Genomic DNA, 67,214 nt, shown 5'->3' with positions numbered 1-67,214 from the left:
CTTTATTTTCCAAAATGATCTAATATACCCCAAATTTTGATGTCATTAATATTATTATGTTTTTTTTAAACAAAAAACAAATAAGAAAATAGTAGCATTTGTGACATGTTGTAGTACATTTCAGGGAATAAGTAGAAATAATAATAATTTATCATGATTTGTCATATTTGTTTCAAATTTCCACGACAGTTTAACATGCTGAAAAAAATGGAAACCTAATAATGGCATCTAAATTAATTGGTTTATTCAAGCCAAAAATGTAATTTAACATCACTGAAACAACTCAAATTCATCAATCTATACCAACAAAGCTCATTTTAATGGGTTAAATCAGGTGGCAGTGGCTCTTTGTCCAATCCAACTCAAATTCACGCTGATTGAAACGGAGCCAATTCTCAAATTGTGCATTTGCCTCGAGCCCGTTTGACGTCACATAGTTACTCAATTAAAGAAAGCACTGAGAAAGGAGGGTAAATATCAAAAGAGGTCAGGCTTTTACTGTAACGGGAGGCCGAGTGGGACGTCAGACTCCGGGATGAGGAGGCGGGCGCTTCACGGATGTTAACATGAGCCATTGGGCTTCAGGACTGGGTTTGCACCGTTTCCCGCACAACTCCATTGGTATTCTGCCACTGTGTACCACAAGAAGAGCCGAGAGCCACTGATGTCCCAGACGGCCCTCATGTGCTCAACCGATCCCCATGATCCAGACACAAGAGACGGGGGTGGAGGGGGAAGGAGAGGGGGAGCGGGGCAGGGAATACATCTTTTTTATCACACGGACCATGAAAGGACAGTCTCCTGGGTAACTACTGGTGCTATTGTCATGAGGGCCGAGCACAAAATGGGCAAGGGTCCATAACAGCGTCTGCAGGCCGAGGAGGGGGTTTGATTAGGGAAGGCTGGCAGGACGCGGTATGAGGGGGTCTGGCGGACACGAGGATTTATTAAGGTGATGATGGCGTATGTCTTTGTGAAAGTGCACTTATCTTTCAGAGTAACGCATGAAAAGGGAAACATGTTATTCCCTTCTCTTCAGGGGTGATGTTTTTTTTTTTTTGTGGTCTTCGTTTAGGGTTAAAAGGAGTTGGAAATAGCTTTGCAGTGATATACTATTAGCGAAAATCCCGATGCCATCCACGCTGCTGAAAGCGACGTTTAGATGAATATGTAAATATGTGCTGTGCGCTTTCCTCTCGATAACAAAATAAACACACAACAAAAAACAAAAAAAGAGAAAACAGCAGTTAAGAAAGCATCTGATCATAGAGATGTGGATGTTTGCATCATCTGCAGTTCAGATATAAATATTAATTTATATAGCGCTTTATACAATAAATTGCTTTAAAGCAAGCAGCTTTACACTATTAAACATGGGTAATTGTCAGTGTCGCTTTCGATTAAAATTACAACTTCAGTTTCTCCTATAAAACTGGATCAGTGTGTTCGTGTTTTTCCTTGCATCTGACCTTAAGAAATGAACCGGAGAAGATTTCTATGTCAAAGAAGGCGGAGCCTCAGAGCCACACCCACCTATTATGTCATCGTCACGGATTAATGGTAATTCGAAGGTTTTTACCAGCCAGAGTGACGTTTCGAACTCCAAAAACGAACAACAAACAAACTTCATTTTCGACCTGATTTTGTTCGAAATGACGTCACACCAGTTTGTTCTTCAATTTTGCTTGTACATAATGCCCTTAACGTGTGCTTGAGTGGGCATCTTAAAGTCTCCCTGTGGTGAAAATCAAGCTTTTAGTGTTGTTTATATGTCTATGTGGTGTTTTTAAAATGCTTTAAGACAAACCATGTGTAAATTCATAAGTCGACACCATTGCTGAGTATTTTCTCCTTAAATCTGCAGTGAACCAAAGACAGTCTCAAAAACACGGTTTGAAATCGTTGGTGTTTCTGACGTCACAAATTACCTTGTAACCAATCAGATCAACGTGTGATCGTCAAGAAGTGGATCTCTGAGCTGGTTTGAGTGAGTGGAGGCGGGGCTCATTTGCATATTCATAGAACCGTATATACTAAATTAGGCAGGGGTGTGGAGTTACATTCAAGCTATTTTAAGGCATGAATACATTTTTTTTTTCAAGGAAAAAAAAACGTTTAAATATGTAATTTTAGTGATCAAATATGAGTTTTAAAGGATAAAGTGATTGACTACGGGGGGACTTTAAGGTGAGCTGGAGTCTGGGATACTGCTATGGAAATAAACCCCTAATCAATTCAGAATGGAAATACTTTAAATGCTTATTCTTAATGCTTAATCATTTGGCCCTTAATCGCCATAAAATATCCCTGTTGAAACGACCAGCACATGTTGTGTTTTTAATGCTGGTCTCTCTGTAAAGCTGAGCCTGATTTCACCAAGTAAAACATGTTCCTGCATCAACATCTTTGTTGATCCAGGAACAACAATACAATCAACCAATCAGATTTGAGGGACAAGGTTACAGTCTACGTCAAGTTTAGGCTTACAACCAGGGTTAGGTGCTTCTGCATCAGTGTTATTCACCATCATTTCCCTCTGATTTTATGGATTAGTTATGGGTAGGGTTAGGTTTAGGGTTAGGGATGCACTGTAAAAAAATTGCTGTAGTTTTGCAGCTGTTTGCCTGTAACTTACTGTAGATTTAAATTGATGTTATTTACTGGCAACAGTTTGTTCAAAGTTAAATGAACATTAAACATTAACAAGTCTTTATCTTTACAGAATAAAACTGTAAAATAACAATCTAATGCAAAGCTTTCTGGAAACCAGAAATCTTCATCAACCTTTTTCTGTTTTTTTTCCTTCAGATTTTGGTTCCCAGAATGCTTTGCATGAGGCTGTTATTTTAGTCTTATTCTGTAAAGACAAAGACTTGTTGATGTTTAATGTTCATTTAACTTTGAACAAACTGTTGCCAGTAAATAACATCAATTTAAATCTACAGTAAGTTACTGGCAAGCAGCTGCCAGTAATACTGTAATTTCTACAGATTTTTTTTTACAGTGTGGGGTTATGAGTACTTTTTCGGACAGGAATGTTGTTCCAGGATCAACAAAATACATCTGTATTGAATACATCAATACAGAAAGGTACATTTTGCGAGTGCATGACTGTGTGTAAGTCCAGCAGCAACATCAGCACCGTCAGCTTTATAATCCCAGCCTGGACCACCATCTCGACATATAATAAGAGGTTCTTGCTAACAATATTACCATTATATTTTTACAATACAGACTATTTTACCATTTAAATCGATCAGACTAACAGTTTTCACATAGCAATGACATAGATGTCATGCATATAAATATATTTTAATTACACATTTGTAATGATACACCTGACAAGCAGCCTTTGGAGTTTCATGATTGGCAGCTGCCAAGCCACTCCCTAGCAACCAAACAGAGTACCCTAGCAACCAAAATCCAAAGAGGGATATCTTCCATTCTGAAAGCCACAGAGGCATGGGAGTTGGTTTATATCATTCATAGTGACAATTAGTACATTTAAAATATACTGTATTAACTTTAAATGTAACATTGAATAACACTACAGCTTAATTTATAATCAAGTACTTTAGTATGTTATTGTTGGTCAACACATCAAAATAAGTGCACTTCTAGCACGACAAAAGATGATTAAAACATATTGATTTAAACATACTGTACTGTAATGTAAAGCTTTTAATTTGACATTATTACAAGATGTAATGTGTACTTGAGTGTGTTAAAGGGCCTATATGCAACTTTTTCCCCAAAATAAACGTAACAATAGCCTTTTTATTTGACCATGTATGACTCAAACATCTCCTGATGAGCATACTGACACCTTGTCAGCTCACAGCGGGTGCACCTATAAGCCTGTATCCTATTATTCCTATTTTCTGTCGGGTCGGATTTTTCGCGCGCTGTCTGCGGATGTGACGTCAAGCGCGTTCATGTTAAACGTTTCAGATCACTCTGCCACCACCTCTAGTCAGCAAACAAACTTAGTTTCTCAAACAATATATGTATTTGACTTTTCTTACCTCTGTAAACATAATGTAGACTTCTTTGCAGCGGATGACTTGTGAAGTGTGCACGTACGAGAGCGAGCAGAAAGGAAGAGCAGTTCCGTTTTTTGGCCACAGGTGTCAGTCGCGAGTTTAAATTTCAGAAAAAAGCATATAGCCCCTTTAAGAAACAGTCATGAAAGTGTGCCTTTCATTTCGTTATATTATCTGCAAGTCCAGTGTTTTTAAAATTATACAATACTTTCAAGATGTGAAGTACACTACAAGTGCACATTCAATATAGTTCAGCACACTTCTCTTTTCACAAGGATTGACCCTATTAAGCTTCTACATATGACCATATTGTGCACTGATAAATCATTCAAAATAAAACAAAAGATTTTTCTCCTTAATATATTTTTTTAAAGTAATAACTTCTGAAATGATTTTCCTTTTTTGCCAGACATGATATATGTATATATATAAGACTTCAGATGCAAAAGCCTCTGAGTGCCATCTGAAATTTTCTTCTAAAATGAGCTTTTTTTTTCAAGCTTGTATGTTTAAGTTCAGTAATTTCACTTTAATGACAATTAATAGGTCATTTTCATTGCCATTAAAGTGAAATAACTGAACATAAACATACAAGCTTGATAAAAATGATCATTCTAGAAGAAAATTTCAGATGGCACTTAGAGGCTTTTGCATCTGAAGTCTTCATATTATATATATATAAAATTGAAAAATGTATGAAATTATGTAAATAAAATGGGTTGTGTTTTTATGTCGACTTTTCTTTGATTTACATATAGAATTAGAGGCATGTGACAGGTTGTTTATGCTAATAGGTAATAATGTTACGGCCAACCAACCATCAGCTTACTGTATGTTCGGTTTTATTGTTGCACAACAGAGACAGGGGTTATTGCAGTTATTCAACAAAAATTAACAAGTCCACACAATGAAAGTGCAGCCCGCATGATTAGCACATGAGCGCTGATATCAGAGACGTGGAGGTCAGGGAAGCAGTGGGCTGTGACATGCTGGGCTGTAGGTGGTGTGTGTGTGTGTGTGTGTGTGTGTTCTCAGAGCCAGCGTCTCTTTGTTAGTGAGACACTAGTGGCTGAGTAATCCGACATCCATCACCAGCTTAGAGGGCAATACACACAGTGAGCGAGCATAGGGAAAACAATACGTAGTGAAACGGTGGGAGGCTCTTTGTTCATTACGCAGGCCAGTGATGCTCTTTTGTAGGTGTTTGGGGGTGGTGGTGATCCTGCAAAAGAGCCCCATGACAAAGCCATTTCCTGCTGTTTGGACGGCTCATTGTAATCAGCTCTAATAACGCTGTTAAACATGTTGCTCATGAGATGCGTTTCAAATTAAGGACTTCCAAAGTCTTAAATTTGTGAAATTAAAGTTAAATTTAAGATAAAAAAAAAGTGAGCTGTGGTTGCCAGAAATTTACCCTAAAAAAATACGGTAACAACGTTTATGTTTTGCAGACTTCACTTAAATTTACAGTAAAAAACATATTCTAACATTATCATAACTTTTTAACATTATCATAACCAATAACATTATCTGGTATAATGTTAATTTACTGTAAAAGTATCTGTTTTGTATCATTGTAATACACTGACATCCACCAATCACAGTCACATGATGAATCAAAGCTCATCCACAAGCAGCTTTTACACAAGAAAGTTAATAAAAATCTATAGAAGCTGCACAGTGTCCTTCACACAAACACTAAACACACATGCAATTTTAAAAATGCAATAAACATTAATTTAACAACATTAAATGTAACATAAAACCCTTATGTACATTACTGATTAGAAATAAAAATAAGAAAAACTATGAAGAAACAGTTATTTCAACAAAAAATACATCACATGTGAAGTGTCAAGCAGGGAATTGTGGGAATGTCAATTTACGTTTTTTTACTGTAAATTATTCAATGACTTGTTCTTTTTCACTTAATTTAACGGTATTTTACTGTAAAATGTATTAAATGTACAGTTAGATCTATCACAGATATTTACTGTATATATTACGGAAACTTTCTGTTAACCAATTAGCAGTTTTTCACCGTAGCATTTTTACCGTTAAAATCACAATAATTTTTTACAGTGAGCCCAATTTGATTTAAGTTTTTATTTCTGTTTTAATTCATAACAATCTATAAAGAAAAGAAGCAATAAGTAGAAACATTGATCATTGGAAACAGCATGGATCATTGGACACATTATGAACTAAAGTGTAGTTTACACTAACTACAACAATAAACTTCAAGGTTTTTTAAAATGACTGACAATTAAAAATTTGCACTTTTTTCCATTTCTAAACATGACCAAGTTTTTAAAAAAATTTTTATGTAAGCATAAATAAATAAACAAACAGCTATAGCTAAAAGTTTCTCCATTTCTTCACAAATTTATGAAACTTATAAAATTGCTTTTCTGGGTCGCACTAAAAATATGCACCAATTACCAGACATTAAAATGGTGAATTTAGCCTGTCCCGCCAACTCAGATCTTGAATCATTTCAATGTATCCAACAATAAAAATCATAAAACAATCTCAGAATTTTGGCACAATGTATTGAAGTGATATTGAATTACATGTTCCAAAAGCTATTGTCACGGGTGGCTGTTGCAAGGAAGCACATGACGGAGGAGAATTTAATCTTTAATCCAACAATGAAACACAGGAAACAACCTCTTAATACTGACGAGACAGGACAAAGAACTGAACAAAACAGGGAGCACTTACACCAGAACTAAAGGAGGGAACTAATGAGTTAATTAACCAACAACAGGTGAACTGAATGAAACTGAACTATCAAGACAGGAACAAACACAATGAAACAGAGCATATACTCCTGACTATTATTAGCAGTTTAGTTACAGTAAACTTATCCAAGAATGTTCTGCATAATATAAAGTAACATCATAACATGCCATGGGTTAAGTTTTGGTTTAGGCTTAGTATCTAGTTATTAAGCAGTTATTACTATAGTAATGTTGAATACGACTGTAAAATTGGGGTCACATAGGGTCCAATTCTCACTATTAACTAATTATTAACTATGACTTACTGCATATTACAGTTTTTATCAATAAAGCTAGCCTCCCTCATTGTCATCTAATGCCAGACTAGTTGTAACACCCTTGTTTTAAATACTTCCACACATGCTAGCATGACGAAACTTAGTGTATTTACTATTTGCCATAAAAGCACTATATAGAGAAAAAATTGCGCCAAAATTCAGAAATCTTTGGAAGATATCACTGAACATTTATTTATAGCAAAAGTGAATTTCTTATGTTAATCTTTCATCTCTATTTTTGGTGTTTATTTTAAATTAGACAAATCGAATATAATTTTAATCTCCAAAATGTTATTTAACAATTGAGATGAATTCTATTGAGAAACCATGAGTAAAAGGGTGAATAAAGACTGAGAGTCAATGTTCAGAAATTATTATTATGTTTTGAACTATGTTGTATAGTTGTGTTTTCCGGTGTGTTTTATATGAAACAGTTAATAATTGTATTTTATTGAGAAATTTGTAATTTGTATTTTATTGAGAAAATATTTTAATTTGTCTTGATTCGATCAGATAGCATTTTAAGCTGTCATATGGTCATTTTACAATGTACCCCACATGTGGGGCATGTTGTCACATTTCACTTCCATTCTTTGAGGTATATCAAGGAAAAAAAGTGAAATAAAACAAAACCACATAATTGTATTAGACATGTGGGAAATTAATGTGAAAAAAATACTCTGAACCCTGAGTAAATTTACACAAACTGAGAAAGTCAAAAAGCGTTAGGTTGTGTCCTCTACTCTTCCTTAATTTTGACTCTTAGTGTTTCCATCTGGGTAATTGTGTCTAACTGAGCTGAAGCTGTGCTGACTTGAGTGAACAATATTGAATGCTAGTGCTTTCTAAATGACAACATGGTGTAGGCAATGAGAAATGAAGGGATTGGAATAGTGTTTATAGTTTAGGGAAATGGGTGTGTTTTTTGATAAACGGCGTTATGGTAATACAAATTGTAGTTCAAAAGCCTGGTTATAGTGTAAAAAATCAATAGAGAAAAACTGTAATAGTTAGTAAGGTAGTTAAGTTTAGGTAGGTTTAAGGGATGCAGAATATGGCATTAACATGTGCTTTATGAGTAATAAACAGCCAATATCCTAGTAATGTGCATGCTAATAAGCAACTAGATAATATAGATAATTGGACTGGAATTTATCAATAACTAAACACTTGGTCGTTGCTAGTACATTGAGTAACTGCCTAATATATTTAAAAAGCAAATAAACATGATTTTATAAGTATGAATAGCATAACAATTTATGGGGAAAGAGGCATTTCTGCATACACCACTGTTGTTTGGATTTTATTATCTGTGTGTGTTTGTGTGTGTGTGTGTTTTAAATTGTGTATGCTAAAAATAAATAACATTTTAAAATAAAGGATCTTTATTACTGTAGCACTGATGGTCTCATGAAGAACCTTTAACACTTGTAATCTTTCCATTTCACAAAAGGTTCTTATATATAGTGGAAAAGTGTTATTTGGATTATTAAAATGTTCTCACAGTAAGAAAAAGAAAGAACTGTTCACTGAAAGGTTCTTTGGGGAACCAAAAATGCCATTGCTTTGAAAACCCCTTTAGGAACCTTTATTTTTAAAGACATCAGTGTTTATGCTACATTTTGTGTTGTTAAGTTAATATTAATTGCTTGATTTTAATGTCATGTATGTTATTTGGACAGTAAATGTGAATTATGTCTTATTAACGTTCAAATTGGTCAAGTATGTTGGTGCTGAGATGGCATACATTATATGGTATATATACAGTTCATTGTAAGGAAGTTTCTCCAGTTAAAAAAAACAACAACTGGAGTTATTGTTATTCCTCATTATTTTAGACGAGCACACCTCCCTTGAAAAATTCACTGGGATTATGAAGTAATCAAATGCGTTGTAAAGCTAAATTAGCCTGTAGGGTATTGTTTTCTAAGAACATTTCTAGCCTGTGCGTCTACCGTAGTCACAAAGGCACCATCATTTTCTTCAAGAGAACTATACATCTCATTCATTTTGCATTATACTAGCCTAACCTTCCATTGCAAGATCACGACAATAGCAACAATCAGACCTGTCGCACGTAAGCAGCGGGTAGCCTATATTTTCAGGAACAGTTCATGGCAGTTCGTGCTCTGAATGGCACCTTCAGGTACAGGTTCGGCGGCTCAAGGTTATTCAATCTCGAAGGTGTCAAGGATGAAGCTTCTGTTGTGGCGACCATGAAACAATGCAGCCGCTAAACGGGACACGTTTATCACATACAAAAGCAGGAAGAGAAGAGCTCACCTGACACCTGATCTCAAGAGAGACCTGAAGACTGTCCCTGAGAGAGGGAATTACAGTGACAGCGAGAAAAAAACAAACATAAACAAGGCCCACGGTAGCCAGGGAAAGACTGGCGGACGCGGCTCGACCTTGAACTGGCAAGTCCGGACCTGCCTTTGAATGCTGGGTGGGAGACGCACCAAGCCGACTGCAGGACTTGGCTACACTCAATGAAAAGAAAAAAAAAAGCCTACTTTAAGCAAACAAGAGCATAGTAAACTCTTTCACCCTACTCCATTTTTGCATTTACTTCTTTTCTTTCGCTGTTGCCTCCTCATTGCCAGGGCCTTTTACTATGGCTACTCATGGAAGATGTCCACTTCTGTTGTTTTCCCGAATAAACCTTGATTTGATTTCTTTATTTCTTTGTTTGTTTCCCAGTGGAGCAAAGACTTGAAAATGACGCTGCTTTACATATCTGAGGCGCAGCCTTCAATAGGTGAGCTGCCGTGGTGACAAAAACCTGACAAAAGCCCCAATGCTGGATCCAAATTGGGACCCCCTCATAGACTGGCTCGGCCAAGGCATTCTCCGATGCCACTCTCAGTTTTCCACCCCCGGCAATAGGACCCGCTGTTAGTGACGGCTTCTCCCATTAAATGACTTGATTGGAACAGATGGAGGATGAAGTGAAACACAGACTTCTCAAGCAATTTCCCACAGCCCCTTCCCTTTCCAATCAACACTGATACTGTTTTTGAAAGGCGAAGTGTGTAATTCCTTTGCCACTAGTGGCACTAAACGGGATTTTTAGAGAAGCCAGTAGTTTGTTTGAGTAGCCAGACTGGGTCAGACATAACAACACTGGGACGTGCTTGGAATAGCTCACTATTTCTGCAATATATAGTGTGTATACTGTGTATATCCGTGTTGGGGAAAGCTACTTTTGAAGAAAAAAAGTGTTATAGTATTGCGTTACTCCCTAAAAAAGTGCTTTTTATGCTTTTAATGGAAAGTAATGGGTTACATTAACACCCAACAACCAGCCAAATGCATGTGTGTTTCAGCAGTTTAACGCACTAGCCACTTTGGTGGGTTAAATTTTAATATATAATTTTTATATTAAATAACATCTGAATAATGAACTAAGTGCAATGTAGTATTGTCAAAAATATAGATTTTCCATTACATATCAATACTGAAATATCTGAAAGGCTTCCAATACTAGAAACAAGATACCAGCTGCGCTTTCTCTCTCTCTCTCATCTCTCCAACAGAGAGTGACACACAAACCCGCCTCTCCTCAATCATTTGCTTCATTTGATCCGGATGATTATTGTTGCGGTTACAAGGATTGAATTTCACGTATTGCACATAATTTTACTCATTCCTGCAGATTTTGTGTTCACACCCAAAGTGCACTAACATACAGCCGCCTCTCAGAACTGAGTTCTTTTTCGCTGCTTATTGACATTAAACAGTCAAATACACACTAAATAATGTCAAAATGCCGGTCAACTCAGCCAGTTATGTTTTAAGTGAACATAAACAGTTGAGAAAGAAAACGCACGTGTAACAGAATAATGGATTGGTGTGTCGGCTCTTAAAGTGACAGTAGCCTAATAATCCTGCTGCCAAATTATGAGATAATATTAAAAATATCAATATGGCAGTTTTTCTCCATGTTATCAGTGTCAAAATTGTGGCCAGTGAAAATGCTGAGTGGCTCGTAACTTTGGAAAACCACTAGCCACAGCAGCTGGTGAGCAAAAAAAGTTAATCTCAAGCCCTGGTTATGTTACTTTTGCGTTACTTTTTCTCACCTGGGCTGGGCTTGCTTGTTTATTTTTTAATAACAAAAAAGTTCTACTTTAGGCAAATGTAAGGGCTCTTTTACACCAAAAGTGAAACGAATAATCCTCAGGCTGAAGTAAATGCAAATTCACGTTTGTACAGTAGAGGGCGCCGCTCAAACAAGCCGTTTAGCTGTGCTGCTGTTCTTGATTGCAGAAGAATAGGATCCAATCAATAAATAGGGGGGAAAGTAACTTGCGTTACTTACTTGAAAAAGTAACTCAGATATTTTGTTGTAAATTTAAAAGTAATGCATTAAATTTGATAACGTAACGCACGTTAATTGTAATGCATTACCCCCAGAACTGGTGTACAATATATGCAAATGTTCTGTAAATACCCTGTTACTTTTACCAAAATGTGCAGTTTATAACATGTAAGGATTATGTGAGTATCTATCCCACAATGCAATGCACTGTGAAATGAACGAACCAGAAGATCCAGGCTGTCAAACGTAAAAGTCCAACATGAAGTTTTTTTTTGTTACGCAAGTTAAGAAACCAAAACACAACATATACAGTAAGCTGGCCTTTTGAACCGGGTTGAAAGCTAAACGTACCGTCAAAGTGAACGTATGTGTGTGCTGGCATGCAGACAGGTCACGTGACCCACTGCGGTAGATCTGATCTGTGCTGGTCCCCCGGATATTATCATGGTTAATGGATGAGCTGAAGGCCCATGAAATTTATGACACTCATTAGCTTAGCGTCCCTCTCGCTGGCTCTTTCACAGCGAGGCGTGGGAGGGGCCGTGTGTTTGCGTGGGGTGATCTTTAGCCCCTGCTCTGGGATCAGACAAACACTTATTAACTGAGAGGAATGCAAACACACCGGAGAGAGAGAGAGAGAGAGAGAGAGAGGAAGAATCTACCCCCATCCACACACACACACACACACACAACAAAATTAGCCATGCAGGGAATCAGCTAGAACATTCTAGAAGCGTGGAATCTCCCCGAGGGTGAATAGACTAGGACACTGTGACCTTGAGGAGGAAAGTAAGCTGCCCGTATGCCATATACACACATTAATCAGCTCATATCTGGAGTAACTGGAAGTTTATGAACACTGAATACAACAATTATTTTTCTGCCTTGACAAAGCCTTCAATATGTTGTTGCACAGACTCGACATTCTGACTCCAACTCCTGCTAGAGCGTTCAAGTTTTATCAACCAATCGGTTGATGGTTTTCCTGTAATGGATGATCACATATTTACAATTATTAATTTACTTCCAAACTCAGTTCTTCAGATGGTTTGACTTAGGATGTATTGTTTCTGATTGGACTCTCCCATAACAATCCAATCTAAAATCTCAAAAATGACAGACTTTTTATTGTGAAAAAACGTAAATGGCAACACTGTATTTCCACTTTAGACATTCTACTAACTATAAGTATCTTTGCAACTACATGTCAACAAGCAGTCATTAGAGTATTAGTAGACTGTCTGCTGAATATCTACTAACACTTTATTTTGATGCTCCACAACATACATTCTACTGAATGCTAATATGTTTACACAACACCGTTTTCAACTAAAAACGTAAAAGTTTTTATGCATTTTGGCCGTTCATTTACACGACAACGGCGGGGTTTTTTTTTGGTGCCTGAAAACCAAACTTTTTGAAAACGGGGTTCAAAGTGCAAGTTTTTTAAAACGGGCTCCGTGTAAACAACAAAAACGTGAATCTCGATGACGATGATGACGTGCACATGCGTATTACACATGCAGTCTACCGTGTTTCATCGCCATCTAATGGCCTGGCAGCAGAATACAGCGGTTTTAGTTGTTTTCGTGGATCCATGTGAATGGGGATTATTTTGACAACGGTGTCGTCTGTACGCGGAAAACTCGAAGGAAAATCTTCTCCGTTTTAAGCGTTTTGTTGTCGTGTAAACGTACCATAAGTACTACAGCGTACTAATACTCCAATGAGAGTTAGTTGACATGTAGTTGCAAAGTTCCTTATTGTTAGAAGACTCTCCAAAGTGGACCAACGATATAAAGTGTAACTAAGTAATTAATAAGGAAATAATACACTTTAAAAGAACATATGGAAACACTTTATATTTGTGTCCTTGTTACACATGTAGTAACCGAAGTAATGACTATGAATTGCATGCATCATTACATGTACATGCAACTAACCCTAAACCAAAACTTAATCCTAACCCTAACCCTACAGCAAGTGCATTTAGTTAATTAATGTTACGCAGTACTTAAATGTATAATTACACCGTAACGAGGTGTGTGAGGGGCCGTGTGTTTGCGTGAGCTGATTTTTAGCCCTCTTTTTCACAGTTGATTCAACTGATAAAATGTTTAGAGTCTGTCTCAAAATGTCCTTGATTCTGAATCTGTCTGTCATGCTCAAACAGCCAGCCAGGACACCTACGCAAAAGTAACCTCAAAACATCACAAAGCTTATAACCTCAAATATTCTGTCCAATTGTTCAAACTAACAGACTTACAAGGCCGTCAAACTAGCCTTGTTTAAACCTTCTAAATGAGTCTTTATCAAGCAAGTCTGCCTTTGTTTAGTAGACTTGATCAGCTGGACTGAAACATTAATGCCATTAGCATACAGTAGCAGCCTAGAGGCTCTGGAAACGTCTAGGACTACAGGCTACATGTGGCAGTGTTGCGTCGAGTGGCATCACTGACTGAACGTGCAGGAGTGTAAACAAAGCGGGCCGATTAACAGATTAGTGCTGAAGGAAGCAAAACTCCTGGATGAGTCTGTGATGCTATGAAGGTAAATGATTTGTCCTTAGCGTGGCTTTGTTTGCTAATAGTTTCAATGGTGTCAGCTTCTGCACCGCAGACCTGTTTGCACAGGATCGACCCTTTAAAGGGACTGAGAACCCTTTGATTTTCAGAATACTAAGAGGTTTCCTTTGCGTTGAAACTCACTGAAATAAACTGAAATTGATCCTATCAGATGGCAGCAGTACTTGAACCACCAACTGTTTGATTTTGTACCCAGATAGCTTGCAAGAAAAGGGCTAATCCATAATGAAGTGGATGTTTGAGCCCCCTCAAAAAAATTGGCAATTTTTTTTATTTAACCCAGCATAATGGATTGTTTTAACCAAGCATAGTTGATTCATTTTTACTATAATTTTGTTTTATTTGACTTCATACATGAATTACAGTTTTTCTCGATTGTTTACACACATTTTCTGAAAGCATGCCTCATATTCTCAGAACTCTACACACAAATCAAAAAACACACACACAATGGGCAAAACCCCTCAATTCTCCTGCAAAATGAAACTTTACATTCAAAACAATGTTATTTCTTCTCAAAATGGTATTTTGTTTTCAAATGACACACACAAACCATCATATGAATAGACATTTATAAGAACCAGTTGAACACTGATGTGCTCAATGTAAAACACTATGATGAATGCAAAACACTTCTTCTCCATTCATCATAATGACTTAGGCCTTTTTTTGTTCAGTGTTACACTTACTACAGACAATACATACATAAGTGTGTTGTAAAATATTTGAGAATATTGTTTTTATACTCAGAACACACAAATACACGGTAACAAATATATTTTATTTTTCCCACAGTGTACACAGTGTACATCCCAACCAACACAAAGTTGTACATACAGTGGTCTACATACAAAACAACAGAAGAATTGACTGTATACAGTTACAGTAAAAAATAAAAAAATAAAAATCCAATGTTGGCATCCATTGCTCCATTGAAGAGCTGACCTGTTGCCCTTTCATGCTAAAGCTCTGATTGCTAATTGTAAAACTGTGTGACGGGTGTTTTCCCATGTGATGAGTCAGTGTGCATATTTGAATGGCAGTGTGTTCCTTGTGAAAACAAGAGATTTTCTGCATGAAAATTGTGCCAAAAGCAGATAATTGTGTGTAGTGTTTTGAAAAAGGTATGTTTTAGAACTGTAATTTGAGTGTAAAGCAGGAATTGTGCTTGTAGTTTAGCAGAATTGGTTCAGGGGGTTGGTGAATGAGTTACATGTTGTGGTCATTGTGTCTCAAGTACCAGTATTTGTGTGTAAACAATTGAGAAAAACTGTAATGTCTATGGATTAACTTAAATCCTCTAAACTTTTTTTAAATAGGCTACTTGATACAACCACTAGCTTGCATGATAATTCCTTTATTTTCAATCATATTTTACAGTATAATATACCATTTTTAAAACATATTTCCAACATTTAAGCTCGTTTAACAAATATTACAAGTAAAAATGAAACATTTATAAGTAATTCAAGTGACTCACATCACGCCCCTGTATGTTGCTTTGTATAAAATTTAAAAAATATACAGCACAACAATGAATTTATATGAAATAAAATGTACACAAACCTGTATTTTACCAAAGACAATTTGACAGAGCTCCTCTGCTCTCTCCTGAAGAGGTGGCAAAAAGCCTGCGATAAATAACTCAATCCCTGGGTTGTTACGTCTGACCCAGGAGCTGGGCAACACAAAAACTACCTAAGAAAAAACACAGATTTTTTTAGAGTGAAGAAAAATGACACAAGATGTGATTGAATGGGAAAGGATTTAAAATAACAAAGTAAGTCTGAGAAACACAAATTTACCCAAACTCTTTTCTTAATAAGACTAGAGTTGATAATCAAGTTGACCTTTTAATATGACCTCTCTGGCAGTCTGTTTCACCACAGTGTTTTGCACATCAACGGTCTACACAAAAAGCGGGAAAAAAACCAACAGCTCTGCTGATTTTAGATGAGACAGACCCAATTCAGTGCATTAACCAGCGGATTAGAGAGTCACATACTATGAAAGACCTTCACACATCCCAGGACCCGGCAGTTAAGCATTCCTGAATGGGCTGAAGAGAATCACACACAAAGCTTCAGCGTCACTTTTGGATCGGCGCAGGCGTTGTTTGACGTAACTAACCACAAATCTGTAAAGAACTGTATAAAGAACCATATCAAATCTTTACACTGCTCATTCAAGTATTTCATGCAGCTGTAAATGATTAGATATCATAGGTTTTGCTTTGACACAACATTAACTCTGGGGCTCTTATTCAAATTTTTTGCTTCATCGGAATGGTATGAAACTTGGAAAAGATTTTGGCACTTGCTATGTAAACACAACACACACACACACACACACACACCACACACACGCACGCACACACACACACACACACACAAATCGTTACCGTTTTGAATCAGAGAGTTCTGAACACTGGCTGGTTATGTACTTGCTCAAAAAATTATTTTGGTTAATTTTTTTTAACCCCAAAAAGCTACGGACTGCAGCTTTAAGTGCGAACTGAATGTAATGTTTTCAGACACAAATAACTGCATATTAATTGCCATTAAATGAAAATGGGTTATAGTTTCACTTTTATAAGTCAATTAGTTGAACTTAAGAGTGCTTATTTGACCCACTTAAGTACATCATTACATGTGTTTTCATAATTACTTGTCTTTGAAATATGGTTCAGTTACTGCTGAATGACAAGCATTTATGGTAAACTAAAATATACTTTAATGCAATTTCTGTTGAAACTAGTAAGTCATGTAACTGTATGACAATTTAGTACATTTAAAATATATTAACTTTAAATGTAATATCAAATAACACACTACCATTAAAATTATACATGTGCTTTAGTATGTTAGCCAAGACATCAAAATAAGTGCACTTCTTTACTAAAACACAACAAAAGATTATTAAAACATAATGATTTAAAATGTACTGTAATGTGAAAGGTTTAATTTGACATTATTTAAAAGTGTGTTAGTCATGAAAGTGCTTTAAGTGCACTCCTTTTATTTCATTAACAGCCTATTATATAAACCGCAAGTTGTTTAAAAATATACTTTGATTTGAAGTACACGAAGAGTGTGCTTCTTTTTCACAAGAGGAGACCAGGAAAAATGAAAAAGCAACTTGAATGCTTATTGATAAATATTCTTTATAGTTTTTCATGTTCAAAGCACCCAGGCACGTGTTGGCAAAAAAATAGCAAACTGGTCATAAATGAAAATGAACACACAAGAACAGAATGTGAAACTCTCAGAGAAGATATATATGTGACCCTGGATCACAAAAGCAGTCACAAGTCGCACGGGTATATTTACGACAATCGCCAACAATAGATTGTATAGGTCAAAATTATCGATTTTTCTTTCATGCCAAAAATCATTAGGATATTAAGTAAAGATCATGTTCCATGAAGATATTTTGTACATTTCCTACCGTAAATATATGAAACATGTATTTTTGTGAGTGAATGCAGCACAATCGCCAACATAAATGGACAACTTTAAAGGAGATTTTCTCAATGTTTCGATTCTTTTGCACCCTCAGATTCCAGATTTTCAAATGAATCTCTGCCAAATATTGTCCTATCCTGACAATTTATTTGTTTGAATAACTTATTTATTCAGTTTTCAGATGATGTATAGATCTCAATTTAAAAAAATTGACGCATGTGACTGGTTTTGTGGTCTAGGCTCACATTTCACAATCACATATATATATATATATACGTACAGAAAGTGTCATGCTGAGCCATGCATTTCTCTGCATGGGTGGCCTCGTTTGGTCAAGAGAGACACCACTGTCAGCTCAAGGCGTTTGTTTCCATGGCGAAGGGTAGGACTTGGGAAGCTATCTGGCTTACTGGAAGCGTGGTTTATTGTTGACTTTCAGGAAGGGGGTGGAGGAGCTGTGGTGGTGGTGGCGGTGTTTTGGTTTGTGAGGTGTCTGTCTCAGGTGCCTGCGCTGTGTGTGCCATTCAGGTCAAACAAAAGACAGCTGGATGTGTGATACGGACAAACACACGTCACCCTTCACACCTTTCACCTGATACCACTGACAGCACTTCAGAGACCAGCCAGTGCGCTTCATCTAAGAGTCAGGCACTATGAACAGGCCAACAGAAATCAAGAGTTGAAATAGTTTGTCTAAAAAATAGTTCACCCTCATGTTGCATCATTGTTGAGCATTGTACAGCTCTTTTCCACAAAAGTTTATCTGTTAAAGGATTAGTTTACTTCAGAATTTAAATTTCCTGATAATTTACTCACCCCCACGTCATCCAAGATGTTCATGTCTTTCTTTCTTCAGTCGAAAAGAAATTAAGGTTTTTGAGGAAAACATTCCAGGATTTTTCTCCATATAGTGGACTTCAATGGGGTCCACAAAGGTTCCATGGGTTAAAGGTTCAAATCTCAGTTTCAGTGCAGCTTCAAAGGCTCGACGCGATCCCAGTCGAGAAATATGGGTCTTAGTGAAACGATCTGTCATTTTCTAAAAATAAAATAAAATTTGTGGTTAAAAAGTATATAAATGTTTTTTTTTTTTTTTTTTTTTTAGAAAATTTTCAGAGAACATTCAGCAACAACGTTGTTATAACCTCAATGGGAACGTTAGCAAAACGTACTTAGAATTGTTTTTGTTAGCTGGGTTTTTGAACTGTAGGACTTCAGTAGCCTACTTCTTTATATGTAATTTCATAATTACTTCCATTGTCTGTTGAAATATGGTGAATGTGTATTGCTGAATGTATTGACAATCATATAAACTAAACCCTTTTTTTTTTTTTTTTTTTTGTAAAGGATTTTTTCCATTGGCTTTGCAAAACTTTTCTGATTCTGACTCTGTTCATCATGGTAATCTTCACAAATTAACGCAACTTATGAATTTTGAAGCCACAAAGTAGGCTACAAATAAACTACATGGTCACATGACTTCAATGTCAGACAACTATTTAACTTTTTAGTCTATTAAAAAAACAAAAAAAACAATCCCCAGAGTTGAATTAGAATAGTTTGACTATAATCACAACAAGGCTGTTAAAGTGAATAGTGAGTAGATGAGTTTACCTGTTCAACCTGATGACATTTAATGTCTCTGACAACCCGTAGGCTAATCCCATTTAGACACTTGTTATCAATCGCCATTTGCAAGACAAGTAAAGGCTTTAAAAAATCACAAGAGGGCATTACTGATGTATTGTATCTTGTAAAATGAAACATGAACATATCTTGGGCTTGTGTTCACCACAGACCTTAATTCAGGCATTTAACCAAAATGAAGGAACCGGAAGTGCTAAAAAGTGCTAAATAATAGCACAGCAGCATCCCTGCAGCACTCTAATATGCCATTTAATATGTTAATACTTTAACCGTCTGTTTCTGTTTGTAACTTTCATCTGATTCTTTAACAAAACAAACCCCCACGAACAAAGATATAGTAGTCTATGTAGTAGCTATGTGCTGTGCTGCCATCTATTGGTAAAGGCGCACAATCGCATGTATAATCTACATTGATTGTATGCTTTGCGCACTAGGACCCCGAAACAACACAGGCAGCAGTAAACATGGCAGACAGAGACACATCCACAGATGCTCACAAACTCAGTGTTTACCAGGAGCTGCTCAGGTAACTGTCATCGTTTATTCATCGTAAAAACCGTTGTTTATTGTTTGTGCCGATATAGTTCATTTATTGTTCATGATCTGCAGTAACACAAGTGATGATTACCCTCGCGTCAATGTGCTGAAACCGAAGCACAGAACATGCGCTAGACAGCAGCAAACACCCGTGAAGCTCTCAAAACACACACACACACACACACACACACACACACACACACACACACACACACACACACACACACACACACTTCGTGAAGCTTCGAAAACATTGCGAATCATTTATTTCGAATCAGTGATGTGATTCGTATCACCTAAGTCACGTGATTTCAGTAAACGAGGCTTCCTTTCATCATAAATGTTTCGAAATGTTTCAAAGTTTCAATTGGCTTTCCATAAAACAAACAAAACAAGCCCTACAATTTAATAAAATGACACATAGGCTTATTATAATGCCTTTATAATTAATGGTATTTCATGATGAATTGATCATTCATTGTATGTAATATAACACCTTCCGTAAAACATATGCAATTATTTTGAGTTTTAGTGAGAGTTTTCCTTGCATTTACACTGTTTTTTTTGTTTGTTTTTTTTTAAAGAAATGTTTGTTAGTTTAGGGAGAAACGAAACTGTTCGAAACTTTGAGACCAGCGTGAGCGCTTCGAAACAGCGAATCATTATGAATCATCTATTGATTCAGTTGATTCAAAGTTTCGAACAGTTTCGTTTCTCCCAGAACTAGCAAACAAACATGCAAAAGTTAGATCATGTGACATCTGGATATGACAGATGTTCTCAGTTTAGAGAAATTTCTTTGTTTGCAGAATTTTACTATGACTCTGAATATGTGAGGACCAACTCACATTTGTTTTCGTCCGATCACTGACATGTTATGTCGCCCATATTCATGGGTGTTTCAGCTATGAACATTTAACTCCATTTAAAAACACATTACACATTTATACACTATTTATTTCAATCATTTCCAATAGTGGATATATGCAGGGTTCGAAATGACTTAGGACTCTTGGGGGGTCCCCTAAAATTTAATTATTAAATTATTAAAAATTCTGAAGGCTACCTTGCTTCACTATATACTGTAGGCAAAATTATATGGACCAACGTTGAAGGTGGGATAATGGTCTTGGGATGTTTTTCATGGTTTGGGCTAGGCCCAGTATTGTAGTGGTGTCTGGAGAAGTGGCTATAATCTAACAGGTAAACCTCTAACTCTGGAGCAACAAAGTTACAAGTTCTTTTTCCTCTTTTTCTCTCCATGATGCAGGATTCTAAATTAAGAAAAATAATATTAGCTTCCTAGATAGCTTACCAAGCTCTCATGTATATACTCATTCATGCTCAAATCACATTCACTTTAATCAACTCACAGACTTGAATTAAGTCCTGGTTATCTTTCGTAATCACTGACTGGACAAGTAGGTTGTTATGCTAGCTTTGAATAACTAGTCTAGCTGCTAGGTCTGCTATGGAAGCTTGTTTCTGCCACAGAATAAAACATTTTAAAAGATAATTGCGACTTTTTATCTCAGAATTGCGAGATATAAAGTCAGAATTGCGTGAAATAAAGTCGCAATTGTGTCTTATAAAGTCAGAATTCTGACTTTTTTTCTCGCAATTGCGACTTTAGGCTATATCACGCAATTCTGACATCTTTTCTCAGAATTGTGAGATATAAACTGATATATAAAGTCCAATTCTAACGGAAAAAAGACAGACTTTTATTTTTTTTTACCTCAGAATAGTTTATATCTCACAATTCTGACTTTATAACACGCAATTGCGACTTTATATCATGCAATTTTGACTTAATAATACACAATTGCGACTTTATATCAAGCAATTCTGAGATAAAAAAAGTCAGAATTGTGAGATGTAAACTCGCAATTGTGAGAAAAAGTTTTATTTTTCACTCTGTGGCGGAAACAAGCTTCCATAGTCTGCTGTTATCTGGCAGATCATTTGGCTTCATACACATTACAGCTAGCAAGAAATGTTGACAAACGTAATCTTCTAATCATTACACTGGGTATCTAGTTAATGCAACTTTTGATATACTCAAACTTCTGATATTTTACTATAAGCAATTATGGAGATATAAACATAATCGAAGCACTTACAGGATTTTCATTCAGGATTTCACTCTTTGTGAAGTTTCGATTTGCCGCGTTCAGCTACAGTGCGTGTCTGCGGGAGCACCACAAAAACAATCTGTGACGCTAGGAACTCACTCGGCTAATAGCTGCCCTGATTGCTGCCTCGCGCTAGGAAATAAATTACTGTTATAAATATAAAACGTCACTAAAGACCTATAATTTTCACAATCATTTTTAATGTTAAAATATATTTGTCGGGGACCCCCCAAAATCCAAAAATAAATTCTTATGGGGGGTCCCTAATGACTTATGGAGGGTCCGGGACCCCCCCAGACCCCCCTCATTTCGAACCCTGGATATATGCATTACAGTAGAAGTATGTCTTTCTTCTGAACCACGATGAACGAATGTCATTTCCCCAACGCCTCAGGTAACTTAATGCATGTAATAATTGTGGTGGAAATGACATTGCTAACATTTAGAAATGAAGGCAGTACAAGTTATCACTCTGTAGTCTTGTTAAGGCTAATTGCATTACTATAATAGGTGCATATATTAAATGTACACAAATAATATTTTCACCTTTAATTACTGCTTGATTGAAAATTATACACAATAAAAAATATTCTATATTTATTTTATATTTTGTCTAAAGGTTCAACAAATCGTTCCATTTCAAATAATGTTTTTTTTTTTTAGACTATTATGTCATATGTCATGTTTACAGGGTTCAGATTGTTAAGTCTGGATTTATGTTCTGTTACACATGCATTAGTTATATTTGCATTTTTTTTTTTTTTTTGTGTGCATTTCTTTATATTTGTGTTGGCTCTGAATGCAGTCCATCAGAGCTGTTTGAGGTGAGGTCCCGGAGCCATAAGATACCAGTGAGGGGTCAGAAAGACTTCCTGCCCGATGGGTCCGAGAAGCAGGCGGCCCGTCTGCAGCAGAGTCTGGACGAGCACTGGACGCTCCTGGCCGAGGAGAGGGTGGAGAGACTGTGAGTGATGTCTCAAAAACACACGCTCACTCTCTGCACAGAAGAGCTAAGCTAAAGCTGATGCGTTTGTGTTTCCGCACAGAGGGAATCTAGTGAAAGCTGTCTGGACCCCTGAGGAAAGACTAGTGGAATTGCAGTCACCAGCAGTGAGTCCATGTCAAACATCAAATTAAACAACATCTCCATCTGTTCATTGTCAATTGTCATTAAAGGGATAGTTCACCCAAAAATGAAAATTCTGTCATCATTTACTCCCCCTCAAGTTGTTTCAAACCTGTATGAATTTCTTTCTTCTGCTGAACACAAAAGAAGATATTTTGAAAAATGTCTGTAACCAAACAGTTGATGGACCCCATTGACTTCCATAGTAGGAAATAAAAATACTATGGAAGTCAATGGGGTCCATAACCTGTTTGGTTACAGACATTTTTCAAAATATCTTCTTTTGTGTTCAGCAGAACAAAGAAATTCATACAGGTTGAGGGGGAGTAAATGATGACAGAATTTTCATTTTTGGGTGAACTATCCCTTTAAGATACGTTTCGGTCGATCGGATCACAAGTGGACGATGCTAAATACAGGTGTAAACGGGGTCTAAAATGCTTTGAGCTTGCCCACTTTCGACCACTTCGAAAAACGCATTCGACCGGATTGCTTTTGTAGTGTAAACGTTCATGTGGTCGGATGCGTTCGAACAGCCACAAAAGACGTCTACTATCCGCCTACCGACATAATGAGTTAACAATATGGGAAGATATTTCATGTGTTTCATGTGCTTAAGCACACCTGGTGCAACTAATGAAGCCCTTGATCAGTTGAATCAGGTGTGCTTGAGACTACGCCTGTTTTGCAGATTTGTGCTGTTGTGAGGGATTCTGTTCAGGGGGTTGAATCATTTTTAGACTGCAGAAGTCATCAAAAAGTTGCATTTTCAGTTGAATTCGGGGGAAACCACTTGAAACATTTGTTGTGTTGAGCTACTTCAATTACCTTTGTTTGATTTGTTCACTGCAAACGGATGAAAGTCTGTAAATTTTGCCAATAAACCTGATTTGCAATGGGAGTTTTGATTACAACTGTAAATTGCGTGAGCTTATTATTTTGTCCATTAGATTAGAGATCTGAAAGAAAGAAAAACATACATTTACCCGCTCATAGACCCTCTCCTCAAAGAAATCAGGACAGAAGTGGTTGAAAGTGGACAAAAGAGACGGATTAAAACACCAGGAATTGTAAACGGAATGCGTCTCCCTCGTCTACTTGTGATCCGATCGACCAAAACGCATCTTAATACCAGCTGTAAACAGGGCATTAGAAATGATCATGTGTGTTTGCAGGGGAAATTTTGGCAGACGATGGGTTTTTCAGAGAGAGGCAAGCAGTACCTGCGTCCTGAAGAGGCTCTCTACCTCATGGAATGTGTGAGTGGACATTTCCATTCTCATATTTATATCTCGCTATTATCTTTTATTATGGGAACTGTATATTTATGCAGTCTTCAGTGTCACATGATCCTTCAGAAATCATTCTAATATGCTAATTTGCTGCTTAAGAGACATTTCTGATTATCATCAGTGTTCAAAAAGGCTTAGTATTTTTGTGTAAACTGTATCTTTGCAATGTTTTCTTCCTAATTCAGGGCAATGTGCAGGTGTTTTACCGGGACCTTCCGTTGTCCATTCAGGAGGGATATGAGCGCTTTCTCTCTAGTGAGACTGTGACTCTTCATCAGTACCAGGTTTGTCTCCTGATGAGAAAACTCTCTTCTTAAAGGTGCACTCAGTATTTTTTGCTGTTAAAAATATTTTGCACTTTTGTCAAATGTTTAAAATAATATACATAGTCACAGTCAGAAGAAAATTCCAAACCATTGGAACAAAGAAGAGCGAAACGTACAGTGAACACATACTGATTCATAAGTGTAATTTGTCTTCTTCATTTAGGTTTTTGGACATTTGAAAAGGCTTGGGTATGTTGTGAACAGATTTGACCCCAGGTAAAAATCATGTACTTATCCTCAGCACAATCAATTGCGGTGGCATGTAATGAAATGATATCATCAGATATTCACTACAGTGTCCAATAAAAGTCGTCTTTCACACAGTTCAGTCCCATCCACATATGAGAGACAGCTGAATCTGCCGGCGTCATCATGGGACAAGCAGAGAAAACAGCTGAAGAGGAAACGCTCTCAAAGTCCTGTTTCCAGGTACACGTCATGTCTTCTTCAGCTCCTGGATGCTCATGTTGCATGTTAACCATTACATAGTTAACATTTTGGATTATGATTTTTATTTTTAGGTGTGTATAGTAGGAGCGGTAATACATACATACAATTTACATACTCTGTAGGTACTCAAGATTAACATGAGATTGGCAGAAACTTTTATGTGCCCTTTAAAGCGAAATCGAATGAATTGGTGTGACGTCATTTAGAACAAAATCAGGCCAAAACAAAGTTCGTTTAGTGTTCATTTCGGGAGTTTGAAACAGCTTGCCAACATCTTCGAACTACCGATGGTCCGTGGCGATGATGTAATAGGTGGGTGTGGCTCTGAAACGTCAATTATAATTTTATTGTTTATAAAAAATACGAACGAGTTTAACCCACGGGGAAAACAATCAAACCGCGGCAACAATTTAAAAGCAGGCTGCAAGGCCATTTTTTTTTATTTTGGTCGCATTTTTGCCCCAAGCCCCTGTTAATTCTCCAACTACTCTACTTAACCTTCTGGTGCTCTTCGCATGTCGGTCAAAAATTACAGATTTTTTTTTTTTTTTCAATGAAATTTATGTACTATATTTTAGTTCGATGATGTTTTTTATTTAACATTTTATATTTTTAGGGGATTTTATAGCACTAGATTATATTTACGATGTATTTATAATCCATTTATTCATGTTTTGAGCATAGAGCATAAAAATGAAATTTCCAACTTAAACTGTTATGAAAAATGCACAAAAATACTATTTTCAATTTTGATATGAAATATATATTTTCAAAAACACATTTTACTCTAAAACTGCAAGAAAATCAAAGCCAGAAATCGAAACGATTTGTTTCAGATTTGAGCTTGATATCTAAAAAAAAAAGAGCTTTCAGTCAGATTTTGTTCAGGCCGCAGTACCAAACCTTTCCACTAGATGAAATTCGTCTCCCATTAATTTCCAATGGCGTAATTTTGATCACAAGGACCACAAGTGTGACTATTTTTTTCAGGACCATTTAACTTCTTTTTTTGGTTCACACAGCAAGTGCCAAAACCTTTACCAAGTTTCGTACCTTTCCGATAAAGTAAAAAATGACCGAAGAGCATTAAGTTCTAACATTTTTGAAGCCCAAAGTGGCCGGCCGTCGCTATCTTGGCAGCGTGTCACCTTACGTCACTCCCGGATAAACGAAAATGGGCAAAGAGGCGGATTATCTGACGTGACGTGACGGATGACAGACAGCAGACAAACGGCTAATGACAGCAGCGGCAATCCACCTGTCACTCAAGTGGCCACGCCCTTAATTATGCAGAAATGTAAGGCTTAGTATAATTTAAACGGATGAGTTATAAAAGAATTCACCGCCCTCGCAGTTGTCATGATGGGCAAAATTAGCTATATAGACCAAAACCACCTTTTGTACCAGCCTGTAAACATTTTTTTTTCTGCTGTAAAGTTGAGCATTTTAACATGGAGGATATATGGGATTGACTCTCTTTTGGAGCCTGCCTCTAGAGGCCAGTCGATGAATTGCAGTTTAAGTCACTTCCGTGTTGGTTTCAAGAGAGAGACCGGAAGGTTGCCGCTTGGTTCTGACTCACTATTCTCATCTGTGTCTTGATCGGCCTCAGTGACAGAGAAGACGACAAACAGAGCACGTCACCAGTGGAGAAGACGACAGCCGAAGACCAAAGTGACGAGCTAGTTAAGAGCAGCGAATCGCCCCTGGAGTCCGCCGATGCCTCGGACAGGACGTGGTGGATGGAGAGGGATGTCCAGCCTCCACCTCCTCAAGCCCAGAGTGCAGCTCCTCGCTGGGACTTCAGCAGCATCTCTTTCCCAGACCTGGGCTCTCGCAGGAGCCGCTCCGTGTGCCTGGCGTCCCCAGACCGTAGCCTATTACCCGGCGCTCTGGAGGTGGGCGACTGTGACGTGGCTCCATGGCTCAGCAGACTCAACATGAAGCAGGAGAAGCTGTCGCACCGGGACAGGGAACGCCAGAGAGAGCGCGATCGCTACTGCAGGGATGTTAACAGCGACCGGGAGGTGCGGCGCTGCAGGAACTGGGTGGAGTATTTCCAGCTGCTGGAGGACAGGAGGAGACGGGGACAGAAGGACAGACCCGCGCATCTGTGGGAGAGGGAGGTGACGCCGCTCACTCAGCCCGGCCAGTGCGCCTCGCACCGTAAGAAAACACTCGTTCAGTAGACATGCAATGACTAGATTCCTAAACGACAGTGTCAGAACGAACCTTGTCCTCCCTTGTTTGGTCAAACAGATATCCTGTCTCAAACTCACAAGACCTGATGGGGCCACTCAAACTAACAGACGCCGTTCTGTTTGGTAGGGCTGTGAAACGATTAATCGCATCCAAAATAAAAGTTGTGTTTACATAATATACTGTATGTGTGTGTGCTGTGTATAATTATTTTGTATATATAAATACACACACATGCATGTATATATTTAAGAATTATTAAGAATATTTAAAATATTTATATTTATTTATATATACAAAATAATTATACACAGTGCACACACATAAACAAACTTTTATTTTGGATGTGATTAATAATAATTATTTTTCTAAATAAAAAAAAAGAAAAATGTAAATACATTTAGCAATAAATTAATAAAATAAATTGGTATTAACAGTTATTTTTGTATTGTTTATACACTATCATAGTATTTAATAATATCAATTCATTTTGATTTTAATTTATTTAATTTCAGTATTTTAATTTATATGCTTTGTTACATTTTTAATGATTTTTTTAGCCATTTATTTTTATTTCTGTTTCAGTTTTAGTAAGTTTTGTACTTCATTTCAGTTACATTTAAAAAAAAAACATTTTTATTTTATTTTTAATAGCTGTAGTTTTAGATAACAACAACAACAACAACAACAACCAAACAAGTAATAAATTGTTAAATGAAGAAATATAATATAATATAATAACAGTGATAATATAATGTTAGTTCATAATACACTGAGTAATAGTAATTTATAGTTTAAATGTTACAAATGTATTTGTTTATAAATTAACCAAGATTGATATTAATTGTTCATTGTAAGTTCATGATACCTGATGCATTAAGCAATTTGAGTGTTAATGTTATTTAAAGGGTTATTTTCAATGTAATTTATTTATACTATGTACAAATTATAATTTAATTATATGTAAAAAATGAGATATGTGTGAAATACATTTTTAGTAATAGGTTTGTAATGATGATTTTAATTATTCTACGGTGAGGTTTCAGTGTCAAACAGATAAAAACTAGATGATTAGGTTTGTCTGATATATGATCTTGGTTTTTGTGCTTAGAAAATGTAATGTTTGTGAAAGATGCGTGTGATTGCCTCACTCTCATGTGACATTCAATTTTTTTGTATTATCATGGTGCAGGTGAACTGCTGGACCAGATCAGCATTGTCAAGTCTTCGAGCTGGTCTGAGGGAGTTTCCAGGTGAATAAGCCCACATTTACTGTCCTGTAGCCATATCATATTCAGGAATGAAATTAAACGCTGTCAGAGTAAACCTGGGAGCTTTCTCCCGAAATTGAGAAGTCAAATAAGCCTTTGAGATGATTGAACTGCTGTTTTAAACAAACTATATTTTTTGTCAGATTGTCCCCGTCAGACCAGTGGCAGATTAGTTTTGATGTTTACCAGCCGGACACGGTGGCGGAGTTTAAAAAGAGCCATCCTGGAAAGCCGTACAGCCGCATGTGTGTCTGCAGGTAAACATACACTGATAGACAATACACTGAAATTAGTCCAGTCATTCATTACGTGCTTTAATGATCGTCTTTTTCCTGCTGTGTTGGTTTTGTTATTTTGCCTTAGTTATACAGTGTCTGGATCACACAGACTGATGATTCATGCTGGAAAATTGGTTTTATGATTTTGCAGTACTTAGCAATGACATGGAATAAGTATAAAGTCATAAAAATGTTTGAAATATGTTATTTGGGCTCATAATAGGACCCGTCTGTGATGTTTTTACCCTTTACGATTTTTTTTAGGATTAGACATAACAAATTTAGTAATAACCGGAGATACTAAATTTGTATTTTTTACAGCTCAAATAAATACAAAACTTTTAAAGTCCCCTTGTTGCAAAAATCAAGCTTTTAATGTCGTTTATATGTCTATGTTTAAATGTCATTTTGGTGATTAAAGATGAATTTTAAGGGATATAATTATAGACTACAGGGGGACTTTAACGGAAGAAATAATGTAAATGCTAAATGCTAATTATTAGCATCACAATTTTGCTGTTAAATCCTCTCAAATATTATAGTGGTGGTCATGAATAGTAATTTGACCAACTTTGGGGTCTCTATGGCCAAATCTATAGCAAAAAATCACTTTTGAAATGGCTATAACTTTTGAAACCTTTGTCATAGAAACAAAAGTCTTAGTACACGTAATTTGTTGATCACATTCAATATCTTATATTAAGACTTCACCCGTTACAGTAGTGGCCATTTTGAAATGTATTGTATGCAGTTTTTTCACTACTCCAACTTTAAATTTGGTCCAATTCTTACCAAAATGACAGAATTTTGATGTACCTTTTTCTTCATAAAAAAAAAGAAAAGTTAACAATGTTGACCCAAAATCCAGTTAGATGCTATATCCTAGCCAAACTTTGATCAGTGAAACGAAACTGATCTGAGGGTATATGCGTAAGTTGGGAAAAACTAGCACATTACGAAAATATATTTTTGCTCATAACTTTTGAAATCTTTATCAGAAAGTCAAGATCTTGGTGTCTGCAGATTCAAATCCCTCGAGATACCAATTTTGCCATGATTAGACAAATTGCCTGTCCACCATTTTGAAATTTGACATAAATTGCAATATCTTTTAAACGATTTGACATTATCGGCAACAAATTAGGTAGGGATCATTGACAGCATGTCCTTAAGGTACCTGAGGAGTTTGATCACAGCGCCACCTAGTGTTCCAGAGATATAAGGATTTTTGCAAAAACGCTTAACTTTTGAAAACATTGTCCAACTTTTGTTTTCTGAACCTTGACAGCTGGTTAAAAGCATGTCTTCCTTGTGTCGCCCAGTGACAAGCGACAAGCACCAAGTAAAATATGACTTTCACTACTTTTAAATTAAGCAAACCACGGTGTATGAGTGGCATGCTGTGTAAAGCAACAGGTTAGAGGTTTAAAGACTGTTTGATCAAATCCAGTCTATGGCAAGTGTTAAGCCTTGTTAATTTTGCAAGGTTCATAAAGTTCCCTAAATAAAGTCTATGTCCATCAATGTCAGTAATGGCCTTATTAAGTGCTTGGCCCCGTAATTGCTGCTTTCAGCTATATTTATCATTATTAACATGTGACAAGAAATTTGTACAGTCTAAAAAGGTCCTGATCTGAGCATGCCAACTGATTTATGTCTTCGTTCATTGACAGTTTTGACGGTCCAGTGCCAGATCTGCATGCCATGAAGCAGCTGTCCTTCCAAAGTGGAGATGTCCCAGTGACGTTTGCAGTGGTGGATCATGGTGACATCTCTTTTTACTGCTTCAAGGATTTCAAACTTCCAACAGATGTGTATTAAAGGAGCATTTCTAAAACTGAACTGAAAAAATGGGTATTTATCTCAGGGTATTAAAAGTTAGTTCACCCAAAAATTCTGTTATCTTTTGCTCACCCTCATGTCACTCCAAGAATGTTGGTAATCAAACGGTTCCCATTGACTTTCATTGTATTTTTTTATTTCCAACTGGACAATAGTAATCCATAGGAACAAAAAACTGTTTGATTAACAACATTCTTCAAAATATCTTCTTTTGTGTTTCAAAGAAGAAAGAAAGTCATACAGGTTTGAACGACATGAGGGTGAGTAAATGGTGGCAAAATTTACATTTTTGGGTGCACTAACCCTTCAATTACATTTTAATAAAAAACTGTTAAGAATTTGCCATGTGCAAGTAATGCCAGAAACTACACCAGCATTTATGTCATCAAAATGTCTATTGTTTGGACAGGAAACATTAAAGCCTACTTTGGTAGGTTAATTATGTATTGTCTTCAGGACCATCTCTACTGGTTGGATTTCATTAAAATTGTTTTTTATTGAAGAAACATTTCATTGAAAAAGCTTTCAGGGTTTTATGTTTAAGTTTTGTTTTTGGCTTTGTTTGTGTACTCCATATTGGAAATACAGTAATATATGGATATCTTGGTTCACATATCTTGGTGAAGGTGGTTCTTCATCATTCTCTGCTTATTCATCATAACTGTGCTTCAGTGGAAAGGCCGCCACAATACACATATTCTGTTAAGATTGGGAAAGATAGATGAACATTTCAAATAGTCAAAGTTTGGCATTGGAATTAAACGAATAACTCAATAGAACAATCTGTTTTATCTGATGTTTATCAATAACTGTGTATATCTGGGTGCTGCCATGTTTGTGAATCCACACACCCAAATCTCTGCATCTACATTCTTGGATGAGTTTCCAAGTTAAAATTGCATTTTGAGTTTGATCTGTTTATTTAGCTAGAGCCGTCAATCAATAAAAAATTGGGTCCCACTTTATATTAAGTGTCATGTACTAAACTACTCATTTGACACAATGCACTTATTGTGTAAATACTAGTGCTGTCAAATCGATTAATCGCATCTAACATAGAAGTTTGTAAATATCTATAAATAATTTGTTTTTACAAACTTTTGTTAGATGCAATTGATCATGAATTATTGATTTGACAGCACTAGTAATTTCTTTATCTTTTATGGTTAAAAAATTCCTTAATGTAATTACAGCTGTAATTAATTTCTGTAATCACATCTATAATTACACTGTTGACCCTTCCCTTACACCTTAACCCACACTTAAACCTAGCCTTACCACCAAACCTGTCCCTAAACTTACCCGTATCCACCTCAGTAGCAGCACAAGTGTTTAACAAAACAACATCAACATTACAAGTACATTGTACCCAACAATTATTATTATATAAGTCCATAGTAGTTAAAGACACCTGATACAAATTGGGACCAAAAACGATAATCAATTTAATTTCATTAAATGTTGTTTAATTAAATTACCCACATATAAGCTCATAATAGTTTAAACTGACATAGTAAAGCGTTAATTAGATTAGCGTTGAAGCCTCAGTGAAACTGCACACCACCTTATCTGACACTTCTACTCTAGTTATTCGCTCCGTCTGTATGCCTTAGGAAAGCTATACTGAGTCAATAAAGCATTATCCACTACATCAACAGCTGAAGTGGTGATATAAGAGAATTCAATTACAGTTTTGGACAGAGTCATACAGGTGAATATGAATCACAGTAGATACTACATCTACATCATGATTGTATATTAATGGCTGAATAAGTTGTCAGTAAGCAGACTTCTCATTTCACATTCATCTGTCAGTGAAATGAACTGCTGTTTCAGAGGAATCAGGCATTAGATCATAATACTTTACACTCATAATATTTTCGTAAACGCTGGCACAATAGACTGACCACATGTGTCTGTGATTCTCATGTCACATAATGCATAACAATAAGATTTTTAATAATATATATTTTTTTATTGTACTGTATTTTGTTGTTTCTTAATAACAACAAAACAAGTTTTGTTTTTGTTTTTTACAGCATTGGTATTTTAGTATCATTGATATACTATTATAGTTTTTATATTATAGTATAATATTATAGTGGCAACTAGCTGAAAATAAAATCGAAATTTCTTTATATTTTATTTTAAGTAATGAAAATGATTTGTTATGGTTTAGTTAATGATAATTACTCTGTTAATAGTTAAAGGAATATTCAGAGGTTACATTCAAGTTAAACTTATTCAACAGCATTTGCATTACCTCCCACTCCTCTGGCGTGTCATGTGCCAGATGACAGCGTGGGTTCCCATCACGACGACCCACTCGGCGCTTTGAATGAGATCAGATGTCGATAGCTGCATCAGATAGAGGGCTATTGTTCTCTGGAGAGGAAGATGATGCTGAGCTTCAGCGGTGTTTGCTCATGCTGAATCAGATTCAGATTTGACAGCCATGCTTGCCCCGAGCCGCCTTTCTTTGGCAAACGACATTGCCAAAATCTGCTTCAAAAAGTTCTTCCTCTCTCACTACCCTCGACGGTGGGCCGGTAAGGGGATTCTTAGGGATTCCCTAGGTGGAGTGTGCGATTGCGGTGCATTTATGCTTGTAAAATGCTGCCACCTGGAGGAATCGCACTTGTCCAAGGCGCCTGTGAGACGACGGCAGCTCTGGCGGCTATGCTAGGGTTTACAGTGCCGTTGGACAGGCTTGCCTTCGCCTTGCATGCGATGGCCATCCTGCAAGCCCACCAGACTACTCATAATGCACAAGGGTAGTTCTGAGCCGGGGTTGATTCAGGAACTGTGCACGGCGACTGACCTTTCCCTCCGGGTGACGAAAGTCACAGTGCAAGTCCTCGGCCAGACAATGTCCACCTTGGTGGTCCAGGAGCGCAATCTCTGGCAAAACCTTGCAGACATGCGAAATGTCGACAGAGTGCGCTTTCTCCACGCTCCCATCTCACAAGGTGGCCTTTTCGGCGACACTGTTGTGGACTTTGCTCAGCAGCTCTCGGCAGTCCAGAAGCAGACTGAGGCGCCGAGCCCCCCCACAAGAAGATGATGCAGCCCATCCCCCAGGCCACCACTGAAACTTCCCAACGGTTAACGAAGCGGCCCTGAGACGGGCGACCAGAGATGGAAGGGACTGCTGTTTCCCAGGAGGTGGTGAATGCACCTCTCCTTCTCCCTAAAGAGGGCTGGACGTAGGATTTTTTGTTTTGGTTCTGAAAGACTGCTTTTTCAATGATTAAAGAAAGAGCTGTTTCCTCACTCTTCGGGACATACATTAATGAGAGACACACTGCTTCCTCACTCCCAATCCCCCCCCCCTCTTTTCGCCACAGGCTAGGAGTTTGCGCTTTTAGTATGTGCTGCTTTTGTTAGACTTATTCATCTAAATAGCTAAGCTGATGTTATTTAAATGAATTTTACTTGTGCAGCTCCTACTTGATTCCTAAAAGGTGTCATAAGCCATGAATGACAGGGATAACCACTGTCCCCCAAAAGTAGAAAAAAGTAATTTCTAATAGGTGTCAATTCGACGACACAGGGCTAAGGCTGCTCGATTTACAGCTCTGCAAACAGTGGATTTGACAGTGGACAGACTGAGAAGTACAGCAAGCAAAGCAATTGAAGCAGTGCTGGGAGTGCATGACTCCTTTGGGTTTGGTGCTCAATGTAAGGCTTGAGTGTTGTGGTGAGACAAAGGATTGACTGACGCTCAAACCTATATTCCCTCAATAATTGGGTATCAATTATTAAAGCAATAAAAATGTGCCTAGGTACGCCCTCTTCTTCAATGACCAACTTTAGAAGCTCAGAGCAGCGCATTGTCTGCTTTGGAGTCTGCTTTGGAGATCAGCAGAAGAGAAAGTCTTAGAAAAGGTAGATTTTCCCTGACACACCTGACTTGAGTTTTACCGGGGGCATCTCCAGTGGACATCCAAGCATCTAGAGTCGACATTTAATAATATTTATACTCTAGCACTGCGTCTACAGTCAACAACTGGCTTCGAGTCAAACGACAAGTCATGAGTTTATATATGTTTATACAGACTAACTCTGACCAAAGTGTTTGGAAACATTTAGGTTCCAAAAGCATATAAATGTTATTCCTGCAAGGAAAATAAATGTTAGTTATTAAAATTATGATTAATTTAAAATAATTTACTACAACCCCAATTCCAGAAAAGTTGGGACATTTTGTACAGAATAAAATCAAGAATCTGTGATTTGTAAATAGTTTTTAACCTTTATTTAACTGACAAAAGTACAAAGAAAAGTTTTCCAATGTTTTCACTGACCAACATAATTGTATTTTGTAAATATGAACACATTTTGATATGGATGGCTGCAACACACTCCAAAAAAGTTGGACAGTTTGGACAGAGGCCAAATCATAGTGAAAAGATTATCCAGGTTAGATTATCCAACTCTTTTGAAACAGTCCACAATGAGAAGGTGAACTGCTAATAGTTGAGGGTATCGTGTTTGGGTGTAAAAGAGCCTCTCAGTCTTTGTAAGCAAAGATAGCTCATGGCTCATCACTTTGTGCCAAATATCATGAGAGAATTGTCAAACAATTCGAAAAAAACATTTCTCAATGCAAGATTGCAAAGAATTCATGTCTTTCACCATCTTCCATACATAACATTGTCACAAGATTCAGGGAATCCAGATAAATCTCAGTCTGTAAAGGGTAAGAAGACTCTGTCAAGACCTCTGTTGAATGTTCATTACCTTTGACCCTTCAGAAGGCATTGCATGATAAACCATCATGCTACTCTGTTAAATACAGCCACTTGTGCTCAGGAGTACTTTGGAAAACTGTTTTCACTTAACACAGTCTGACACTGCATCAAGAAATGCCACTTGAATCTCTGTTACGTAAGGAGAAAGCTCCCTTTCCTACATCAGTTCCCTTTCGTGGTCACTACGAGTTACGTCAGTGACGACGAATGGAGTTTCGCTTAGAAAGCCTATCACCTTCAAGTATATAAAACGAGCCAATGGCAATGAAATGCCATGGGTCTGCAGAATTTGCATAGCGTAACTCCTCCCCACCTCGTGGGTATATAAGGAAGTACGCCGGCAACATGTAGATATGTTTTCGCTTCGGAGCCAAGTATTCACTTCACTCCACAAGCCAAATCCACAATGAGATCTTCTCTTCACTCTTCGAGACAAGCTTCTCTCCAGGTGTTGGTGTGACAGCGAGTTCCAGCGAGTGCACATTCTCTGCTGATCTGTGCAGTGATCTGCCCGTGTTTGTGTGTTCATCTCCCTGGTCGATCAACACTCTGAGTAGACTTTTTCCTCTCACAAAAGAGCTTGCATGCGGCACGTCTTTTTAAAGATGCCTCGCCCGTGCACTTCTGGTTGCGGTCGCATCATTTCAGATTCTGATGGGCACAATCACTGTCTTGTGTGTCTGGGCATTGACCACGCTAAGGCAGCATTTGTGGATGAATCATTTTCCCATTGCGGGAACATGACCATCTGGCTGTTACGGTCAAGACTGATGATTTCGTTTCGTTTGAGGGAGAGTCCCCTCATCCACACCCCGATCTACCAGCTCCACGAGAGCTGGTACTTCGGCTGGTGGCCAAGGTGACCTGAGGGTGATGGCGTGGAACAAAGCGCCGACTCTTCCATGCTCCACACCCCCCTCTCCGATTGAACCCGTGTCGCGGGTCTCTTTCAGCGCTCCAGATGACAATACGATGTCGATCGCTGCATCACAAGGTGGGCAGGAGTCCTTGGGAGATGACGATTCGGCTGTGCTGCCACCTTCGGGCGTGCCTGCATTGCCCGAGTCTGATCCCGAGCTGACGGCCATGCTTTCCCGGGCAGCCGCGGCCATTGGGCTTGAGTAGTCCCCGCCACCTGGCCCTGTACGCTTGCGGCTGTGCGGCCGCTCACGAGCCTTGCCACTCTCGCCCCCCTCTGTTGCCAGACCCCTGCCAGAGCACGCCCCCGTGGAACGCTGGTCCTTCCCTGGCCTCCTCTGGCAGGACGTGGCTAATGACCGTGCCCCCGCACCGGGCTGCTATGCCACCCACGCCTGGGCCGGTCATTCCGCTTTGCTGCACCACCGAGGGTACGTCTGTGGTTCGCATGAACCTGCAAGCGCTGCCCTCGGAGGAGGCAGACCCAGCCTTGGCACTGTACGCGCCCCCCGTGCTTACATAGACAGAACAGTGTTTCAGGACCTCAGACCAGCTCTTTGTCTGTTATGGTGGGAAGCTGAAGGGAAAGGCTCTCTCCAAGCAACGGTTGTCTCACTGGATAGTGGACGCCATTGCTTTGGCATACCAGCAGCAAGGTCGACCGTGCCCCCTTGGTGTGAAGGCCCACTCCACACCTCTTGGCCTCTAGCGCATGGCACCTCGCTAACAGAACATCTGCAGAGCTGCAGGCTGGGGGACACCTAACACATTTGTGAGATTCTACAATCTCTGAGTGGAGCCAGTTTCTTCTCATGTACTCGCTTCAACCAGCCGGTATTAGATTCTGCTCAGGTGTCTTTGCTTGCTCGCCATTCCTCTCCACGGACGGGATATGTGTGATATTCTCCTCAGGTGAGCCTCCCCGCAGGCCCTGAGTTCCTCCAGCGCTGTTGACGCCAATGCCAGAGTTATGCCACTGGCAGCTTTTGCGCTTGGCTAGGTGCCTCTGGGCGACCCCCACATGTGTATTTCCACTGTAAGCCTCTCTGAGCATGTGTCTTTCCCTCGGCAAGCCACATTGCCACCCCTGGGGTTGAAATATTGGACACCCCAGTGATATTCCATATGCAGCCCCCCCGGGTCATATGTGTATTCTTAAGCCCCCCCTTTGGGCAGGCACTGATTGCATATTTCCGTTTGGCATTGGCAAATGGCATTTCATTGCCATTGGCTCGTTTTATATACTCGAAGGTGATAGGCTTTCTAAGCGAAACCCCATTCGTCGTCACTGACGTAACGTCTCCGTTCCCTACTCAGGGAATGAGAGTTACATATGTAACCGAGACATTCTATGTGGAGATGCTGGCGAGTTCTCTGAGCCCAAGCTCATCTCAGATGGTCTAAAACACAGTGGAAATATATGCTGTGGTCAGATGAGTCCATGTTTCAGCTTGTTTTAGGGAAAAACAGACGAGTTCTCAGTCCCAAAGACGAAAGGGACCATCCAGACTTTCATCAGCGACAGGTGCAAAAGCAAACATATGTCATGGTATTGGGGTGTATCAGTGCAAATGGCATGGGTAACTTGCATTTGTGTGAAGGTACCATTGACTTGGAGGCATAAATTTGGATTGTTCAGAGACATAAACTGCCATCAAGATGACATCTTTCCTGGGAAGCAAGACAAGTCACATTAGACAATGAAGTTGTAAGTTGTGTTTGAATAATTAGGTATCTTATTTAGCTGAGGTAAATCAAACACAATACTCTCGTATCCTTGCTCGTTGAAAAATGAGTGCACTTGAAATTTAAAAGGCTGATTCACGCTTCAGGGCAGTGACGAGTACATATGTCATCCAGTGGTTGTCCAGACACCCTAGACACAACCTTAAGCAATGGCCCTGAACGGAGGTTCAATAGCCGCGTTTCCACTGTCGGGCCAGTGCGAGCCAGGGCTTTAAACGGGCCGTGCCAGGCTAATAGCCTCGGGCTAATGGCACCGGGCCTGCGTTTCCACTGTCGGGCCTGAAGCTCCACAGAGCTTCACTAAAACACGCCCGTAACACGCCTTTCTGGAACAACGTCACACTAACCCATCATTTCACGAACAAATGGAAGTTTTATCAGAAAACTAATCAGAAATCACTGGAAACAGCGTTGAAAACAAACATGATAAAAGCGGCCGTTTGCTGGCATTTTTGTTGTTTACTTGAATATTTAAAACCCAAGCATCAATGTTTTACCACAGGTTTACAATAAAAAGTGATACATTGATCATAATGAATTAATTTATGTCAAAATTGCACATTAGTCACTCAGAAATAAATTACCGTTAGGTCTATTTCACAAAAGAAAGAGGACACACACTTACTCCTTCAGTCGCGTCTGTTTCTGTTTATCTGGTAGTTACAGGACATAATTACATCACATTTAGAAAGAATGATAATTTCTACAAATATATGCCACCAAAAATACGACCTGAGGAGCTTTAGCACTCTCTCGACTCCCATACAGATATTTTCAGTCAGAGAAACAGAGGAAGCTCCCAAAAAAAAAGTTGCTTTATTTTATGATAGTCCGGTATAAAGAGACGAGACGTAGGCTACTGACAGATAAAATAAAAACATGACTGTGATAGCCTTTATGATTGGTCGGATTTCTTCAAGCGTTCACTGTTTTTTTACTATGCGTATCTTCAAGCGTTTACTATGTTTAGGCCTACTATGGTAATGGTTACCGCGCATAGTCTTTTGCATCACAAACAGAAGGTATTCAAACATGAACGCGAGTTAAATTATTTTAAAAGTCTTTAATGCTGACAGAATCATCCGGCGCTGCTGTCTCCCGACTCAGGGGAACTCCGCCTCTGTTCGTAACCACTCCTCTAGCCCGAGCTGGCCCGCTTTGGCCCAAGGTATTCGACGGGCCAGAAATCCTGGCCGTTGGCCCCGAGTAAGCCCCGATCAAGCCCCGGAAGTGACAGTGGAAACACGACTGGCCCTGGCACGCACTAGCACGGCCCGGCCCTGGCCCGACAGTGGACTCACTCAGTCAACACTGCAACAACTTTCACCACACAACGTATTTATAGCAACCTCTTTGCCATGTTGTTAAAACATTGTGTTCTGTGTTTGCTGGGGTTGTTGCATGTTCCTGGGGGCGGGATTTATGTAAATGTTAGGGTTTGTGATGTCACCAAGCTCGTTGTAGTCCCTATCAGCAGTTTGTTCTAGTCCTTAAAAAGCGATTTCTGTAAAAGAAAATATCTCCCTTTGCATTGAATTTTGAAGGTCGTAACTTTGCAGATTTTGTTGATGCTCAAACCGCAACATTACACACTAACTAAATTTTAAAGAGTTAAATCATAATCAAGGACCGCTTTAAGATAAATCGCTTGTGGTATTCCTCAATTGTAAGTCGTTTTGGATAAAAGCATCTGCTAAATGAATAAATGTAAACAACACTGTACGGTACAAGGGCTCTGAATGAAGTATTGAACAAAGGTCTAGACTCATTCACTGCAGTTTGTTTGCATTTGCACCAGTGGGTTTTGTTGCATCTCTTATCTGTCTGTTTGATGTTACGTGCACAGGTAAATATAGCATATAAATCATGGTTGACAATTAACTTTATTTAAATCTGATTAAGTTCTGTTCAAGCAGACTAAATAATAATAGTCTGGAAAAGAATGCTAGAATGGTGTCAATATGTCTCTGTTTAACAAAGACCCCTTATAAATCTACAATCCACAACATCAGACAAAGCATGTATATTAATGACATATAGGTATGACATCAGCAGTTTGAATAGTTTTTTTTGGCCACACACTAAGAACACGAGAGGAGGTTGGACACGCTTTTCATTTACACTATATAAATGTGACCAAATGACAGCCATCTGTTCAATACTGCATCTCTATTTGACTATTTGCCATGGATCTACGGTGGCTAATATTTTATCTTGCCTCAGTCGGTAAGTCGGTTCTTAAATGTCTAACTCTTTCTGTTGTTGTGTTGTGCAGTTTTGCCCCTGGTGTTTGAGGATGAGTGCATATCATGTGGTCACATGATAGATGAATTTGCACAAAAATACTGCAGTTTGGTTTGATCCAGAGACTTTTGATTTGATATGTATATTTTGCTGCACTTATGAAAAAGAAGTGAGCTTAATTGCATTCACTTGTAGTGTGTATGTCAGATCTTAAAAGTGTATTTAAAAAAACTACTTGCAGATAATATAATATTAATAAAATAAAAGGCCACTTAAGTGCACTTAAAGAGAGACTCATGTTTCTTAACACTTAAGTAGACTTTTAAAAAGTGCACTTTGTAATAATTTCAAATTAAGCTTTACTTTAAAGTACATTTTAAATCGTTATGTTTAAAGTGTTAAGTTCAACTTCATCATTACAAATGTGTAATTACAAATATATTTGAATACATGACAAAAGTTTCAATAGAAATTACATTATTTTAGTTTATCATAAATGCTTGTCAGTGCATTTAGCTGTGACTTTATATATTAAAGACAGTAGATGTAATTATGCAATTACATATTGTCGAAACACTTAAGTTCAGCTAACTGCTTAAAGTATAATGCATTTTCATTTAATTTTCAGTTAGCATGCATTTAATTTTTCGAAAAACATTACATTCAGTTTGCACTTAAGTATATTCTTTGAAAGTATTATTTCTGCAATCAGTACTCTTTAAAAGGTATGCTAAAGTGTATACCTCTTTTTTTTTACAAGGGTAACATCAACAGTTAAGAACAGTTATGGTCACAGTGATTTTGCCGAGTTAGACATGTTCAGTTCAACATATTTTATTGATCCTGGAACAACATTCCTGTCCGAAAATGTACTTATAACCATAGGCGCCGATTTATGTTTTCCTCCGTGGGTGCTCATGGGCGCAAAAAAAAAAAAAAAGTAGTCAAAAGATTTCTGCATTTCAGAACCTTAGGAAGTGGACAACGGCCGACACGAACACACACACCTATTTACTTGATAATACAGCCGTAAAGTAGGCTATCTTTCAACTCAGGACAGCACCACTTCTCACAATACAGACAGGATTGAAGAGAAAAGTTTAACTGACACGTAACCGCGATCAGCTTCGTGGGAAATTAAGAAAAAATGTCACACAAGTCCTGCACGGGTCCGATTTATTTTGTAAATCCGCACCCGCCCGTACCCGCAGTGCTTAAAACCGCATCCGACCCGTTTTGCGACAGCAGCACTAATTTAAATCCGCACCCGACCCGACCCGCTTAAAATAGAACCGACCACCCGACCCGCAACCGAAATAAAATCAGTTCAGACTATCACATTATAGACACACTTACAAAAATGTTATTGTAGATCATACAGAAGTTATCACACGACCATTAAAGGAGAACTTTAGGTCAATTTTAACATTGAGCTCATTTTATTGTACATTTGGAGTGCTGTCAATACAGAGAACAACGACAAAAATCGGTGTTGCCTACACCGAGTTATTCTATTTTTAAAATTTGCACCCTGTTGACTTCAATGGGGCATATTTTAAAACTGCTTTTAGCCTCTTAACATCCTTGATGTGTCATTACAAGTGCACAGAAAATGTGAGTGATTCCTTCTGAGTGAACACGAGTGAATAGGATAGGATATGGAGCAGGCGACTGACAGCGAAATAACCAATCACAGTGTGACAGACGCTTCACATATCACCATCACCAACTGCAATGTTTAATGGCAGTCTGGCACACGTGGGTGCTCGGTATTTTCCGTGGGTGCTCGAGCCCCGGAGCACCCACGGTATCGGCGCCTATGCTTATAACCCTATCCCTACCCCTAAACCTAACTCTACCCATAACTTATCCCTAAAACCAGAGGGAAATGATGGTGAATAACACTGATGTTGAAGCACCTAACCCCGGTTGTAAGCCTAAACTTGACATAAACTGTAAACTCGACCCTCAAATCTGATTGGTTGATTGGATTATTGTTCCAGGATCAACAAAGATGTTGATACAGAAACATGTTTTACTTGGAGAAACCATGTTCACCGAACAGGTTATAAGCATAGTTGCATTTTATATCTTCCTTTTAGCATTGTTATTATTGGAACAAACACACTAGTTGAGAAGTATATTTATGGAAGGATGAATGTTGAACAGAGAAAAAGGTGTAAATGAAGGACATGAAGTGTCATCTGTGCAGGGTGTGTGTCTGCTGCTGAAAACTGCAGTTATAAGGCACTTATGGAGCATCTCGGCTTGGACAACAGTGACGACATGACGTCCCTACGGCCCGTGCATAACTGGAGAACTCCTACCTATATTTATATGAACCTGCTTGTGACCTCCATCACAGAAGTGGTATAAATCCAGCATGATTTACTTGAATGTCAATGACACCGGATGTCACGCCGTTGTATTATCATCACTCAACATTTCTTTCTTTCTACAGGATGAAAAAGCCCAGAGCATCTCAACACAAATCACAGTTATATTTGTAAGTGCTTTCAGAACCATTTTCACAGTTTTACTCAACTTATAAAACCATGACATGTGTAATCAGATGTTTTATCTGGAAACGATGATAATATTTGTTGATACACTGTCAAGCTATTATTAACAGGCCATCTGAACATAATTTTTGGCGTCGCCCAATAACTATATGACTGATGAACCAAAGCGAGACATTGAAAGGTCTAATTTATTTTAAGTCACATATTATATATGTAGATATTAAAAAATAAAAACAAAGTTACACTTTAATTATTTTTGTTTTTTTTAAAAAGCCACTTATTAAACTTGTTACACTGGACCAAGTCGGTTGACCACAAGTTATAATTACTGTTAATGTTATACCCAAAACTTTGCAGGGTTGGAACAATGAGTTCACCGTATGGAATCCTCATGACTTTTGTGGGATCAGTGTCTCTTCAATTAAAAAAGATATGGTTTGGATTCCAGACATCAACATAATTGAAAGGTATGAAAGGTTTTTGTGTAATTCAGCATGGTGAAGGAAGGAAGGAAGGAAGGAACTATAAGGAAGGAAGGAAGGAAGGAAGGAAGGAAGGAAGGAAGGAAGGAACTATAAGGAAGGAAGGAAGGGTTTTACAAAAACTTTCAGAACTGACAACTTTCCAGCATTTAGTGAAACCAAGCACTTTCTGGCTGCTTGAGCACCTACTGCTCTGCAGATCCCAAAGTTAGGAAAGAAATATATCCTAGTCTGTTTTTATCAAGATCCATTACATAATATTATAAGTGAAAAAAAGCTCTGAATCTCCATAGTCTTTAAAGGGTTGGTTAGTTCATCCAAAGATGAAAATTCAGGCATCATTTGCTCACCCTGATTTTGTCATAAACCCACAATACTTTAATTCCCTTAGAGTGAATACATGTGAATAAAAGCCTAAATTAAACCGGCTTATTATTTAAAGATGTTATATTCCTTAAGAAGACTTCGATTACACCACTTGAATCAAAAGGATTAATTTTACGATGTCTTTATGAACTTAATGAAGCTTGATCATTTTGTTTGAATAGACTTTTAATGGAGGGACAGAAATCTAAAATTTTATAAAAAAAGATTCTTCATTTATGTTTCGAAGATGATTGAAAGCATTTGGAAGAACATGAGGTTGAGTAATGGATGCCAGCATTTTTATTTTTTGTTTGATCTATACCTTTTAAAGTTTGCATTTAATTTTATTGCACTACTTTTTTTCTTTTTCTTTCTATTTAGCATCAAGACAGAGTTTGCGACACAAGAGAATCAACATGTAAAGTTGCTTTATGAAGGCATTGTTCTCACATCTATCACTTTAGCTCTGACCTCGGCCTGCAAGATGGACCTTCACCAGTTTCCCTTTGACGTCCAAAGCTGCAATTTTACCCTTCAGTCTCCAATACATTCAAGTACATCTGAAACTTCGAAATCAATGATGATCAGGGTTGGGCAAAATTCAACAATGAAGAATTCAGTTAATGAACGTGAAATTGAGTGGAATTGGCCCCACACACAAGATGTTGAACTGGATTTGAATTGAAACAAAGGAAGAGAAATATATTAAATTACAATCCAGGAGAAATCAAAAACATCATTAATTTGGACAAAATATGCATTTTGGTGCACAACCCTGATGTTGGCAAACATAATTATTAACCCTAGAATGCATGAACCAAAAAAGTACACAAATGCATAAAGGGGGTCAAAATGACCCGTATCCTTTGAAAATAGGTGTCCTATTAATTAAATAATTGATGATACACAAATGTTTATTTGTCCATTTTCCTTGTAGGCTATATATGCATTACAAAAGCTGAAATGTATTCTCATTTCCATGCCTTTCACCACTCCTCTCCCATGGTTTATGGATAGTAAAGTGTTCATTGTATTTGACCTTCAGAATCAAGGCAGAAATAGAAGGTCAACTGGTGAATACGGGTCAGTTTGACCCCCTTTATACATTCATGTGGTAGTGAGACAAACAAATAAATCCCATCCTATTCATATTTGAAATTAAAGTCATTGTAATGTCTGTTGTTGATTTTCTCTCAGACATGGAGCTCCTAATTAACCCTTTCTCCGATGCATCATTCCTGACCCTCAGCTCCAAGAAGGCCTTTCAGACTCAGGGAGAGTGGGAACTCCTCAGTATAAATATTTCTAAAGGCAGTGCCAATACTCTAGGTCCAGGACAAGACCAGGATCAGCTGATATATACGGTACAGAGCAGAACGATAAGAATCACATAATTATAGATTATCATTAATGTGAATGGTGCACTTCTAATAAAACTAGCTTTATCTGGAAAATATCTTTATTCAAGAACCGCTATAAAGCCAAAACAATCTCTGTTACCTTAAATTGTCCGTTTGTTACTGTAAAGCTGCTTTTAACAATCTACATTGTTAAAAGCGCTATATAAACGAAGAAGACTTGACTTGACTTGACTTCAAGTCACTTCAGTAAGTAAGTCTCAACAGTAAAACAATGATGTAACTCTGACGATTAGGCTTGGACACAATGACACTTGTACTGCTCAATAAACCTGTGTTGTCTTCTCACCTGATACCTGAGTCTGGTATATTCCCTGACAACATTGTCATTTAACTGTTAAATAACACGCAGTTAAGTGTCCAAAATCATTACATTCAGATCACACTTAAGTATATTCTTTCAAAGTATATTATTTCCATAATAAGTACTCTTTTTAAAAGTATTCTTTTTCACCTTTCAGATAAAAATTTCCTCCATTATATAGTTAATTTATCATTATAGTGCATTCATTTAACAGCTATTACAAAATACGAAAACCACTGCTAGAGAAAACAAGTTTTTCAGTAATATAACTTCTGACTTAAAACTTTACAGATAAGATACAGACCTTGTAACAACTAGCTCCAGTCTGCAGTGTTAATGTAAAGCTGCTCTGATAAAGCATTTAAAGAAGTTTCTGTTCTTGCAGATCACCATGCAGAGGAGACCTGTACTGTATGTCATTATTTTTCTGATGCCAGTATTGTACTTCCTTGTGCTGGATTTGGCCTCCTTCTTCATCGATTCAAGTGGAGGAGAGAAGCTTGGTTTTAAAGTAACTTTGCTTCTGTCTATTTCTGTGTTACTGCTGCTTCTTAAAGACATGCTGCCCTCGACTGCCAGTAATATCCCTCTGATTGGTGAGTTCATTAGAGTAGAGTGTGTGTGTAGCAAATCAACATATTCTAATTATTTCTGAAGGATCATGACACTGACTGAAGTAATGATGTTGAAATTATTTATAACAGGATAAATTAATATATTATATTATATTATATTAAATATATTAAAATAGAAAACAGTTCTTTTAAATTGTAATATTTCACAATATTACTGCTTTTTATTGCAAATGCAGCCTTGACACTGCTTAAAAATAAATATAAATAAATTCCCCAAAAACTTTTGACTATTTTTTTTACAATGTTTTTTCAGGGATGTATTGTGTTATCATCTTCAGTTTCATGGGCATCAGTGTTCTGGAGACTATTTTTGTGAATTTTCTGATGGCTAAAGGAAATCAGACAGTTTCAGTAGCAGCAATGGAAAGCACATCTGCTCTTTCTGGTAAATATTCACCCAAACATCTAATAACGAGGAGCATTTTATTAGTTAGTTATCCATGCACATTCCCATTATTCATCTTAATGTGATTTGGATGTTGGCATCTTTGCTCCATGAACTTATTGTTCATGAGCTGTAAATGCTATCTGAGCTTTCTATGTCTGAACTTTTTGCAGCAGGCTTGGAAAACTGAAAATTAATTTCACTCTTTTATGGGTTCTTCAAAATAAATTGATCCATGATAAAACATCTTATATTTCAAATAAATACATGTATAATTCCTCTCACAGAGAGCGTAAAGGACACAACGGGCCCTTCAGACTCAGTTGCAGACAGCAGTGAAGAGCGGCTGTACACTCTTAACGTTCTGAAGCAGATCCTCATGGAGTTTCAGGCTCATCGAAACCATCAAGAGAGGAAACCCCTGTGCTGGACCAGAGTGGCAACAATAATACATGTTATCTTCTTTTTTCTGTACGTAACCTCTGTTATTGTGTTTCTGATATTACTGTCCATGGCTTGGTTCACATGAGTAAATATCCTCTTATAGGCTTGTACATGAGATGCAGGCTTTCGTAACTTCTGCATGTTTCATTAGAAATATTAAAATATAGATAAGCCAATAGTTTTCCTTTTTAGTTACTGTACTGTACATTCTACTGAAGTACATTAACTTGAAAATAAAGGCTCCAAAAGGGGATTTTTGCAGCAATGCCATTTTCTTAGTGTGAAGATCATTTTAATAATCTGAAGAACCTTTTTTCCCCCACTATATAAAGAAACTGGGAAATGGAAAGATTCCATGGATGTTAAAGGTTCTTCATGGACCCACAGGTGCAAGAGTGTAAGACTGTGATATGTAATTTGTGAAAAGAAAAATTCAAATACAACTTAAATAAATTGCAATCCATTGCTAAATGCAAATGTTATTTATATGATAAAAATTATAGTATATAATATCTTTGATTACACATTTTTGGTAAATTTATCTGACTTTTATTTAGGTTTATTTTTACCAATTGCATTTTTTGATGTACAAAGATAATTATACTCTTTTGACATTAAAAATAGAAAAAATATGAAAATATTCCCTTCTTTATTACCAAGTTTCACAAAAACAGCTTCTTAAAACATTTGCATTTTTTTTAGGGCTGGGCAACAGGTAATCACATCCAAAATAAAAGTTTGTTTTTACGTGTGCACTGCTGCATGAATAAATAAAAAAAGAAAATTATTGCCACCATTGTTGAGAGACGTGCTGATTTTTTTTTTTAATCTCTATGTTTCTACAAGACAGTTTAGCTCTGTTTCTTTGGTTGTGCATGTTGTGTTAAAAAATTCGTCATTGTAACTCATTGCTGTAGTTTCACAGTGGTGGTAATGTAACAGTTTTGATAATGGATTAAACTCTGAATGAGATTAGTGAATTAACAGCTATATGATGATATTGTCATCATAATCAATATAACCGCAATCATTCACAAATTGTGTGTGTGCACAAGTGTGGCTTGCAGAAGCACTGTTCAAGCAGCAAGAGAATCAGCATCCCAACTAAAGCAAACACTGATCTCCATAATGGTAACTTCAACCCAAACATTTTCAATTAAACATCTCAATAACAACTTCTGTAGATGTATGACAGAAATAAAGGTATACTGGTTAACAATAAGTGTAATAATGTGTAATGGCTGGAAGTCATTTGTAGTTCTTGTGTTTCCCTATTTTCTGTTTGTGTGTTCCTCTTTCCTTCAGTGATTCTGCTTGTTAACAGCAGGTGTTCATCACTAATGCTCAACAATCACTTACATATTCACTGAATTATCTCACTGCAACACTGCATCAGTGTTAGTTTTTACTCTTTGTAGTGTGGACACTACAGGATTTTCCTGTGGGGCTGAAAGGGTTAAAAGTGTAAGATAAAAAGACACCCAGAAAACATATTTTAACAGTAATAAACTGTAAGTTATAAAACAGGTATATACTGGCAACACTGTTGCAGTTTACTGTAAAATGTAATTTTTTGGGTCACCATTGTGCTGAAGAGTAGAGCCTGTGCTTCAGTCCAGGAGAAGATTTAGAAACATTGATGATTTGCTGCATGTTGCTTTATTTAACAGGCGGTGACTGTGTAGTTGCTGGTCCAGTGGAAATCTCTTTATTTACAATATTTTTCAGTGGTTTCAGATGAAATAAGTTCACATTAATACTTTGCCCACATTATTAGTGCATTGTGAATGCTAATACATTTTGATAGTTGGTCAGTTTAAGGCAGTCGGTTTCTGCAAGTGAAATTAGTTAACTCGAGTTTTAATTTAGTGCATTTTTACAGTAACATACTGTAGATTACAGTAAAGAACTGTACAATTAACAGTAAATTATTGGCAACGGTGTTGCCAGTATTTTACTGTAAAAATTTTTTCTCGAGACTCCTTTTCTCGAGACTAAACAAGTACTTTCACCTTCTTCCAGACATTTTCTTCTAGATCTTACAAAAGCACCTTAGGCTTTTTGTTCATAAATATGGTCTAATTCTTTCTGCAAATTTTCTAAAACATCATTATTGGATGGGTGGGTTAGCCTGGAAATCCAGACCTAAATCTAAAAGATTAATGGTCTGGCGTCGACTAATGAAAATCGTCCAGCTCGAGGGGCAGCACCAAGCATGCATTTGAAAATCTCACTGCACGCAATTGGATAACACTACGACCAATCACAACAATAAACCCTACCAGCGGAGCTAACAGGTAGATTAGACTCTTACCGTATACGGTCGGCAAAACAGCAAAAACGCCCTTCTTGCAAAGGAATGATTCGAGCGGCGTCTTCTGTTCCTGTTTTAGATAAAAAGCCAAGTCTAACTGGTTCATTGTAGCGGCCAAAGCCGTTTCAAGCAACCGGTGTACATCCATAGCCATCTTGCAATGTTTACTAATGACTTCGACGTCACGGAGCTGCCGTCTTCTGTTTAGCTCGCCTCTGGCCCGCCTATATCAGATAACCCGATGTGATTGGTGCAGCTCAGATCGAGGAGCATATTTAATGAGCATCATTATTCGACACCAGAGTAACTCCCTGAGCAAATTCAACTTGTGCTCTCGCGAGAACTCTGGATTACCAGGGTATGGGTGGGTAGATGTTTGAGTTAAATTTGAAATCTCTCTAATTATGTCTTGAATACGTGTTCTTTTTTCCATAGCCAATTTTTTTTTCCAAATTGAATGCTACATTTTTGTACTTCAAACTTTCAAACTGACACTGGTGTTGATAAAAATAAATAATGCATGAAGCTAGAATAAAATTTGGAATTTAGGTTTCTGCCTATAAATTAATACATGATGTTAGCTAACTGCATGATCTATATTGTCTTAGATCTGTACATTCTGACAAATGGACATTACTTTGACACAGTAGAATCATTAATTTTCTATAAAGGTGCTTTGAAACAATATCCATTGTTAAAAGCGCTATTTAAATAACTGTACATTTTTTAAAAGATAATTAAAAATGCTGTAGTCTAAAGGCGAATACTCTACATGACTTCTGTCCAGATATTTGCTCTAATTTCCAGTCTGGAGAAGATCATCATCTAGAGTCATGAATTTTGAGTTTGTCATTCATAAATAAAACTTCTCTCTGTTATTCATGTGCTTTGAACTCGTAATTCAATGCTTTTGACTCCACTTGAAGAGCACATAAACACAGCAGTAAAGTGACTCTCCTTCACCAGGAATGAGGAAGCTGCTTTACAGACACTCCTGTTTTACACACGTCACTCAAACACAGAAGCAGGAAACTATTTCAACTCCTCAGTTCAGAGAAACAGAAACTGAAGTATTGTTGAGCTGTTGTGTGTTTGTGTCTCTCTGTATTCATGCAGTAAAATGGCAGAAGCCAGATTTTCTCAGGATGAGTTCACGTGTCCAGTGTGTCTGGATCTCCTGAAGGATCCAGTGGCTATTCCCTGTGGACACAGTTACTGTAAGATCTGTATTACAGACTGCTGGGATCAGGAGGATGAGAAGAGAGTCTACAGCTGCCCTCAGTGCAGACAGACCTTCAGTCCAAGACCTGCTTTAGCTAAAAACACCATTCTGGCTGAACTGGTGGAGAAACTGAAGAAGACTAAACTTCCTGCTGACTGTTACGCTGGAGCTGGAGACGTGGAGTGTGACGTCTGTACTGGAAGAAAATACAAAGCCGTCAAGTCCTGTCTGGTGTGTCAGGAATCTTACTGTCAAACTCATTTTGACCGTCATGAGGAATTTCACTCTCGTAAACCACACAAAGTGATTGATGCCACTGGACGACTGCAGGACATGATCTGCCGTAAACATGATAAAGAGCTAGAAATGTTCTGTGTCACTGATCAACAGTGCATCTGTGTGTGGTGTAAGGAGAGTGAACATAAAAACCACAACACTGTATCAACTGCAGCACAGAGGACAGAGACACAGGTATGAACTGAGAGGGACTGATCACACAGAAATGAAATTGTCTTCATTTACTCACCAATTTACTCATGTTGTCCCAAACCAGTTTGATTGAGTTTCTTCTGTTGATTGTAAATATGGCATTTTGAAGAATATTTGTCTATTTTGTTTATTTTTCTATTTCAATGGAGTAAAAAAGTTTCAAGCTCCAAAAAGGAGAAAAAGCATAAAAGTAATCTAAACAACTAGTGGTTAAATTAAAAGTATATACAAATAAATAAATAAATAAATACATAAAAACTGTACTTGCAGAAAATATAATATTAATGAAATGAAAGGCCACTTAAGTGCACTTAAAGAGAGTCAACTTTCATGAGTGTTTCATAAGTACACTTTATAAAGTACACTTTTTTATAATGTAAAATGAAAAGTTTTACTTTAAAGTACAATTTAATAATATTTAATATTTCAATTTAACTCAATAGAATTATGAAATTACATTATATACTTAAATCTTACTTAAGTGGGTCAAAAAGTCACTCTTAAGTTCAGCTAATTGCTTTATATTTACATTTAAACTATAATACATTTTCATTTAATAGCAATTAACATGCAATTACGTCGTGTCTGAAAACATTACGTTCAGTTCACAATTATTTCACAATTATATTCTTTTAAAGTATATAATTTCCAAAATAAGTGCTTTATAAAAATAAGTCTTTAAAATATGCTACTTTTAAAAGAGCCAAATTTTTAATCAGAAATCAAATCATTGATAAACTCATGTATGTGGAGCCCAAATCAAATATGACGACATCAAAAACATCAAACTTCACTGGTGTTTGAGTCATGACATCATGGTGTTTAGTCATGTGACTGTGACATGAAAGAACCAATGAGGTTTGATGTTATTGACGTGTCACCATATTTTATTTGGCCTCTGTAACAGCTGAGACATTCTTCTAAATATCTTCTGTTGTGTCTCACAATAGACAGAAAGTCATACAGGTTTGGAGCGACATGAGGGAGAGTAAATGATGATACTAATGATATAAAACTAGGCACTGATGAAATACTGCTGACATTCATTTCAGGAAACCATGAATCTGTGGTTTGAACCAGACAGTAAAAACTGACCATGCAAGATCTTTAACCACTTCACCAACTCTGGATTCATGTAACTTAAATGTTTGTATGACAGTAGTTTTATGTGTCATTCCCTGTCATTGGTTTGTCCTCCAGAAACAGCTGAAGGAGACGCAGATGAAGATCCGTCAGAGAATCCAGCAGAGACAGAAAGATCTTCAGCATCTGAGAGAGGCTGTGAAGTCTCATAAGGTGAGTCTGGAGAAGAAGAGAAGTTTGAGACGTCTCAGTTTGGACTCTCATTTTGGACACTCATCGTCTTAATCATACACTCGATTTAATTATATCATATGGAACCGATCCAACCGATATAGATATTATACCGCAAAGTGATGATGTCACTGACCATTACATGGTAACTTGCATATTACATACTGCTGTATTATGTCATGCTGCGCCGTGTTATCGACCAGGCAGAACAATCCTCCCATCTACCATAGATAATTTCTCAAATTGTTTATCCGATCTGTCTCTGCTGCTGCCTGAACCCAAACAAACAGATGAATTAGAAGAACTAACTAGCACTATGAGCACCATTCTCTCCAGAACATTTGATATTGTTGCACCTGTTAAATTAAAAAAGGTGAGAGAGAAAATTAAAGCACCATGGTACAATAATACTACGCATGTTCTAAAGAGAGAAACCCGTAATTTAGAGCGTAAATGGAAACAAACTAATTTAGAGGTCTTTAGAATCGCGTGGAAAGACAGTATGTCACGTTATAAAAAGGCCCTAAAAGCGGCCAGGGCCGAGCACCTCCGCAAACTAATAGAAAATAACCAAAACAATCCTAGGTTTTTATTTAACATTAACACCGTGGCTAGACTAACAAATAAACAAGCGTCACCGGAACAAAATATCCCGTTACAGTTCAGTAGTAATGATTTCATGAACTTCTTCACTGAGAAAATAGAAAGCATCAGAACCACAATTGTAAACGTTCAATCCTCAATCGCACCTTATAATTCAGCCTCAATTATCACCCCGCAAGAACAATTACAGTGCTTTACAACTATAGAACAAAAAGAGTTAAATAAACTTATCACTTCATCTAAAACAACAACATGTTTATTAGATCCTATACCAACTAAACTACTGAAGGAAGTGTTACCTGTAGTGGAAGAGCCTCTCCTCAATATTATTAACTCATCTTTATCTTTAGGTCATGTTCCAAGAACATTTAAATTGGCAGTTATAAAACCTCTTATTAAGAAACCACAATTAGATCATAATAATCTAGCAAATTATAGACCAATTTCAAATCTTCCATTTATGTCTAAAATATTAGAAAAAGTTGTGTCCGCTCAACTGGGCTCTTTCTTGCAAGAAAATGACATCTATGAAAAGTTTCAGTCAGGATTCAGGCCGCATCATAGCACTGAAACTGCGCTCGATACTATAGATCATACAATACTCTTAGATCGACTACAAAATTATACTGGTGTTCAGGGACAAGCATTAAGCTGGTTTAGATCATACTTATCAGACCGCTACCATTTTGTCTATTTAAATGGAGAAAAATCGATCATAATTCCAGTAAACTATGGAGTGCCACAGGGATCTGTGTTAGGCCCTCTATTATTCTCAATATATATGTTGCCACTTGGAAATATTATAAGGAAACATGGAATTAGTTTCCATTGTTATGCTGATGACACTCAAATCTATATTTCATCACGGCCGGATGAAAAAGCTAAATTATCCAAATTGACAGAGTGTGTTAAAGATATAAAAGATTGGATGATGCGCAATTTTCTTTTATTAAATCCAGACAAGACAGAGGTAATACTTATCGGTTCAAAAAACCGCCCACAGAACCTCTCACACTACAACTTTAACATAGTAGGATGTCCTGTTACTTTATCCTCTACAGTAAAAGACCTGGGTGTTATACTCGATTGCAACCTGTCTTTTGAAAATCATATTTCATGTGTTACAAAAACAGCATTCTTCCACCTTAGAAACATTGCTAAGCTACGTAACATGCTATCAGTTTCTGATGCAGAAAAGTTAGTTCATGCGTTCATGACCTCGAGACTAGATTACTGTAATGCTTTATTAGCTGGTTGTCCTGCATCCTCAATAAACAAGCTACAGTTAGTCCAAAATGCCGCTGCTAGAGTTCTTACTAGATCAAGAAAATATGATCATATAACACCGATTTTATCATCACTGCATTGGTTACCTATAAAGTTCCGTATTAACTACAAGGTATTGCTACTGACTTATAAAGCCCTAAACGGCTTAGCTCCAGTCTATTTAACGGATCTTCTATCGCCCTATAATCCATCGCGCTCTTTAAGATCAATTAATTCGAGGCGTTTGGTCATACCTAGGATATCCAGATCCACCAAAGGAGGGAGAGCATTTTCACATTTGGCTCCAAAACTCTGGAATAGTCTTCCTGATACTGTTCGTTGCTCGGACTCACTCTCCCAGTTTAAAACTAGATTAAAGACGCATCTCTTCAGCCAGGCATTCATATAATATTTTTAATCTTACAGTTAAATCCGGTCTCTAGTTCATAAACGCCAGAGGAGAACTGGCCCCGACTGAGCCTGGGTTCTCCCAAGGTTTTTTTTTCTCCATTAGGTCACCTGATGGAGTTTTTCGGTTCCTTGCCACTGTTGCCTTTGGCTTGCTCAGTTGGGGATATTTTGGGGATATTTAATTTTAATTTTATAAATCAATAAATTCCATTAGAAACAAACCTTGCTGTATTATTTTAATTTAATACTGTGAAGCTGCTTTGATACAATCTGTATCGTGAAAAGCGCTATACAAATACACTTGACTTGACTTGACTTGACTCTGTCAGTCGTGCTGAAGCCACTGTGTGATTGTGATGTGTGTGTAACAGCGCTCTGCACAGACAGCAGTGGAGGACAGTGAGAGGATCTTCACTGAGATCATCCGCTCCATTGAGAGAAGCCGCTCTGAGGTCACACAGCGGATCAGAGATCAGGAAAAGACTGCAGTGAGTCGAGCTGAAGGACGACTGGAGCGACTGGAGCAGGAGATCAATGATCTGAGGAGGAGAGACGCTGAGCTGGAGCAGCTTTCACACACACAAGATCACATCCAGTTCCTGCAGGTAACAGAGATCTAGAAGAACAGGATCATAGTGGACTTGAGCAAGATCCTGCTATGACAGAGAAACATTTCATGGGAGCAGAATGAGCCGTTGACTGAGATGTTGTCAGGAATTCAGTCAGATTCAGTCAAGTGTTGTGTTATCATATAATCATCAGTCAGACTCTCATCTGATCATCTTCTGTTTAAAGAGACACACTTACAAAGCCCTGGGAAATTTACCATTAAATATTAACTCATTTTTCCTTCTGCTTTCTTCTGTCTTGATGAAATCAGTGAACTTGATGGTATCAATATCCAGCCAACTAGATTTTTCATCCTCTTTTTAATGAAATCTTTTATTTCTACTAAAATAATTTCAGTAATTGACACCAAAATTGGGTCAGGTGATCTTCAAAGTTGATAATATTGATAATGTTGATAAAATGAAACAAACAATATTCAATAGAAATTACATTGAGTATATTTAAGTTTATCATAAATGTGTGTCAGTTCATTCATTAACCATATTTCAAAGACAATAAAAATTGTTGGTCAAAAAAAGCTCTCTAAATATTAACTAATTGCATTTAATATAAAGTTAGACTATAAGACTTATTTTAAATTATTTTAATTATGAAGTGTGGAGATGATGAGTTTTGATTTCTGTTTTCTGTAGAATTTCCAGTCTCTCTCAGCACCTCCTGAATCTACAGACGAACCCGACGTTTCCTTCAGTTCTCTCTCCTCTTTTGATGGCGTGAGAGAATCTGTCCGTCAGCTGAGAGACAAACTGGAGGATTTCTGCAAAGAGGAGCTCAAGAAGATCTCTGATAGAGGTAAAGTCCTGCGCCTCGTTTATACAGACGTGTGGAGAAAGATCCCAAATCTGAATGTACAACCGTTTCTGAAATGTTCCTTCGATTGTTAAAATTTTTCACAAAAATTTAATTAAATGCATCTCAGTTTATAAATAACAGGTAATTTTTATATAAAATTTATGTATTTTAAATTATTAAATTCAAGTCCATCAAATCCTCCTACAGAACGGCCACAAATACCTCTTGATGATTCAGAAATACGGACTCATCATCGTGGACAAGCGTTTATATACACATGACGGAGGATGAAATCCATGTCTTAGAAATGAATGTATTTTATCTTGTCATTTCTCTTCACACTGTTCATGTCTGTTTATTTCCACAGTCACTTTCACCAACATGAATCCCAAGACCAGGAACGACTTCCTACAATGTGAGTCACTAGAAAACAAGCAGAAAAACTTACTGAATGTGTTCATGTTCTTCCTGTAGAAGGAGAAATAAATCATGATAGAAGAGTTTTATAATTGATCATGTAAATGATGATTTGCACAGGATATTTGGTCAGCTGTACTGAGACACTGATGATACACTGAACATTGATTCATGAAGAGTTCAGATACATTAAAAGATCAGACAGATTCATAATTCCTGTTTCTGATGTGTTTTCTCTCCATCAGATTCCCATCAGCTCACTCTGGATCTGAACACAGTGAATAAACACCTCAGTCTGTCTGAGAGGAACAGAGTGATTACTGACACTGACACAGAGCAGCCGTATCCTGATCATCCAGACAGATTTGATTATTATCCTCAGGTGTTGTGTAGAGAGAGTGTGTGTGGACGCTGTTACTGGGAGATTGAGTGGACTGGAGATGATGGTGTGTGTATATCAGTGTCATATAAGAGCATCAGCAGGAAGGGATGGGGACATGAGTGTGTGTTTGGATATAATGATCAGTCCTGGAGGTTGGACTGCTATTCCTCCAGTTACATATTCATACACAATAAGACGCACACTGATCTCCCTGTAAAGTCCATCAGCAGAAGAATAGGAGTGTATGTGGATCACAGTGCAGGAACTCTGTCCTTCTACAGCGTCTCTGACACAATGAGCCTCATCCACACAGTCCAGACCACATTCACTCAGACGCTCTATCCTGGGTTTTGGGTTAATTCCTTAAGATCATCAGTGAAACTCTGTTGATGTTTCAGAACAGATTGTAGAGAGATTTTACCCAGAAATCTGTGTGTGTGTGTGTGTGTGTGTGTGTGTGTGTGTGTGTGTGTGTGTGTGTTTATAAAGCTATAATTGTATTGATGGAAATCATATTCCTTTAGTTGTTATTGTAGTGACACATAATAATTTTAATATTACTATTAAAAGTACCTTTCATTTGAAAATTTTAAACACAAACAAAATGAAAAGATTAATGAATAATGAAATAACAGAAATGGTTGTGAACAATGTAAGGAGTGAAGATGTGGAAAATGACATTAGTAGTGGAGAAAATAGTGCTGGAAAACAATCACAGTTCAAAATGTGAGGAAAATTGTGATGCAGAAGATGAGGGATGAAGAAGCACTTTCTGAGATTTCAGATATTGGGTCACAAGGGATGGAAATCATGAACTCTTTACGAGAAATAAATGACTTTCACAACGTTTGATAAAGCTGTTGATGTAAAATATTTCTTTCCAGATATGTAGAAATATATCAGTGTTGTTGCAAAAAGCAGTGAGCTCTAGTTCTGGATAAAAGAAAAGATTCCTGCTGAAAAAGATGCTAATGAAATTAAAGAAAAGAAAAGTGCAGCTTCACAAAAATATTTACTCTGTGCTTTTTCTCTTCTCTGTCTGTCTTCTTTTTGCTTCTCTATATGAGTGTGTGGAGAGTCTGATCATCATGAGAGCATGGTTACTGTAAACCTGTGTAAAATCAGGCCATGTTTGTGTAGATGTAGCGAGGGCCAGAGGTGGACAGTAACAAAGTACATTTACTTGAGTACTGTACTTAAGTACACTTTTTGAGTATCTGTACTTTCCTTGAGTATTATTCTTTCTGGAAACTTTTTACTTTAACTTCACTACATTTGAAAGACAAATATCGTACTTTTTACTCCAAGGTCCTTGAGTAGAAAGTAACATCAGTCAGTGGATGATTTTGGTTGCAGGGGTTGCATTTTTGTTGGAAATGAAAGTCGGGTTGACGACAGAACCCGACTGATGTTTTAATCTTAAAATCTTCAATTTTAATTTTCAACAACAATACAACGTCTGTCCAACGTTGGAGATCAACGTCAATCTGACATTGGATTCTGACATAAACCTGATTTTCATTTTCAACGTTGGGTTTGGTCTTCTAAATGCGAATTTTGTCATTGTTTTGGTGCACACTAGCTTATAGATAACAGTAAGGCTAACATATTCATACTAAAAGCCAAAAAACTTTAAATAGGGCACTATTTGAGGGAACAGCCATTTGGGTGTCCGAAACCATTGTGGACATTATTGAGTGACTTATTCAGTCTCACATACAATCCCACTACTGGAACTGAGTTCTAGAAATAAATTTGATATTGATATGAGGGTAGGGGCAGGCATAAATTCAGAGGCATACGGTACTTTAAGTAGTTGCTGTTTGCTGTTGCAAATTGCTGTTTGGTCGCCATTATACTCCTGTCTTGATATATATATATATATATGCTTGACACAAACAAACAATAAATAGACAGAGACAATTTCACACAGAGCTCTTGCTGAAGGCACAGAAGCTGACATTGTTTTTTTTTTATTCAGTTTTTTATTTATTTTAGTTCAGTTACAGACAAGTACAATGCAACAAAAAACAAGGCATTGTAAATACAGTTCAGAATGTATAAAACAAAGAATAACAACAACAACTAAAATATAAAATGAACATGTATGTAAAATAATAATAATAATAATACAAAATAATAATAACAATAAAAAAATAATAGTAATAAAATACAGAAATAAAAGTGCTTTATAATATAAGGGCAGTTATGAATTTGAAAAGGTTTAAAATTTGTATTGATTTTATAAGCTTTTTGTTTTGTGATCTTATGTTTGAAAGAGTTTCTTGTGAGATCGGTGTTATAAAAGGTAATATATGAGGGTTTCTTTTGAGTTATTTTTGTCTTATGAATATAAAACTTCGCCAAAATAATTAAAAGATTAATAATATAATTTAGTTTTTCTGAAAAATATGGGTTTTGAAAACAAAGTAAAATGTCATGAGGTTCTAAATTAAGAGTTCTGTTTAATTTGTTTGTCATGTCTATTTTAAAGTCAGTCTGTTAATGAGGTATTCTAGTAGGGCTACAGTAGTTCATCAAGGTTTTCAGCCAGTAAACAGGATGGTGTATCGGTCAGGACACAGGAATAAAGACGAGGAGATGTAATTTCTTCTTTTAACTGTATTGAGCTCCAGCAGTATTCATCAGAACATTCCAATATCCAGTACTGTCATTATAGTCTGATAAAAAAAAACAAATAAATCACCATTAGGTACTGTCATTTAAACAATTACAGTACTTAAATTACTATGCAACGCAAATAATAAATCCACACACATAATACAAATCAGGATCATCAAACATAAATATCTCAATAAACATTGCTATGCCCCTTTAAACAATCTACAATTACATAAACGAGGATATTGCACAACCGCGTCCGCACACGGTCTCCTGAGCACGATTTTAACTCTTCTTAACTCAATGTTATAAACGTTACTACGTAACTTAGACATCAGAAGGCTCACACCAGTTAACTTATTATTTCCTACAGTGTTTTACAGCATAAACATTGTCCACTCATCACGCTGGACACATGTTAATGCATGGTAATTCTACAATATAGAAACACAAACACAACGAAGTGACAGTCACTTACTTTTCGTCATTAACTCAACACATGAATATTGGAAGCTGGATCACTCAGAAGGGACTAAAGAAGCTACACAACACAGGTATGTAGGCTAAACTATGCTGTTAAACTTGAACACGTTTCCGTACCCCCACTATAATCAACACAGCTACACACTTCCTAATCAGAAGTGTATCAGAAGGAGGACTAAATGCTTTAGACTTTGACACTATCAATAATATATTTAAAATTAATTGGATCAAACATTGTCTTTGTGAAAATAACCTTCCATGGTTTTTCATTCCCAATTTAATCTTCAGAGAATGTGGTGGTCTTAATTTTCTACTTGCTTGTGATTTTAAATGCACTAAACTCCCGATTAAGTTGTCTAACTTTCACAAACAAGCTTTGAATGCATGGAAATTAGTTTACAAAAACAATTTCTCTCCCCATTCCTGTGTTATTTGGAATAACCAATATATACTATTCAAAAACAAAACCATTTTTTGGAACGATTGGTTTAACAAAGGTTTAATTTTTGTTACAGAATTGATAAATCAATCAGGTGACCTACTTAATTATAATGAATTTGTTAATTATCTTGGGACAAATGTATCTTCTAAAGAATACTTTAAACTCATTCATTGTATCTCCCCGAAACTACTTTATCTTATAAAAAACGAAAAGATGTATAATCCTGCAATTGGCTCTCTTCCTAGTCTGACTGTTGGGGGCCTTTCCATTAGAGATAAAAAATTTAATAATATATATATCAGAAGAATTTTAAGCAAAGAAAAAAGTTCTTCACCTAAGGCAATGGTGAAGTGGAAACAGGATTACCACTTCCTTGTTTTTAAGAATTTGTGGTCCGATATAAATAAATATGTAATTCCTAATAAAGTCAAAGAAACTCACTTTAAAATAATAAACAGATACTATCCATGTAATGATTTTATTAGTAAGTTTAAAGAAGGGTTTTCGCCATTATGCAGTTTCTGTAAAGAAGAAAATGAAACAATTGTACACTTATTTTTCAGTTGTAATTATACTAAATTATTTTGGTCCCAAGTTTCTTGGTTTCTTTTTGAGTTATTTTATAAGTTTGTCACAATAACTGATGTAATGGTCTTGTTTATGGATTATGATTCTGGTTTATTGGAAATGGATAATATAATTAAACTTCTTATCCTATTTGGAAAATATCATATACATAAAGCAAAATGTATATCGACTGTACCAAATGTTAGACTATTTTCCACTGATCTGAAGATTTTTTATGACTCTCTAACTTCAATACAAAACAATTGAAAACCTCTAAAGACATCTAAACTGTTGAAAAGGATATTTAATGTATTAGAAACATGATTGATATGTGATATAGGATGCAGAATTGTGATCTTTTTGTTTTACGGATTCAAATGTCTCTGTATTCCCCTTTTTTGTTATCTCAATAAAAAAGAAAAAAAGAAAAAAGAAATAGAAAAATGGCAATACATTAATGTTCAATATCTTCAAGTGATGTGTTACAAAAAATACATTTATCACAAACAGTATGAATATATCTACTAATGGCTGCATTTACAGGATATGAATACTTTTGTACATTACTTCTTTTACTTTATTAGAAATAACATATTTATATTTATATATGTAATGTCCAAATGCTGTGCCAAGATATACAATAAGGTTTAAGCCATTTTGATTTACATGGAGGACTGGATCCGACATTAAAGGTCGAACATTATAAAAGTTAGAGCTTATTTAGAGATATCAGCCGAATGGCTTAGTGCAGGCGCTAATGGATCCAAGGTTGTATCTCGTAAATTACCCCACTAATAATGCCCAGAATGGTACCAAACTTCTACAGTAGTACAAATAGGTTCTGTGATCAGAAAACAAGGCATTGGAAAGTTTGTAAGAAAAGTTTGTAAGACTGCATACAGAGGTTCAGGGAGAGTGAGTTCAGTGGATGATTTAACGCAGGTTAAAATATGGGAGATTTACGGGAAAATACTAATACGGGAGGACGGCGGGAAAGAAGGGTAAAATACGTGACTTTCCCGGCCAAAACGGGATACTTGACAGGTATGGTTTATGTAAATTTTAGGGTTTGTGATGTCACCAAACCGGGAAGAAGCTTGTTGTAGTCTCTATCAGCGGTTTGTTGTAGTCCTTAAATAGCGATTTCTGTAAAAGAAAATATCTCCCTTTGCTTTGAACTTTGAGCGTTGTAATTTAGCAGATTTTGTTGATGCTCAAACAGCAACATTACACACTAACTAAAGTTAAAAAAGTGAAATCATAATCAAGGACCGCTTTAAGATAAATCACATGGGGTATTCCTCAATTGTAAGTCGTTTTGGATAAAAGCATCTGCTAAATGAATATATGTAAACAACACTGTACGGTACAAGGGCTCTGAATGAAGTATTGAACAAAGGTCTAGACTCACTCACTGCGGTTTGTTTGCATTTGCACCAGTGGGTTTTGCTGCATCTCTTATCCGTATGTTTGATGTTACATGCACAGGTAAATATAGCATATAAATCATGGTTGACAATTAACTTAAATTAAATCTGATTAAGTTCTGTTCAAGCAGACTAAATAATAATGGTCTGGAAAAGAATGCTAGAATGGTGTCAATATGTCTCTGTTTAACGAAGACCCCTTATAAATCCACAATCCACGACATCAGACAAAGCATGTATATTAATGACATATAGGTATGACATCAGCAGTTTGAATAGGGTTTTTTTTTTTTGGCCACACACTAAGAACACGAGAGGAGGTTGGACATGCTTTTCATTTACACTATATAAATGTGACCAAATGACAGCCATCTGTTCAATACTGCATCTCTATTTGACTATTTGCCATGGATCTACGGTGGCTAATATTTTATCTTGCCTCAGTCGGTAAGTCGGTTCTTAAATGTCTAACTCTTTCTGTTGTTGTGTTGTGCAGTTTTGCCCCCGGTGTTTGAGGATGAGTGTATGTCATGTAGTCACATGATAGATGAATTTGCACAAAAATACTGCAGTTTGGTTTGATCCACAGCCTTTTGATTTGATATGTATATCCTGGGACCCAGGAATAGACTTTTGTCCACTGTAGTGGACATTATATTTTAGTGAATTTCTCTGACACCATACATGTCACATGACACAACCTGGGCGTCCTGTGAAGAGCACTTTCAGGGCTTTTCAGAGACACCAAATGTTTGGAGGTTTCACCATGAAAACAACTTCTCCTTGGTCTTTAAAAATGTTAATTTAGTGATCAAATGTAGGAAATATGATAATATATTGTAATTATAATTTAAATTGGACTACTTTTCAAATTGTATTTCATAAACCAACATCTCAGGAAAATGTTATGGGGTTTCAAAAAAAAAAAGAAGAAGACTTTCTGTTACAGAACAGGGCATTGATTTCATACATGTCCACAGTAGAGGACACCAGGACTTAAATCATGTTTATCAGGCATTTTGGGAGACACAACAAGAGAATATGGAAATTAATTATATATCAATATTCCTATGAAATATTAGATATTATTATTAAAATGTTGCCAATTATTACTCCAATTATTACACTTCTTTTTTCATTAAATGTTGCTCCAACATTTAGCAACATTTTAATGTGCACATTTTAAGAACACATTAATGTGCACTTTAGATACAGTGTATAGACACATTGCATTGAATGGGAATATTAATTTATGGCCATTTTACCCACATATTGCATAAAGTGGTGTATCAATTCATTCCGTTATATCTTTCATAACATAGTTGAGAATCATCTTTATACAAATTTTGGTTAAAAAAAATCCTGAAACCCCAACATTTATTGGTGATTGAAAAAAAAAAATCCCATTGTTTTTGCCTATACATATAATTTCATGCTTAGTCCTGGTGTCCACTACAGAGGACATAGCATTACATATGAATAAAATATTATTTTTCAAAAATGTTTTTTTTTTTTTTACCATTTGTTTCTTATGCTCTAAACAATGTGATGACATGAAAAAAAAACTAAGTGACACACTTCCTGCTTCGCCCTTTCAGGGCTTGGGCCCTAAAACAAATAAATGTATATATTTTCTGGGTCTCAGGAGGATATTTATTTTGCTATTATGAAAAAGAAGTGAGCTTAATTGCATTCACTTGCAGTGTATGTCAGATCTTAAAAGTAATTTAAAAAAACTACTTGCAGATAATATAATTTTAATAAAATAAAAGGCCACTTAAGTGCACTTAAAGAGAGACTCATATGTTTCTTAACACACTTAAGTAGACTTTTAAAAAGTGCATTTTGTAATAATTTCAAATTAAGCTTTACTTTAAAGTACATTTTAAATCGTTATGTTTTAAGTCTTAAGTTTATATATTTTAAGTGTACTAAATTGCAACTTCATCATTACAAATGTGTAATTATAAATATTTAAATACATGTCATAAAAGTTTCAATAGAAATTACATTATTTTAGTTTATCATAAATGCTTGTCAGTACATTCAGCTGTGACTTTATTTATATATTAAAAGCACACAATACATTTTTCTGTTGCAGAGACAGCTCTGCGTGAGTGGTATTTACGACAGTAAAGTTAAATACAAGTACTCCACAGGGACTCTAGGGGTCGCTGTTTGACAAACTAAAAAATGCATAGTGTGCCTTTAAAGACAGTAGAAGTAATTATGCAATTACATATAAAGATGTACTTAAGTGGGTCAAAACACTCTTAAGTTCAGCTAACTGCTTAAAGTATAATGCATTTTCATTTAATTTTCAGTTAGCATGCATTTAAGATTTAAAAAAACATTACATTCATTTTGCACTTAAGTATATTCTTTGAAAGTAATATTTCTGCAATCAGTTCTCTTTAAAAAGTATGCTAAAGTAGCCTGGCAAGCCAGACCTACATCAAGATGTTAGGTCTGGAAACTCACCATAGACGCGGTTTAATCCGAGGGGCGGGATAAACGGCTGCCTTTCAAATTCCCTCTGCACGCAATAGGACAGCGCTTCACCCAACCAGAGCGTTTTCCCAACAGCGGAGCTTAGTTGATAGATTCAACTTTTGCCATATCTGGCCGGCAAAACGACGAACACATCTTCCTTTTTTTAAGAATGACTTAAGTGCCGTTCTTTGCTCTTTTCTCAAAGAAAAACTTAACTCCAAGTCCTCCAGAGTCGCGGCCAAAGCCGATTCGAAAGACCGTTGTTCTCCAGCAGCAGCCAGCCATTCTTTGTTTTCAAGTGGCAGCCGTCGCAACTCTGTCGTCATATGTTAAGCCCGCCCCCGCCTACTCTATACACGACGTGATTGGCCTGACCCAATTTAGGTTTTTGCAGCTAGAAGGTCGATTCTATTGCCTAGACCCACCTGGCTGCGAAATACATTTTGCTGCCGCTAGGGTGCGTCTAGATTTCTAGGCTAATGCTAAAGTGTATACCTCTTTTTTTTTTTATACAAGGGTAACATCAACAGTTAAGAACAGTTATGGTCACAGTGATTTTGCCGAGTTAGACATGTTCGGTTCAACATATTTTATTGATCCTGGAACAACATTCCTGTCCGAAAATGTACTTATAACCCTATCCCTACCCCTAAACCTAACTCTACCCATAACTTATCCCTAAAACCAGAGGGAAATGATGGTGAATAACACTGATGTTGAAGCACCTAACCCTGGCTGTAAGCCTAAACTTGACATAAACTGTAAACTCGACCCTCAGATCTGATTGGTTGATTGGATTATTGTTCCAGGATCAACAAAGATGTTGACGCAGAAACATGTGTTACTTGGAGAAACCACGTTCACTGAACAGGTCATAAGCATAGTTGCATTTTATATCTTCCTTTTAGCATTGTTATTATTGGAACAAACACACTAGTTGAGAAGTATATTTATGGAAGGATGAATGTTGAACAGAGAAAAAGGTGTAAATGAAGGACATGAAGTGTCATCTGTGCAGGGTGTGTGTCTGCTGCTGAAAACTGCAGTTATAAGGCACTTATGGAGCATCTCGGCTTGGACAACAGTGACGAGATGACGTCCCTACGGCCCGTGCATAACTGGAGAACTCCTACCAATATTTATATGAACCTGCTTGTGACCTCCATCACAGAAGTGGTATAAATCCAGCATGATTTACTTGAATGTCAATGACACCGGATGTCACGCCGTTGTATTATCATCACTCAACATTTCTTTCTTTCTACAGGATGAAAAAGCCCAGAGCATCTCAACACAAATCACAGTTATATTTGTAAGTGCTTTCAGAACCTTTTTCACACAGTTTTACTCAACTTATAAAACCATGACATGTGTAATCAGATGTTTTATCTGGAAACAATGATGATAATATTTGTTGATACACTGTCAAGCTATTATTAACAGGCCATCTGAACATAATTTTTGGCGTCGCCCAATAACTATTTGACTGATGAACCAAAGCGAGACATTGAAAGGTCTAATTTATTTTAAGTCACATATTATATATGTAGATATTAAAAAATAAAAACAAAGTTACAATTTTTTTTTTTTTTTTTTTTTTAAGGCCATTTAAAGCTTGTTACACTGGACCAAGTCGGTTGACCACTAGTTGTAATTACTTGTAACGTTATACCCAAAACTTTGCAGGGTTGGTACAATGAGTTCACCGTATGGAATCCTCATGACTTTTGTGGGATCAATGTCTCTTCAGTTAAAAAAGATATGGTTTGGATTCCAGACATCAACATAATTGAAAGGTATGACAAATTTTGTGTAATTCAGCATGGTTTGCTAAGTAAGTAAGGAAGGAACTAAGTAACTAAATAAGGAAGGAAAGAAGGGTTTTACAAAAACTTTCAGAACTGAAAACTTTCCAGCATTTAGTGAAACAAGCACTTTCTGGCTGCATGTAGCACCTACTGCTCTGCAGATCCCAATGTTAAGAAAGAAAGATCTTAGTCTGTTTTTATCAAGATCCATTACAAAATATTATAAGTGAAAAAAAGCTCTGAATCTCCATAGTCTTTAAAGGGTTGGTTAGTTCATCCAAAGATGAAAATTCAGGCATCATTTGCTCACCCTCATTTTGACTTAAACCCACAATACTTTAATTCCCTTAGAGTGAATACATGTGAATAAAAGCCTAAATTAAACCTGCTTATATTTAAAGGTGTTATATTCCTTCAGAAGACTTGGATTAAACCGCTCAAATCAAATTGATTAATTTTACGATGTCTTTATGAACTTAAAGCTGCAGTAGGGAACTTTTAGAAAACGTTGACTTAGCCTGAAAATTTGAACAAGCACAGCTTACAGGTCACTCCCCCTCGCTCTCTGCTGCGCTACAGCCCTCCCTCCACAGCTCCTCCCCCACAACGGAGCCTGCCGTGAACGCGCAGGCTAGTAAACATGCAGGGCCACTGATGACGGCGGATAAACAGTTATCGCACGTTCACTGGTATGGGACGAAACATCAACAATATGCTTTACATTGACTATGGCC

The 67,214-nt window shown here is 37.0% G+C and overlaps 3 protein-coding genes across 3 annotated transcripts; all 3 read left to right on the top strand.

The window, feature by feature from the left end:
* Positions 1 to 19,551: 19,551 nt before the first annotated feature.
* On the top strand, positions 19,552 to 32,235 carry tsen54 (TSEN54 tRNA splicing endonuclease subunit). Its single transcript, XM_084110953.1, has 11 exons — positions 19,552 to 19,650; positions 22,602 to 22,760; positions 22,843 to 22,906; positions 24,098 to 24,181; positions 24,400 to 24,498; positions 24,704 to 24,756; positions 24,865 to 24,969; positions 26,603 to 27,156; positions 28,382 to 28,442; positions 28,604 to 28,717; positions 30,412 to 32,235. Exons 1-11 carry the CDS (start codon positions 19,589 to 19,591, stop codon positions 30,557 to 30,559), a joined length of 1,503 nt encoding a protein of 500 aa, XP_083967079.1. The 5' UTR covers positions 19,552 to 19,588; the 3' UTR covers positions 30,560 to 32,235.
* A 7,820-nt stretch (positions 32,236 to 40,055) lies between these two features.
* LOC311093332 (5-hydroxytryptamine receptor 3A) lies at positions 40,056 to 48,023 on the top strand. The gene is made up of 9 exons (XM_084130651.1): positions 40,056 to 40,224; positions 42,455 to 42,612; positions 42,704 to 42,748; positions 43,122 to 43,231; positions 43,994 to 44,166; positions 44,810 to 44,976; positions 45,720 to 45,930; positions 46,223 to 46,354; positions 46,642 to 48,023. Exons 1-9 carry the CDS (start codon positions 40,185 to 40,187, stop codon positions 46,881 to 46,883), a joined length of 1,278 nt encoding a protein of 425 aa, XP_083986777.1. The 5' UTR covers positions 40,056 to 40,184; the 3' UTR covers positions 46,884 to 48,023.
* Positions 48,024 to 50,131: 2,108 nt separating this feature from the next.
* LOC311086492 (tripartite motif-containing protein 16-like) lies at positions 50,132 to 57,666 on the top strand. Its single transcript, XM_084119403.1, has 6 exons — positions 50,132 to 50,805; positions 52,024 to 52,119; positions 54,789 to 55,022; positions 55,680 to 55,839; positions 56,207 to 56,254; positions 56,502 to 57,666. Exons 1-6 carry the CDS (start codon positions 50,233 to 50,235, stop codon positions 57,026 to 57,028), a joined length of 1,638 nt encoding a protein of 545 aa, XP_083975529.1. The 5' UTR covers positions 50,132 to 50,232; the 3' UTR covers positions 57,029 to 57,666.
* Positions 57,667 to 67,214: the final 9,548 nt, after the last annotated feature.

This window comes from Abramis brama, assembly GCF_963993115.1.
Source record: "Abramis brama genome assembly, chromosome: 1".
Classification (NCBI taxonomy): Eukaryota; Metazoa; Chordata; class Actinopteri; order Cypriniformes; family Leuciscidae; genus Abramis; species Abramis brama.
This window is presented reverse-complemented; position numbering and strand designations above follow the sequence as displayed.

Coding starts and splice junctions, on each gene's coding strand:
- tsen54 (XM_084110953.1), top strand. CDS start 19,589: ATGGCAGACAGAGACACATCCACAGATGCTCACAAACTCAGTGTTTAC. Junction 24,499..24,703: donor TGACTCTTCATCAGTACCAG/GTTTGTCTCCTG, acceptor TTCTTCATTTAG/GTTTTTGGACATTTGAAAAG. Junction 24,757..24,864: donor GTGAACAGATTTGACCCCAG/GTAAAAATCATG, acceptor TCTTTCACACAG/TTCAGTCCCATCCACATATG.
- LOC311093332 (XM_084130651.1), top strand. CDS start 40,185: ATGGATCTACGGTGGCTAATATTTTATCTTGCCTCAGTCG. Junction 42,613..42,703: donor TGACCTCCATCACAGAAGTG/GTATAAATCCAG, acceptor TTCTTTCTACAG/GATGAAAAAGCCCAGAGCAT. Junction 44,977..45,719: donor AGGATCAGCTGATATATACG/GTACAGAGCAGA, acceptor CTGTTCTTGCAG/ATCACCATGCAGAGGAGACC.
- LOC311086492 (XM_084119403.1), top strand. CDS start 50,233: ATGGCAGAAGCCAGATTTTCTCAGGATGAGTTCACGTGTCCAGTGTGT. Junction 55,023..55,679: donor ATCACATCCAGTTCCTGCAG/GTAACAGAGATC, acceptor TGTTTTCTGTAG/AATTTCCAGTCTCTCTCAGC. Junction 56,255..56,501: donor CAGGAACGACTTCCTACAAT/GTGAGTCACTAG, acceptor TCTCTCCATCAG/ATTCCCATCAGCTCACTCTG.